General features: G+C 45.1%; 3 protein-coding genes across 3 annotated transcripts; all 3 read left to right on the forward strand.

Moving 5' to 3' along the window:
• Positions 1 to 12,477: 12,477 nt before the first annotated feature.
• LOC138008087 (uncharacterized protein F54H12.2-like) lies at positions 12,478 to 13,857 on the forward strand. Its single transcript, XM_068855282.1, has one exon. It carries the CDS (start codon positions 12,478 to 12,480, stop codon positions 13,855 to 13,857), a length of 1,380 nt encoding a protein of 459 aa, XP_068711383.1.
• A 641-nt stretch (positions 13,858 to 14,498) lies between these two features.
• LOC138008091 (uncharacterized) lies at positions 14,499 to 15,131 on the forward strand. Its single transcript, XM_068855295.1, has one exon. It carries the CDS (start codon positions 14,499 to 14,501, stop codon positions 15,129 to 15,131), a length of 633 nt encoding a protein of 210 aa, XP_068711396.1.
• A 38,136-nt stretch (positions 15,132 to 53,267) lies between these two features.
• Positions 53,268 to 54,005, forward strand: LOC138008123 (uncharacterized). Its single transcript, XM_068855339.1, has one exon. The coding sequence runs from the start codon at positions 53,268 to 53,270 to the stop codon at positions 54,003 to 54,005; it is 738 nt and encodes a 245-aa protein (XP_068711440.1).
• The last annotated feature ends 2,892 nt before the right edge of the window (positions 54,006 to 56,897 follow it).

The following is a 56,897-nucleotide window of genomic DNA, read 5'->3' on the forward strand; positions in this document are numbered from 1 at the left end:
CCTGGTCATATCCGAAGCAAGGACGACATCGGCTATGATTTTTTATATAGAAATAGGACGTTTTCAACTAACCTCTAGAGACACCAATAACAATAGAGAAATGTGCGACTTCTCGTGGACGAACAAAAGAAGCTAATGAGAGATCTTTTCTTTTCGTCCACCAACATGGCCGAGACGACGTCACTTGAAAACCTCTCGAAATCCTTTCGTGATTAGTCCAAGTCATTCGACATGGACAGTGTGTATGACCTTTCCAAAAATAAAATTGGAATGAATAGTATATGTGTTTGGAGAGAAAACTGACAATTTAGTATTATTTAGTTTGACACATAACCAGTATTATTTAGTTTTCCACATAACCTCAAATTTGATTATTTGGCATTGTCATCAGGAAGAGAACTGCGCGAGGTAATGTACCAAAATGTAAAACGTACGTGCAGAGCGTGGGAGCAGTTCTCGTAGACATACTCGTGAGGTAGGTAGGTGGCGCACGACTTGCTTTGGCTCCCACAGCCAGTGGTTGCCTTGGTTACCTTGATGCGACTAAGAGCATTGCAACTACCCATGGACTCCCGATCAGGTATTTTAGGGTTGTCGCTAGAAATGTGATTTCGATGATAGCACCTTTGCAATCAATCTTCAAAGTTTTGTATCTTGATTGTTTCAATAACAGTTTCATTTACCTGTTACCAGATAGATTCTCTCGTTTTGTTTCTTCTTAACGCATAGACTTTTTCACCGCTGTTTTCAAAGATCCATTCTGCAGGCATGGCAATGCGCCATTTCCGAGTTGCTGTTTGTCTCGGTTTCGAAGTGAGTCTTGGTGCTCAACTATTGTAAGGGAAATGACTTTGAGTTACACAAGAATTGAATACGCAACTGATTTCCATTTGAATGGTTGTGCACCAGGACTCGCTTTGAAACAGGCATGCAGCAACTCGGAAATGGGCTATTTTAACGTCAACCCGGTATTCAAACCATTCTCCTCCCTTGCTTAGTCGTAAGCCAAACTATGGTCAGTTTTCCCACTTTTCAAGGCCGCGAAAAAGCGAGCTTTTTGGGAAAACGATTTCAAAACCTGAAATTACACCCATGATTTTGTGCGAAACGGACAAAATCATGGTCATGAAATAGCCTACGTTTGATATATTAAAATTCAGTCCTAAATAAACGGCACCATCTCGAGGCTCTGGGAAATAGGACTGAATTTTAATATATCAAAAGTGGGCTATTTGGAAACACGTTTTTTTTCTTTACTGACAGGAATGGAAGGCGTAATCAGTGGAGATGACCAGACATGGGTTTACGCAAATGGCCGTTACCTTGGAAAAGACAATGGAAAATGGAAATCTCCTACCCGGTTAGAATGATGTTCCTTCCGTAAGCCAATGTTGCCAATTTGCTTTTAGTCCCGCGCCGGCGCGGGCTAACGGTCTCCTTGACTTTTAGCTATTTTATGTTTTAGTGGCCTTATTGAACGCATTCTATTCTTGACGCTCCTGAAAAAAATAGTCTGCCTCTGAAACTGTATTTGTATTTCCAGCGCTTGGAAAAAACTGTCCGTGACTTCAGGCTATGTTTCTCTACATGACCACCTGCACCATAAGCCTATCTGAGGTATAAAGCCGATCCTGGAATAATTGCCGGATTGGACCGTGTCTTACTATCTGCGGAAAGCGTGTAGGTTCTTTGATTTCCGACCGAATTCAATGAACAAGGGTGTGTTGTGATTAGGGCCATTCGATTTATTGAGCTTGTCAAAGAAAACTTGAAAGTCGAACCATTGTCAGATGAAGAGACAGTGCGGCCTAACGGTTAGGAAGTTTTCTTTGAGATTCGGACATCCCGTGTTCAAGACCCGTTCTAACCACTCTTTGAATTTCACCCTGGTTGCCTCTGTTTCAAACGTCTCAGCCGTACGTGTCAATACTCAACTGGTTTTCCTCCATCTCTTTGGGATTCTTGAAAAAAAAAGCATTTCATTGGCCCCGAAAAGCCGATGGGGAGTGGTCGATTGATGTGTGTAAGTATCTTAGTAAAAAGGCAGCAGGTTCTCAGATTGGGTGTTGGCCTTGTCGGAGTTTGCTGAACACACCATCTCTCGCATGGTAGTCGATGCTCTCCTACAAGGCTTACCGGTTAGGTAACGGATAATCTGCCGTGATAATACAAATTAATAAGGTTGACATGATCTGAAGCATTAACTGATTCGACCTTGACCTTCAGCCTTGTTGTTTTTACAGATTCTACTTTCCAGCCAATCTTCAAACCGTTGCAGTCTGCGTTAAAAATAAAGGTGGCTCCGGAGGTTTCCTTGCATCGTTCGGCAACGGTATTGTTACAGACGCTTCGTGGAAATGCACAAATCAAAACGTACGAAGCTGGCAAACAGCAGGGTTCTAAGATAGAAAGTGGCCAGCGGCTTTTGCGTACCGTGCAAACAGTGGTAATATAAAAATTAACGGAATTGCATCTGAAGCGAAGTGGATTGGGACCAGGCAAAAGAACGCTAAGGGCTTATATTGCAGACGGCAATTGACGGTTTTCGGAGACTTACCAATGATCGGTGGAAGTAAGCAGCCCATTTCCTTTTTTCTTAAGGAGTATTCATGAATAGGCAGTCATGGAAGGTTTTTTGTCATTTAGCAGCCAAACTTCCTGGAGATCATTTTCTGATCTTCACTCATACCTAAGCTATTCTTGGAAAGAAATCAATGTGTATAGTTGAAGTGCGGTTTATAGACAAACGAGAAAAGTGATCCTCGCACTTTAGTGGGACAATTGCTTGAATTGTCCAGCTAAAGTGCAAGCGTCACTGCCACACTGCCTAGCCGCTTGTGAATGTTAAATGAATAAAGAATCGCTTTATTTTTTCTTTTATACATCCAAGGTTGTGATAAGCCACTTGGACTGCAAAGCGGTTGGGTGAAAAACAGTCAAATGAAGGCATCGTCAGAATGGAGTGACACCCACGCGGCTTGGAGAGGACGGCTTTACACGCCAAAACAGTTTTGATACCCTGGTGCCTGGTGTGCAAGGAACACCGACACCAATCAATGGCTTCAGGTCAGGGGTGTAAATTAACATATTAGGAACTATATAATGATACGGGAATTGAGAAACGAAAGAGTGTTACAGAGTCGACGCGTGTTCCATTAAGATGTCTCTCCAAACCATATCAGTAATAGTAACGTAGATGATCGTGACGTTAACTGAAAGGGAAATTGCACTTAGACTCGCTTTGAAGAGGAGGTAGACATGAAATGGAAACAATGGCCTATTGTATGTTATATTACCAATGAATATTGCACAACGTAGAGAAGGATCGTGAACGGGCATTGAATTGGTTTTATCGCTCAAAAGGCTTTTTTTTTTGAAAATGACATTTCGGTGGTGTTAACGTAGCTCCCTATTACTTTTAACAGGCTTGCAGTTCGGATATTCAGCTGAAGTATGCTCTCTATATATTTTAAAGCTCTCACAGTCCTTATTTTTTCATCCTCGTTTTATTGTTTCCAAGAAAAATGTTGCAAATTTGGCATACCCACAGGCAGTAAAGACAATAGCCTTTTTGGGTCATGCTCATTGAAACTGTAAACCATTAGTAGTATTATGGGGGAATATGAGCCACTTTTGAGGGAGCCTTCTGATTGGTCGAGAGCAAATTTTAATGAGATGCATCGGCTTCTGATTGGTGGAAATTTTTAGGTCCGCCATTATCACGTGCACACGTGAACAGGATTGGTTAAGACGGTGGGGTCAAAGTCCAATTGACGTCATAACCGGGGGAGTCCAACAGAAAGTATGTTTGGAATGTGGACCGAGATCCGGGGGGAACATCAAAGTCCAACACATAGGGTTCACAAGATGGCGACCATGCGGGACGGGTCGGGACGGGTCGGGACGGATCGGGTCGGTTCGGGACGGGACGGGTCAGATCGGGTCGGTTCGGGACGGGACGGAACAGAGAGGTCACAGAATGAATTGATTTTCTCGAATCATAACGGTTTAATCAAACAAAACTTAATTTACAAACGGGAACGTATGAGGAGACCTGGTGTCTAACCTCGTCCCTTGAATAAACCATGGTGTAGGAATCCAGAACCTACTACCCAAACAAGTAAAAAGCACATAACAATATCGATCCTACAATTAAAGGCGAGCCCTCTTTTGGATGGCACAGCATCAGAGTGACGGGGTCCATGAACGGTTCAGGTTGTAGTGGAGCGGGTTCGGGCAAGGTTCTTAACTTCCGAACAAGTTTCTTCTTACGTGGTCCCGAGCATTTGGCGAAGGTGGGTTCTCGGGAAAGTATCTGTTCCCCACCACGATCAGACTGGTCCGACAGTGAGGACATCGCCAATCCTTCCGTTGGTGTTGATTCATATAACCATACTGCGTGGCCAGGAACGCGTAGAGACACCGGTCGTGCATCCTCTGCTTGCAGCAAAACATCCTCATGGGGGTGGAGCGGTGTCTCAGTTTGCGCAGGGAGCCCAGGTGGCGACAAATGGCGGCAAACGTCAGATGCTCCAGTTTGTGCGGCTCTGTGAGATAGTACTCGAAGCAGATGACGCATTGGTTCTCTGCTTCGAACTGTTTCTGGAGTTTCTGGAGTTTCTGGAGTTGTCGTTCCTTTTCCTCGGCTTTCTTCCGCAAGAGTTCCTGTTTCTTTCTCAGGATCTCGTCTTTGTTCTCTTGGTAGAACGCATAGATGCGTGTCAGTCTCTCTCTGGCTCTTCTGGCTTGCGAGCGTGTGACGGGTGGCATATTTACGGAGCATCACAAACAGAATGAAGGTGTTTAGAATCGCACGCTCTTATAAGAGACCCTCATGGGTCATGTGATAGGTCAGGTGACTTAGGAGAGGGGGGATGGGGGGGTACCCCTCCAGGAAAGGTCTCTTCTTGAAAACGAGGTCCAGAGAGGTCTATAAGAATCGAAGCGTTGGAAGGATCGTCATTCTTGTTCTTCATGGGCGATTGTTTGTCTGTTCCTGGCGATATGCGACGAGCTGAAAGAGAAGAAAGAGATTCACGATTGATGATGTCCGTGATGCATGTGGTCATTGGTCACGGACGACGAAACAACAACACCAACGCTGTTCCGACAATGGGTTTTACGGGTCCCATATTTAACATCTCGACTCGGCAGAAAGACAAAGACAAAGAGGCGGATGACGTAGAAATGAAGGCAGCTGTCCGTTGGGCGGAGAAGGCCAAACCTACAGGGCAGTTCCTCGATGTAGAGGATACTAAAGAATGGCCATGTGTGATCTGTGGGGAAGATGATACTGAACTGAAGGTCGACAACAAAGTGTCAGAGTTTGTCCAAAAGTTAAAGAAGGAATTACCCCAAGGCATCCAAGGCTGTACTATCAAAGCAGATCTCTCGGTGGAGATGGGATGTTGCCACCAAACATTACACGTGGGTTGCTTACTCACATGGTGGTTGACCCGAAGTCATTGGACCTGCCCTCATTGTCGGGAGGTCTACCTGGAGGGCAACGAGAAACAGAACTACCCACGGTATGACGAGCGTCAGGACATCATTGTCCAACAAGTCTACGATGCCGTGACCCGGACCATCTGGAATCTGAACACAGATCCCACGGACGACGAGGATGACGAGTTTGACGACGACAGGTTTGAGTTTACGGATCTGTCGGATGATGATTTGACCACCTTGGAGGGTCTGTTGGGACGTTGACATTTTTGTTTATTTTGTTTTTAGTGAGGTGGAACATTTGATGGAAAGGGAACTTGTTTATCGCAGTGAACGTTTTATTATTTGGTGGGAGTCTCGTTTTCCTCACCGTGAAATCACGGAATGGTTGCATGCTAGAAGAGAGACACAAATGTATTATTATCGCCAATACCTTAGTGAATGTTAAGTTAAGAGGACACCATTGTGAATTAAAAACATGTTTTATTTTCATTGGCGGTTACATTTGTGTTCTTTAAGAAAATAGTTCAACTTGGGTAGAGGGAACGTCTTCCAATGGGCAGGACGTAACGGGGTCCTGGGTGTCTGACTGGCTAACATTCTTTGCGTGCGTTCGTGATTGATGTAACGCGTGTCGTAAGACAAGAGTCGCTGAGACCGCATCCATTGGACGAAATGGTAGCATTCGACTTGAGGGCAATGCAATTGTAAGGGATGCTGATGTCGTCCGCACGACCCGACGGAGAGACGGGGTAGATCGTCGAATTTGGGACATCCCCATCGTTCCAAGTCTAGATGAGGAATCTGCCAGGTATCCAGCCATTGACCTTCCATACCTCCTTTGTGAGCCACGAGGGTCCGTTGTGGGGTCTTGAATTGTTGGTAGAGACGTCGGACATCGACCAGGAGTTCACTGGCTACATGATAGCCTTGTCCTGGATAGTAAGGAAGACCATGGACGTACTTGGAAACGTAATGAGCGGTACGTTGATCTTTGGCAGAGAGATGGGGCCATTCCACACAAGGTTTGTAGTGGATGGATCCATAATGAGTCCCAGTATGGTCGCAGTACCCCAGTTCTCTAGGTAAGATTTGTCGCCCACTGCAAAAATATTCCAGATCAAGAACGAGACATACCTCATCCAAGGGGTGTGTCGTCGTCGTCTTCGGAGGAGGAGGAGGAGGAGGATTCGGCGGAGGACCAGTAGTCTTTGGTGCGCCACCCTCGTTTGGACCACCAATGGTTACGCACGTCTGGGTCGGGGTGGTCAGCATCGTCGAAGATGTATTTGCACTCTGAGCACCAATTAGCATCCGGTTTCCAGGTCTTTAAGGCTGATAGAGGGAGTCGATTCTTTTCGTACTGACAAGACTTGCACAAGTAACGATCCAGGAGAGCGTCTATACGTTTGAGGAGTCGTAAGGTGATGGGATCGTCGTTGTCTTGTTCTGTTTGCGTGGCTGATGCCTGAGACATGCTGTGACAAATGGAGAGAGCGGAAAGGAGCTCCGATTTTTTATGAGAGTGTCCACGTGGGAGACACGTGAAGATCAAGCACGAGAGGAACACGTGCTACGGGTTATAAAGGACGGTGTCGTGCAAGCCAGGTTCTCATTGAACACTATGAGTACGTCGTGGCAATACGGAGGTGTGTCTCCCGCTAGGTATCCTGGCTTGGGTAAAAAACCGTCCAAACGAGGTAAGAAGAAAGACGATGTCGTTCGTGAAGCAGCTCAACCGCCTGCCAAAATTTACAAGGAAGCGCGTGAGAAAGCGGCCACCAAACGAAAAGAGGAGATCAAGAAGAAGGACGAGGAACTGAACCAAGCGGCTCGTGAGTTGGATGCTCTGCTGGCCTCTGTGCCACCCGAGTTGCCTTCGTACGAACAGGTGATGGCCACGATGCCCCTCGAACAGAAAGATCCACCGTTCGTGGTATCCTTGGCTGAAGGCAGGGTGCACCATGACGTGCCTTTTGATCCTGTCCTACACGCTCCTGAACCACCACCACCACCACCACCACCACCACCCGTGGCGTCGCCCTCTTTTGACCGATCCTCACCGCCTCCATTGACCGGTCCAAAGGACGTGCTGTGCCCGTTTCATGCCACCCCATTGACAGGCGGCTTGACCAAGAATGGCGCTCCGTACCTGTACTGCCGAGATTACGATGGGGTATGTCCTTTGTTCGTGATGGGTGCCGATCGAATCCAGACTTGGATCGATGCTATCGAGGCGCAGCTGCATGAGGATGTCCGACGAGGACCCTGGCATTGCTACCATCAGGAGAAGGCGCGTTTGTCGCGGACGGTGAAACCAGACTCCCCTAACAAGGATCGTTTCTTCTTGGCTTGTCGACAAGAGGAATCGTGCAAATTTTTCCAGTGGGTGGATCTGGCCTGGGGCAAGACGATTCTCAAGAGGCGTGCCGAGGGCTACGATCACGATACGGTCCAACGGATCTCTCGGGAAGAACAGGAGAAGTGGCAGAAGTGGCAGATGGGTCTAGAGAGGAAGAAGATTTTCGGACCGTTGCCGGATGATGATCATGCGTACCTCAAGAAGAGGATGGAGAAACGGGAAGAAGAATGGTGCCGACGATTGGAACAGACCCGTCCCATCACACCAGGATTGCTGAAATCTTGTTTTTTTGATTTGAATTTTGATCAGATTCCTATCGATTCTGGAGTGTATAAAAGTCAGCAAATGTGAAATGTTTGAATAAAAGTACATGTGATGATGATGATGTCGTGTGCTGAATTGGGTCGTCGGGTGGTGAGGGTGGGTCTGGAACAAATCGTACGTCTGCCTTATCGCGAGTACGGACGACGTCTCCGTTGGTCGATCTTGACCTGGATATGTCGAGAATTGATGACCTGTCTCGAAGGAGACGATCAATGGGACGGATTACCCACCCAAGAACCCGTGGATGCCATAGCCACGTTCGCCGCTCTGAAACGCAAGGACGACTATAAATGGCCTCATTTTGTCGTGTACCTGACCTGGTTGACGCGAACTCTGGGACCCGAGAGAGCGTACGCTACGTGGCAGACGTTGGAACAACGGTACTTGAAAGAGCTACCTAGTCTCTTGGAGTTGACCGTCCGACTCCTTCTCATCAAGACATGCCGAAGCGGAAGAACCGCCGCCGTGCTTCCGGCGTCACCGCCTACACGGACCCCGGCACGCCCGGCGCTTTAGGTGGCGTGGCTCGCTATGCCAAGGCCCAAGGGTTGTCCTTGAAAGAAGCCCGAGACGAATTGCAAGGGGAATTGGCCTATACGTTACATCGTCCGGTCCGGCGACGTTTCCAGACATCCCCCGTGTTGGTGTTCCACAAAGACGATCAATGGCAAGCCGATCTGGTGGAGATGCAACCTCTCAAGAAATGGAATGGAGGAAATCGATACCTCTTGACGGTCATTGACGTGTTGTCCAAATATGCCTGGGCCGTTCCCGTCAAGAACAAGACCGGGTTGGCCGTGACAGAAGCCTTTGAGAAGATTCTGCGACAGAGTGGACGGAAACCATTGCGTTTACAGACGGATGCCGGAAAAGAATTTTACAATGCCCCGTTCAGAACCATGTTGGAAAAAGAAGGCATTCACCATTTTTCGACGCATGGGGATGCCAAAGCTTCCATCGTCGAACGTTTTAATCGTACGTTAAAACAACGCATGTATCGTTATTTCACGGCGCGTAATACGCGAGTGTATGTGAAGGTGTTGCCCCAACTTCTCGACGGGTACAATGGAAGTCGGCATCGGAGTATCGGTATGGCACCGCGCGACGTGACGGAAAAGAACGAAGGCGCGGTGTGGGCCGCCTTGTACGGCAAACGCCTGAAACGGCGTCCTCGTCCCAAACTCAAAGTGGGCGATAGCGTGCGACTCAGCAAGAAACATCGTCCGTTCAAGAAAGGGTATCTACCGGGCTGGACCGAAGAAGTGTTTGTCGTACAACGCGTGGTGCCCGGACCCGTGGTCACGTATAAACTGAAAGAATGGGATGGCACGCCTCTCGAAGGTAGTTTCTACGAAGAAGACGTTCAGAAAGTGACCGTGCCCGACGAAGCTTTGTTCCGCGTGGAAAAGATCTTGCAACGACGCAAGCGACTCGTGAAAGTGCGTTGGTTAGGTTGGCCTAAGAAATACGATAGTTGGGTGCCTCGTTCTGCGTTACGACATGTATAAAAGATACAAAGATACAATAAAGATGTCATTTTTTTTCGTCATGTCTCATTATGTGACGTTGTCGAGTCATGTTCAAAAATCCGAGTTTCCCGATAATGGTCCTTCCGAATTTAAAGTCCGTCTGCCTAGCGATCGTGCTTGGCAACAGGACACGGACCGTTGGGAAGTGGGATTGAGTGGCGTCTCTCTGCCTGACATTCCACCGCCACCACCGCCACCCCCTGTACACCCCGAAAAGATCCTGGTTCACGAAGCGTACCATGGCGTGGGTCATCCGGAGACATGGCATGAGGAAGGATACTTGTGTACGTATTACTATTCCACCACGACAAGGAATTCCGATGGAGAGCTCGTGATCGCGCGGAATGCACGAGGGGTGGTCCTCTTATCGGAGATCACCCCTTCCGAGACGGGTGTGGAATTTATCAAGAAGGTCCTCCATCGAATGCAACAGAAGATCACGACCAGTCTACAAAAAGGGGAGCACCTTCACTTTGAGATCACGGACACGAGTCAGAGCCCCCCAAAGACGAAGAGATACTATACCATGGCCACCTTGGTATGGAAAGGAGACGATTTGCTTCTGGACAATACGAATGTGTTCATAAGTGGCATCATGTGGAAGTATTTTGCATGGGTTCTTGAACTGGCTTTACATATGGGATGGATCACCACCGACGCTGAATATGTAAACACAGCACGGTACTACAAGAAAGGACCCAATCTTCTCATGGAAGCGATCGATAAACACGCCCCGACACCGGATTACACTGAAGAACGTTTTCGTGATGGCTCCGTCTTTCCGTCCTTCCCTAACAAATTCATCTCCGAAACCGGTCCGACGGCTGTGGTCTTAGAGAGTCGGGTCGGGTCAGGTCAAGTCGATGGCCTGTATAACAATGCCCACTTCATGGTGATGGCCAAAACCTTCAATTGGCGTTTTGTCCGTCTGAACGAAGCCTTTGCCAAGTTCAAGAACACTCCCTTGGCTCCCTTGGCAAAGCAACCGATCGAACGTCCTCTTTTCGTCTACGTCAATTTAGTGGAAAGTCAATGGTTGGAGGAGTCGTACGACCAACTGTTGCGCACCGTCCCCTATAAAAGCGGGGGTGCCTGGTGGGAACCACCACAGGTGCATTACCATCGCCTACGCGGATCTCAGATCGAAACGGTCCACGTTCGTGTCAAGGAAATCGACGGGCGTCCCGTGGCCTTTCCTAAAGACAAAACAAGTACTCTCTGTCTCCATTTTCGTCGTCGTCGTCATGAATCGGATCGTCGTACTCAGCGATCCTTCGAAAGAGTTTCCGAATAATACACCGAATGCCTTCAAAGTACGTTTGCCCAGGGTCGTTCACTTTGATGGAGAATGGGAGGCCGCGTTGGCCTCCATCTCTATGCCTAATGAGGGGATGGATCTCCGGAGCTACTTGTCATCGGACGAGGTGATAAGCACTAAGTATCATATGAAGGATTCGGGAACCAATCCCGATACCATAACCTTGAAGTCAAGTCAAGTGACGAAGGCGGCGCTTATCCAACGCAATGCTGTCATTGTCAATGGTGTCGGGTTCATGAAGGAAGTCGTTCAGGAACTCAACCGACAGATGGTACTGGAGTTAATCAAGGCGAAGATGGAGTATGTGGAAGATAGTCAACGCCCTACCTTCCGATGGGAGGGTGAGACTATGATCATGGAGAGGAAGAAGGTGGCCGACGTGGGGTCCCTGAGCCATGGTAAAATGACCTTCTGCATTGATATCGACTTGGCCCAGAAGATGGGATGGATCGAGCAAAAGACTGTGACTTCTCTACTGAAAGTCTGGGTCTTGGGTGTTAATCTCGAGATGAACTTTCACGAAAAAGACCAGAAGAGACTCTATCGACAATTGGTTACCGAATTACCCAAAAACAGTGATTGGACCCCTAATTACTGGCAGGTGAAGGAAAACAAGTTGTGTTTGAGTCAGACCGTAGAGTGGCGATTCCTACACTTGAATCACTCATTTAATCGAATGTCCACTCAACCATTGCGTACCATGCTCGTCTACTCGGATGTAGTGAGTAGTAATATTGTCGGTGACTCAGAGCATCAGTTGGTCCGGGAAGTGCATTACACCCAGGATGGTTCGGGTGTCATCTACTTCGAGCCCACCCACATTCAATGGATGTCTATGCGCCGTGCAGAATTGGATGTGATCGAGGTCAGTGTGGGTGAGAGTACTGGAGAACTGGCCCGTTTCGCTCCTGGAGGGAGAACCATCGTCACCTTTCAGTTCCGTAAGAGACAGAAAACATCGTAGAACTAGCGTGACCTTTCAGTTCCGGAGGAGACCACGGTACGTATAAAAACGACGTGACACTGTCGGGAGGTCATCATCCTCATCATGCGTGGGGGTAGTCTGACACGGTATCATCCTCCGTACCAGCGTGGAGATGGTGCCACCGAAGAGTTGATCAAGATTGCCTCGCCTGTCTTGATGAACGCCATGCAAACGGGACTTCAAGCGGCGGCTAGTGGTCGTCCGTTGAGTGACGTCGGAGGTGTGGTGGGACACTCATTGAAACGTGGTTTCAAACGAAAAGCGGGCGCTTTGGCGAAAGTGGGTGGACGGTATGCCTATAAAAAAGCCAAACGAAGTGTGGCGTCCATCTTTAGACGATGAATCGCCGACCGATGGTCGTCCATTCACGGTTGCGTCGACAACGCGCCTACCGTCGACGTCAGTCTGCTCCTACTACTATAAAAGGCAGGACACCCGTTCAGTACGGTGGTTGGTTGATCCCGCACCTACCGAGAACACGACGACCTCGACGTAGAAGAAGAAGACGACGATCATGAGTCTGGAACTGTTTACCATGCCGTCGACGGACATCACGGTCGATTCGTACCGGATGATCCCGTACAGTGCCGCCATGACGGGTATCGTACCCGTCACCTTTACCGTTCCCGGTTTGGACGAATTTGTGGATTTGGGACGTAGTTTTTTTGAAATCGAACTGAAACTGAATTCGGCGTCCACCAACGGTATCGTGGCCGATACCAATGCGGCTTCGGATGCCACCGACACCAAGTTTGTGTACGTCACCAACAATCTGGCCCACGGTCTCTTCAAGCAGATCAATCTACGACTGGGTGGTGTCTTGATGAGTGAACAGACGGATACGTACATGTACAAGGCTTACATCGAGACCCTCTTGAATTATAGTCGAGATGAAGGCGATACGTTGTTGGCCCCTCAAGGTTGGGTGAACCAGATGAACGTGGTCGACAGTCTCAGTGCAGCCGGCAATGCCGATAGTGATGTGGCCAGCACCGCAGGATGGCTGCACAACAGTACACACCCCATCAAGACGGCTACCAAACTCTTTTACGGCAACAACAAAGCCACCATGATCATGTATCCTCATCTGGCTGCCATGCGAACGGGACGTTTGTTGGTCCCTCGCGTAGAAATGGTGATGGAACTGTTTTGCAACACCCCGGACTTTTTCCTGTTTGGGACCAAGACCAAAGGCACAGGGGTCAAAAAGTACGTCACCTTGGGTGCAGGGGATATCAAAGTCACCTTTCATTTGTGCCGTGTCAACCTGAATGTCAGTGTGGGTAACGAACTGATGACCAAGATCGACGTGAAAGGTCAAATGGCCAATTATCCCATGGTCAAAAGTCAAATCCGAACCTTCTCGTTCGATGGCAAGACCACGTTGTGGACCGAAGACCAGTTGTTCACAGGCCGTCTTCCCGATCGTTTGGTCGTCGGACTGCTGGATAGCAAAGCGTTTAATGGGGATTTGGAATATTACCCGTATGCCTTCCAAGATTTTGGAGTGAAGAGTATCCGTCAACTGGTGGGCGGAGAAGAATATCCCTATCCGACCTTGGAATTGAATGGCACCAATACGCGGAAAGACTGGTTGGGCTATCAACGTGTCTTGGAAGCCAGTGGTTCCCTAGTGAATCATCGTCCTCACCTGATTCAGCCAGGAGATTGGGGCTACGGCAAGAATTGTACCTTGTTCATGTTTAACAATGTACCCAGCGGGAATGCCGATTCACCGTATCATCGAAATCCCAAACAAAAAGGCAAGCTGCGTCTGGAAATCCGATTTAATGCTGCTCCCGACAAGAACATCACCATTTTGGTGTTTGGCGAATTCGAAGACAGCTTTCAAGCCGGTACCAACGGAAACATCCTGTATCAAAAGTACGAGTGAGCAGACATGGAATTTGTACCCTTGAGTGACGTGACCTTACGCGCCTTGGCCTTGGACGATCCGATCCTGAAACGCGTCTTTCACGGCGTCCACCCCTCTGATGGGCTTCCGTCACGCCCGCCCCGTACGACACGGGCCGCTTACATTGTCAATACGGATCCACGAGGGGAACCGGGTCAACATTGGTTGGGACTTTGGACGGAACAGAATCGGTGCGAAGTCATGGACAGTTACGGGCTCCCGATGACGACTTACCGTGCACCTGATTTGGAACGTTGGCTCGAAGACGAATGGAATGTCGTGCAATGGAACGATCGGACCCTTCAAGCTTTGAACAGTACCGCTTGCGGTCATTATGCTTTGATGTTTTTGAAAGAGAGGGTTCGGGGACGTACCATGGACGAATTTGTGCAAACCTTTTCTCCCCATGATTTTGTAGCCAACGACCGAAGGGTGGGTCGACAAGTACGTCGTCAAATAGTCCAAGAGGTCAATGCGCTACCCTGCCTTCAAGGTTGTACACCGCATGAACCGATTCTTCTACATTGATTAATAAAAAAAAAATTTCATTACCTGTCGTGTCTTTGTTTTATGTAAGGGTATAAAAAAGATAATGTTCAGTGTTACCGTATCGATGAAGGATGATACGACAACCCAGTAGTACGATGATCGTCGGTCCCTCGGGGAGCGGTAAGACGCAATTGACCGAAGCGCTCTTGACGCAAGGCGATGTCTTTGAAGGAGGTCGGACCAAACCGTGTCATTACTGTTATGCCGTATGGCAACCGCGTTTCGAACGGATGAAAGGTCGTGGGATCCGATTTCACGAAGGGATCCCCGACATTTCGGATCTTCGACAATGGTTTGGAAAAAGTGGTGGCGGGATCCTGGTCTTGGACGATCTCATGGACGAAGGTGGCAACGATAAACGCGTGTTGGATCTATTCACCCGAGAATCGCATCATCGGAACATTACGGTGTTGTATTTGTGTCAAGACTTGTTTCCACCCGGCAAGTATGCCAAGACCATCTCCAGGAATGCCCATTATCTCTTCGTGTTCAAGAATCCTAGAGATCAATCGGGATTTCGAGCCTTGACGTTACAAGCCTTTCCCGATCGATGGCGTGACGTGCTTCGTCTCTTCGAGAGGTGCACGCAACGCCCGTACGGGTATATAATGATGGACCTTCATCCCGCTTCAGACGATCGGTACCGACTGTTCAGTTGTGTGACACCCTCGGATGGTCCGACCCAAGTGTGGAAACGTGAATGAGTAGTCCAGGATCCCCGTTTGCCCATTGGGATCCCTCTGACTATCAACGTGCCTTGACAGAGTACCGACGACAAACTCCTTCCACACCTTCCAGTCCCGGATCACCGTTTGACCAATTTCAATTTGAACGCAATCCCTCCGAGTATGAAAGGGAATTGCAAGAGTACCGTCAACAGCAACAACGACGGAGAGCCAAAGAACGCGCGGCTCGTCGACGTCGAAGACAAGGAGGACGTGCTTTGGCTTTGAGTGAACGACTCGAGACCGCCCAACGCATTCCTCTAGGAACCCGTTCGTTTTCTGAACCCAGGATGACGTCTGCCCCAGCCGGTGTGGGGAGCAGGACACCGCGGACGTCCCCGGCTGGTGTGGGGAACACCATTCCCAACATGACTCCCAGAAACAGTCCAGCCGGCGTCGGAACACGAACTCCCAATAGTACGATTCAAGAGTTTTTGGAAACGTTGGATCAGGGTCGTGTGCCGACACCCGAACCCAACGCCTTGTTGACCGAACTGGGACTTGACAATGCGGGAGGATTAGAGTCCGATGGGCTTTTAGCCCAACGACAACTCATGATGCGTTCTCTTTTGGACGGGAGTATCCCCGTGGCTCAGAGAACCCAGATCCAAAGAGATTACCTGATCTCCGACCAAGATTTACAAGATTTTGCCGCCAGTGGTCCTTCCAATCGTCCTACCACTGGAGGCAAACGCCCGCGCCCTACCACCGGAGGAAAACGCCCGCGTCGACGTCCTCTCCCAGCAGGTTCTCCTGCAGGTTCCCGTCGTCGAGGTAGCGGTGGCGGTGGCGGTGGCAGAGGCGGTGGCAGTGGCGGAGGCGGTGGCGGTGGCGGAGGCGGTGGCAGTGGCGGAGGCGGTGGCGGTGGCGGTGGCGGCGGAGGAGGTTCTCCTGGTGGCGGAGGTTCTCCTGGAGGGAGTCGCCGTGGAGGTCGACGACGTTTGAATCAGGACGGACTTCGTCGTCAAATGGATTTGTTATCTCAAGACGCCCGTCAACGAACGGATGGACGTCGTATCCGGAACATTACCCATACCAACACCGTGACCACAGTCTACGAAGATGGCGGTACACCCACCGTCCGACGCACCTCTTCCCGACTCAGTAACCCATAAAAGGACATGCGCAACGCCACGATGTCAATCATGCCCAAGACCAAACGGCGACGACGGAGACGACCCCCACAACGTGGACGCGGTCTCCTGGCGGTCCTAGGCAAGGCCGCGGCTGCCGGGTACACATTAGGAAAAGACAAGAGGTATAAAAGGATGGGTGCCAAAGGAGTCACTGGTCACTATGAAGCACCCAAGTATAATTATGGCATGATGAAACGGATTCTCCAACGAAAACCTTGGGCGCGAAAAATGGTGATGGATCGAATGATGCGTGGGGATCCACATCCTCTGAGGGGACTATAAAAGGATAGTCCACATCATTCCATATGTCTACAATGGCACGTCAACGTGGTGGTAGTCTTTGGTGGGGCCCGAGACGGGTACGCCAAAGTCGACGTATGATGGCACCCATATGGATGCAACGAGGCGGTAACCTGGTGATGATCCCAGTGTCACAGCCCCAACGAAAAGGACGTCGTCGCCGCCGTCGACGAAAACGACGCTCACTTCGCGTATAAAAAGAAATTCGTCTCTTCCTCTGGATCGAATATCATGTCGTGGCGTATCCAGCGACAACGTCCGTTCCTACGGAGTGTTTTGAAAGAAGCCGATCATCAAACACGTCGAGCACGACTTCAAGCTGCCAATTCCGATCAAATCAATGCCGTGAGTGAACTGGTGATGAATGCTCTGCGAGGGAACATTCCCATCTCGTCCAAGACGGTAGGACGCCTTCGACCCTACGAAAAGGTCATGGAAGACATGGCCCGCCGTAAACATTCTATTAAAAAGCGACGTCAGATCATGATGAATCAAACGGGTCGAGGTCTGTGGCAAGGATTGAACACCGTCTGTGAACGGTGTCTATGTCCGCGATGAAAGCGTGTCGTCATCAGATTCCTGGTTGCGTTCGTGCCCAAATACCCTATCTGGGTTGGTTTCTACGAGATCTGACCCGATTGTCGGGAGAGGACCGTTTACGAAAACTCTACTATGCCGTGGATCAGATGATTGAGGCCATCAGTCAATTGGCTCGAGAGATTGTCAAGGGGCGTCTGCTTTTGTCCAAGTACACCCTACTCAAGATTACCGAGACCCCACGAGATCGAAGAGTGTTACGGGCCATCAGTCGTTCCACCCATAGCATAAAAGCCCGACGAAGGATGTTGCGCCGACATTTCCATTCCATTCGATTCTGGCACGGATTGCATACGGCGTATCATCATTGTGTCAAGGATCATCTACAACATGGACGATGGTTGGTGTGATAACACGTGGACGCAAGGGCCTCGTTCGTTCTGTGCCCTACAGGATCAGATACGGGGGCTTCGGCATCGTGTCCGCGAACAATGCGACATTGTCCGTCAATTGACCGATCAGTTGCAAGAACGCAATCAGAACTTGGAGCTTGCCGAACAAAAGATGGGGGTCTTGCAAGAACAAGTCTGCGAATTGAATCGACATTTGGAACGCGAACGCTACGAGAAACAGAACCTCTACTATAAAACCAGGGAGAGACGCGACGATCTTAGTACCTCACGATGAGCGAAGTGGAGACCATTCCAGGGTTCGAAAACAAAGTCTTGATCGATCCTCAACGATTACGTCAACTCGAAGACGTGTACAAGGAACGTCTGACCGAAAACCTTCCTTTGGCCAAAGCCGCTCGTATCGCCGCCAAACAAGAAGCCGTTCTCATGTCGGATCAGATTCCTCCAGGTATCAAAAATACCTTGGCCACCTCTCTGGCCGACCAAAAGAAACGGTGGACCAAAGCCGTACGACAACCTATTGGGTTCGGACCGGATGCCGACGACGAACGCGATGCAGAAGCCGATGCCTATGCGCAAGGACCCTTACACTCCATGTTGACGCAGTTGGTGAAGAAGAAGAAAAAGACAACACCCGAGACCACACCCTCGGCACCCCCCAAAGCTAAAAAACGACTTCGATTCATCACTCCACCCAAAGCAGCCCCACCCAAAAAGAAGAAAAAAAAGTCACCCCCCAAGACACCGGTTCCCTCCGTCGACTGGGGACAGCTTCCGTTTCAAGGAGATCCCAGGATGATGGGGAGTAGTGTGGCCGACTACATGGAGAGGACCGCTCAATCGGTCAAGAAAAAAATTCGTAAGAAGACAGGTCGCCGACGTCCGACCGAAACAGATAAATTGCAACGCCCACCCGGTTGGTTGGATTTCGATAAGAAACTCAAACGACGACTGGATGGCGAGGACTACTAAGAGACGGCGACGCCAGCGACGACGACGTCAGCGAGGTGGCAAATTTGACGTGCAGAAGGCTTTGTCCAAGACCGGGATCGAGTTTCATTGGCCTGGTTATCAGTACATGGGTCCTGGCACCAAACTGGCCAAACGACTCAAACGAGGGGATCCTGGCATCAATCGTTTGGACAAGATTGCCAAGACCCACGACATGGATTATGCCAAGGCCAGAAACTTACAGGACAAGTGGAAAGCCGACGACAAGATGATTCGGGCTATCAGTAACCTCCCAGGCAAAAAGAAGAAGACGGAGAAAGTGGTCAAGAAAATCATGCAAATGAAACGTAAACTCAAACTTTAATTTGACAAACATTTTTCAACGAAATTTACGATTGAATATTCTTGTCCGACGACACCAAGGACCGTAAATGTCAATAAAAGGTACAAAATAAAACTGTCCCGTCTTCTGATTCTTCTTGATCTGTTTTTCCGGGTGCCATAGGGGCTGTCTCCGATAACGCCAGGCTTCACGAAGGGCCTGTCCTGTTGCACAACAAATCAGACTACCAAACAGCATGACCGCTCTCAGGTGACGCCGTGCAGGGGGTAATTGGATCTGTAATGGAAATGAAAATGTCCATCAGATCCTCGTCTCATACGATAGTGACGAAGACGCCATATCTCCGCAGATCTCCATGGCATTGTCAACCAGGCTTGAGTAGGACAACAGAACTTTTCATGAAATCCAATTTGGATCGGGCTCCGGACCTGGAACGAAACAAGAACAATAAGGAGGTCCCATACTGTGATAACATCTCGCCCGTACCACCAAATGTCCTTCGGTATTCTGATAAACAAAATGTCCCTCCTCGTTACGGACCATGATCTGACGACGCCATACAGGTGGATCCAAATAATAAAGGGCCACGCCTCGATCCTCCTCCAATATCTCCTCCACCAAATCCTCATCGTAAGGGTAGATGACACGTAACTGAAAGGATCCGATGCCTGTGATGGGGTCTGATCCCCTATAATTGTAAAATCCGTATCGTGACACAATGGCATCGATAATGGTCAGTTCCTGGACCATGGTATACCGTTCTCCAAAACACTCCGCACAGTAACGACGACCCTCGATCGCTACGTACTCCTCGACATCCGGGGGAATGCTCAGCAACTAAAACATAAACAAAGACACGCCTGTCAAACGTTCTTCCAGTAACATGAATCGAACCTCGGGCGTATAGGGTCGTCTCTCGTGCACATGAAAGCGACCACTCCACGTACAAAAACATCGGTCGGCACGGACCATAATCTACGAAAAATCCACAGTACATCGAGGTGTTAGTTCCCATAAAACGCGCATCTGATAACGATCATCATTCCACACGAGGGTATAAGATCTCTCAACCGCAGACGATTTTTCCCTACGACGTTTGTAGGTCCCCTGACAATGTCGTGCATGTTCCTGTGGTGCTATGTTCGTTCGTTGGTCATTGAGCCGGTCAAGACAATACATGCATGTGATGGGTCCATACGAACAACAAGGCGAATCCCAAAACGTAAACCCTTCCCCATTGGCGAACACCGTCATGAACTAAAAAAAGAATCAATGAACGGCGCCATTAATTTGTTGTCGATTGATTTCGTCTTTGATATCTGTCCAGACTCGGAAATAAACAAGCTCTTGTTTGGAGGTACGAGGTCCTCTGTACGATCCAAAAGTAGGCAGACTGCACCAAGTCTAAACAGAAAAATCACGTTAATAGGAGAATCAACTATCGGCGACGACGACGGCGACGGCGAATACGACCATGAGAACCGACCGCCCTCCATAACTCTGCTATAATGTCCAATTCTTTTGCCTCCCAACCCCTCTGGGATGAAAAGCGAGTATGTCGACGAAATATACACCAACTCTAAAATGAACAACAAAGACAGGTTATCGACGGTTGTATACGGTAACGAGTCCATAAAACGGATCCCAAAAATCCACATCAATCCTCTTCCACAACTCCGCCGTAATGTCCATCTCTTTTTTCGTCCAACCCCGTTGGTACGAATAACGAGTAAACTGATTCAGACGACACCACATCTAACGATAATAAAGAGAACGAAACGTCATATTCAATATCTCGTCCCAAAAGAGACCCGTACCCCTAAGACGAAAGCAATAAGAAGTACACGATCCGTATCCATAAGAGGTACAACGTCCGGGTAGAACCAAGTCTGGAAAGATGGACGAAAACCAAAGCCACTGTCAATTAAAAAAAATTAACGGTCACGGTTACTGTAACCATTCAAACTCAATATAAGTAGATCGGCGACCCCCCGAATAACAACGACGACGTCCGTAGGAGGTTTTCAACCCGTCACATCGACAACGAATGAGACACCCGTAACACAGACAACCAAAGTGGTTGAGGTCCAGTCGTTTCAAACAGTGAATGCACGTGGCGGCAGTCTCCGTACAACGTTGAGGACACACCCACTTGATCCAAGTCCAAGTCGCCCTCGGTGGATAACCATTCAGTGGATAACCTCTGGTTCTATGTTCCTCCACCACCATCTATTAACAAAAAGAACCTATCTTAGAATCTCAATCAAATAACGTCGCCTCCATCGAAGCTGCTTCATCGTTCTCGGAGGACATGCCCGTCGCCACATCCAACAACCATTCCTCCATACCCATCTCGATAGACTTTCATCCCCGAACGTATCCTCAAATTGACAAATCACCTACGAAAGAAAAAACGACCTATCTTAGAATCTCAGTCAAATAACACCGCCTCCATCGACGCTGCTCCTCCGTTCTCAGGGGTCGTCTCCGTCGCCACACCCAACGATCCTCTCTCCATACCCATCTCGAAATCCTCTCATCTAATGTTTGTTCCAATTGACAAATCACCTACAATAAAGCAAAAGACTGGGTCCAACTATACCCCTGACACAAATAACACCAGTCCCCCAAATCATGACGACACGGTGGAAACCCATAACCCACGTCACAGGTACAAATCAAACATCCCGGACGACGGTAAGACGCATAAGACACCCCACAATTACAGTCACAGTCCCACGTTCTACACGTCAATTCCACATAACTGCAACGACATTCCCATTCGACCCAATGATTGTCCACCTCCGACCTAGTGACCACCATGACCTACAAGAAAACAACGACAATGAGGAGATCGAAACGGCATACACAAAAGACCTCTCCGGTAGACGGGCCATCGACACCAACGACACACGACCATCCCTTCTGGACGACGAGACCGAAACCTGCCCGTACAATACCGATACCCCGGACAACTCATCATGCCCAAAAGACAAGTCCGACATTTCATGAGTCGACTTCCCGCAGGATTACCCCCAGGGGCAAACCGTCGGCACGGTCCGCATTCAAAGACGATAGTCGATTCTCCTACGTACGTCGCCGTCATCTAAAAGACATCAAATAAAATAAACGAATCTATCAGATCCGCTTCGATTCCCACCCAATACAAATAACCAGAACGTACCGTGCCATGTTGAGCACAACGTGGTAGACGGAGTAACTCTTCGTGAATGGGGTTCCAACGTTCCCTCCGGTCCTTCTCTCGTTCCTTCTCCTCCTCTCGATCTCGAACCTTCAATACATGCTGACGTACTTCAGGAGGCAACAGGTCCCAATACGAAGCCTCGTTTCGGGTCGCCGGAGTCTTCTTGGTAGTCTGACCTTCTTTTCGCCAACGACCATTCTCTTGCTTGACCCACACCTCTTCCTCATACTCTGGGTCTTCCTCAATCTCCATAGTACGTCTGGCGACTGCCATCTCCAGCGCACGTCTCTTGGGTTCGGATGCCATGACTTTTTCTGAGCCTCCTCACTCGATCGAACTACTTAACAGGAATCGTTCCACCAATCCCCGTGCTCCTAAGGGGTCACATGACTCTCTGGGGGGATACCCCCCCATCCCCCCAGGAGACCTATCTCGCTCCGGATTGGTCCATCTAGGGTACACGTCAAGGTCGTTCAAGGTGACTCTTTCTCTATAAAAGACACACCGTCTTCTTCAAACAAAAAACATCTCATCATGGAAAGTGATAGTGATAGTGATTTGGTTGAAGCACTCGACGAGTTTGAACAAATTGGAGGTGCTGCTCCAGGACGTTTCGTCTTTGAAAGACTTCCTGTGGTCGAACGGCGTAGTGTCCGTCTCGGTGTTCGTGAACGCGTCTTTCAACTTCGCCCTCGACAGATCGGAGCGTTCATCCCCCGACAACGTCTCACCGATGCCCTCGTGCAAGGTCTTCGTACCGCTCTAGATGACTTAATCAACGATCAAGACATTCCCGATGGCGATCGCATTTACATCGCTCTAGCCTCCAATCGTATTGCCAATGCCTACAACGGTTGGGGACTACGGGCCGGAGAATGGCGCGCTCAAGGTCCCCGCGTGGATGCCTTACTTGGGAATCTTTCCCACATGCTCAACTCGAACGAACAATTTGAAATGGACGATTCCTTCACCCTCTCCTTCGTTCACGTACACGGGGCTCCCACCGGTTCCGGTTACAAAAGAAAACATTTACCAGGGCATCAAGCGTCGACGCGACTCAAAGAATTCAAGCGCTGTGTCTTACGCGTTCCACAGGATGATCAACATCTATGCTGTCCACGTGCCATCGTTCTGGCTCGAGGGGTCCATCAACATCGAGACGATCCCCCACGCCGTCGACAATGGACTCGCTGTCGCGGTAACCATCGTCGCATCACACGAGCGGCTCAAACACTTCTAGAGGAAGTCGGTCTTCCTCCTCAACCCTGCGGTCCTGAACAACTTCAACAACTCGTCACCACTCCCAGTCTTCAAGACTACACCCTCGTGGTCGTGGATGCCAACCGCGCTTATGCTTGCTTCGCTTACGGTCGTGGGGACACGTTGTTAGGACTCTTACACGAAGACGGTCATTACGATGCCTTGTCTTCCTTACCCGGGTTCTTCGGCCAAGATTATTTTTGCAGCCAATGTTTTCGAGCCTACCATCATTTGGGTCAGCATGCCTGTCGCAACAATCAAGCCAATCATTGCGGCGCCTGCCTGCAAAACGGATGCCCTGATCATACCGAGGCCTATCGACAGTACCGCTCGGCTCAGACGCCCTGTATTCTCTGTGGACGTTCTTTCTACGGAGACACATGTCTCCAAACCCATCGGACCAAGACCCACGCCGGTCAACCCGCGGACGCTGAACATCCCTCCGTCTGTGCCACCCGTCGTCAGTGTAAAGAATGTCATCACACGTTACGCAGTCTCAAAGAGATCCGAGCTCATCGTTGCGGGTATCGGAAATGTTCGTGCTGCCATCAAGACGTCGACGTTCATGCCCATCGATGTTTCTTACAAGTCGAAAAGACCCCCGCCGAAGAACGACGTTTGACACGACAGCGACTTTCCTTCCAAAGGATCTTGAGTCAGGGACTAGCACCTCTCTTAGAAAACGACGCCGCTGGCTTGCACGCTTTTCTGGCGGGCGATAACGAGGACGAGGATGATGACGAAGAGGAACCGCCCTTGCACGTTTTCTTTGACATTGAGAGTATGCAAGTCGAGGGGCGTCACGTGCCCAATCTCGTAGTGGCCGAAACAGAAGACGACGACGATCCTCCCGTTTCGTTCCAAGGAGATGACTGTCTCTTTCACTTTCTGGAATGGTTAGAAACACTCACCGAAAACGGAATGCGACCCCTGACGGTCATCGCTCATAATTTCAAAGGGTATGACAGTTATCCCGTCATCGACGAACTCCACCGGCAAAAGAGAGACCTGGACCAAATCCGAAACGGTGGGAAAGTGCTCCAACTCACCTACCCTCACGAAGACACGACCATACGATTCATCGATTCGCTGTCCTTCTTCCAGATGCCACTGAGCGATTTCCCCAAGACGTTCGGGCTCACCGAACTCAAGAAAGGATACTTTCCACATTTGTTCAACACCCCCGAACATCAGACGTATGTAGGCCGACTTCCCGACAAAGCCTTCTACATGCCCGACGGCATGTCCGTCAAGAAACGTCGCGAGTTCGATACCTGGTACGACGACCAAGCGGCACGAGAAGTCGTCTTTGATTTCCAAGCCGAACTCTTAGCCTACTGCCAATCGGACGTGAAACTCTTGAAACAAGGATGTCTCACTTTCATGCGGGATTTTCAAGGACGTGCCGAATTTAATCCCTTTGACCAAATGACGGTGGCTTCTGCCTGTAATCGCTACTTGCGCATGCACTGTATGGAAGAAGACTCCATCGCTTCCGAACCTCTGCTAGGATGGCGAGGTCGTATCAATCATTCCCAAGCCTCCATGGAATGGTTGACGTGGTGCGAACACCATCTACGACAACGAGCCTACCTGGCCCTCTCACCGGAAGAACACGAAGACTACGAAGCCATGGCTCGTGCCTACGGCCACTACGACGCTCATCATCCCTTGCATCGCCAACGTATCCAGCATGCTCGGAACGAAGGCGAGTACCGTATTCCTGGTACCCGATACACGGTCGACGGATACGATGCCGATACCAAGACCATCTACGAATTCTACGGGTGCTTCTGGCACGGATGTCGGACTTGCCATCCTCAACGCACCGATGTGCATCCGACCTTACTCGATCGATCCATGGACGAGGTCCGTGCTCTCGTCGACAAGAAACGCACGTTTCTCATCAACCGTGGGTATCAAGTCGTGACCATGTGGGAATGCACCTGGAACACACTCAAACAAACCAACCAGGACATCATGACCTTTCTAGCCCGTCGACACCTCCAAGCCCCCCTTGAACCACGCGATGCTTTTTACGGAGGTCGGACCAATGCCGTACGTCTCTACGCTCACGTCGACGAGGAGAAAGAGGAAGAGATCCGATACGACGATTACACGTCCTTGTATCCTTGGGTCAACAAGTACGGCACCTATCCACTCGGTCATCCCACCTTCCTCTACGAACCCGACACCACCGATCTCTCGCCTTATTTTGGGTTGGCCAAATGTACCGTCCTTCCACCCCAACGTCTCTACCATCCCGTGTTGCCTTACCGCAGTCACGACAAACTCACGTTTCCCTTATGTCGTACTTGCGTCGAAGAGAACATTTCCAAACCTCTTTTGGAAAAGACACATGCCTGTCATCACACGGACGAAGAACGTGTTCTCGTCGGTACCTGGTGCACCCCCGAACTCGACATGGCCGTGCAGAAAGGTTACGTCATTCAACACGTCCACGAAGTATGGCATTTCGATCAGCAACGCACGGGACTCTTCCAATCGTACGTGGACACGTGGCTCCAAATCAAAGAAGAAGCCAGCGGTTGGCCCGAAGGCTGCACCACGCCTGCTCAGAAACAAGCCCACGTCGATGCCTACTATGCTCGGGAAGGCATTCGTCTTGATCCCACCAAGATCAAAAAGAACCCCGGACTCCGAGCCCTGGCTAAGATGATGCTCAACTCCATGTGGGGCAAGTTCGGGCAACGGATCAACAAGACTCAGGTCCGAGAATTCACCGAACCTCAATCGTTCATCGAGTTCCTCGATAGCGATCAACACGATGTCCGTTACGTGAGTTCCCTCACCGAAGACCGGGTCGAAGTCCATTACAAACTCCAAACGCACGATGTCCTGCCTTCACCCAACCTCAACATCTTCATAGCCGCCTTCACGACCTGTCATGCCCGACTCCGTCTCTATCGAGCCCTCGATCATCTCGGTGAACGCGTCCTCTACTTCGACACCGACTCGGTCGTCTATCTCCATCGTCCTAGTGACCCGCCTTTGGATCCCCCACGAGGCGCCTACCTTGGCGACTTCAAAGATGAATTGGACGCGGGCGATCACATTGTGGAATTCTGCTCGGGCGGACCCAAGAACTACGGTTACAAGACCAAGAACGGACACGTTGAATGCAAGGTCCGCGGTTTCTCCCTCAACGTCCAAGGGATGACTCAATTGAATTACGAGGTCTTGCGTCAAAACACTCTGGATGAATTGCATCGTCCTCTAGACCGACCGCGTACCACCCGTGTCACGCAATCTCACACCATCCAAAGAAATGCCAAGACCTACACCTTGGAAACCCAACCTTCTCACAAAGACTACCGGCTCGTCTACTCCAAACGGGTCCTGGATCCCACCACGGCCCAGACCTACCCTTACGGTTACGAACGGTTCACCGACGAGGATCTGGATCTGGCTCAAGTGTTAGCGGACCTATTTGCTTAAGGGACGAGGTTAGACACCAGGTCTCCTCACACGTTCCCGCTTGTAAATTAAGTTTTGTTTGATTAAACCGTGGATGATTCGAGAAAAACAAAACACTAGTTTGTCTTGATGTTCCCCCCGGATCTCGGTCTACATTCCAAACATACTTTCTATTGGACTCCCCCGGTTATGACGTCACATGGACTTTGACCCCACCGTCTTAACCAATCCTGTTCACGTGTGCACGTGATAATGGCGGACCTAAAAATTTCCACCAATCAGAAGCCGATGCATCTCATTAAAATTTGCTCTCGACCAATCAGAAGGCTCCCTCAAAAGTGGCTCATATTCCCCCATAATACTACTACCATTATTTCTCTTTAGGCTGCATTTCAGCGTCCTGTAGACATTACTGCCATCGCTACCCAAGGACGAGCTAATTACAACCAATGGGTCTCTAGTTTTACCTTAAGCTACAGCGAAGATGGCGCCAAATTCACCGTGTATACTGTTGGTGGGCAACAGAAGGTTTGTTATGATTTGCTAATTTGAATTTGATTTTGTGTTTTTGGCTTAGCTTGTAGAGGCTTAATATTCCTGCAATTCTTGCATGCGATCCCGTAACATTCGCCCTTGTCACACTGTGGCCATATTGACCCGGAAGACGAAAAAAGCTCTGTTTTACCATGCCAAGCCTCACCCCCATGGTTTGCACTGCGAGGCTTGGCGTGGTAAAACAAAGCTTTTCTGGTCTCCCGGGACAATATGGCCGCCGTGTGACAAGGGCGAATTCGAGAGGATTTTTCGTGACGGTTGAATTGCTGTTTTCGGGCCCGCAAAGCCATTTGTGAAACTGCCAACCACTTGTTTTGGAAAGGCGATCTTTCAACATGTTTTCAAGCTAACTAAATAAAAAATGTCTGTGAAGTTTGACGACTTAAATCCCCTGCGTTCTTGAGATACAAAGGGAATTTTGGCACCCGAAAATGGCCCGTAAAGTTTCGGGACTTGCGAGAAACGGGCCCCTGGTTACCGTTGTGCCTCCTCTTCAAGGCAAAAACCTGTTAAACTGATGGTTTTGGTAATGTTTGAGTAATTAACAAGACGCCTATATAGCAGTAACTCCGGCTGACCACTGTGGGGATGAGTGGGTGTACATATATGATCCATTGAGAGGGTTTGTTTCCTGTCTCCATTACCATATGTTTTAGCCAGCATAGACAGACCGGAAGACTAGCAAGATAAGTGAGGAAAGGGCACTTGGGCTTAACCACTGCCATGGCTTCTCCTTAGGAGCACATATTAAAAAAAAAAACATAGATTTATTGCATGCGCTCTCTACAACTCTCCGTACAGAACAAACGTTTACTTTGCCACAGTTTGACCTACGAGGAGTCCTGGCCAATCTCGATCCAGTCATTGTCTAGCGATGGGAAATTAATTTAATTTTATACCTGTCTGTCATGTTATTTAATCTTTAATTTATCGCTTAAGTTGCTCTGTCTGTTAGATCTTCTTCCAGAATAAAGTAGGAAAAAATTTGATTGGTTAAACTACGGGAAAGGAATGTTAGTTTCAGGTAAGCAGGCATTTGAGTGGGGAGGTGAAATACGACTCCCCTAAAAACGACTACGCGGGAGGCTAACAAGACCACTTCTTTCTCTTTTTTTAATCTATTCCATCCATCCATCCATCCATCCTTACATCTGTTCATTCATTCCTTCCTTCATTCCTTCATTTCTTCTTTACTTCCTTGCTTGCTTGTCTCCTTCTTTCCTTCCTTCCTTTCTTCCTTCCTCTTTATTCCTACCTTCCTTTCTTCCTTCCTTCCATCCTTGCTTCCTTCTTTCGTTCCTACCTTTCTTCCTTCCTTCCTTCCTTCCTTCCTTCGTTTTTACCTTCTTTCCTTCCTTTCTTCCTTCCTTGCATCCTTGCTTCCTTCTTTTCTTCCTTCCTTTCTTCCTTCCTTCCCTTCTTCCTTCCATCCTTCCTTCCTTCCTTCCTCCCTCCTTCCATCCTCCGTTCTTACCTTCTTTCCTTCCTTTCTTCCTTCCTTGCATCCTTGCTTCCTTCCTTCCTTCCTTGCTTCCTTCCTTCCTTTCTTTCTTCCTTCCATCCTTCCTTCCTCCTTCCTTCGTTCTTACCTTCTTTCCTTCCTTTCTTCCTTCCTTGCATCCTTGCCTGCCTGCTTCCTTTCTTCCTTCCTTTCTTCCTTCCTTCCTTTCTTCCTTCCATCCTTCCTTCCTCCCTCCTTCCTTCCTTCGTTTTTACCTTCTTTCCTTCTTTCTTCCTTTCTTGCATCCTTGCTTTCTTCTTTCCTTCCTTCCTTCCTTCCTTCCTTCATTCGTTCGTTCATTCATTCGTTCATTAAGAAAGTAATAATCCCTCCATTTACCTTCTAGGTGTTCAAGGGAAACAGTGACAAAAACACAGTTGTTAAACACAATATTGTACCCAGTATAACAGCCCGTTTTGTCAGGGTTCATCCGAAAACCTGGCAGGGACATATCTCTACGAGAATGGAACTTTATGGCTGCTTGACAGGCACGTTGGTGAAACTTTTTTGGTGTTTCTAATGTCTCGATTAAGACAATGAATTATAGCACTGCTTTAAATAAACTTTGAAACTTAAAGGCCCAGTGCTTAGGGTGCATGCCTTGAGATCCTGGAATCTCGGGTTCAAGACCCGTTCTGACCACTTGTTTAATTTGCTCCTTGGTAGGCCCTAGCTCAATTTCTCGGCTATACTTGTAAAGCAGCCAACTAGTTTGCCTTCGACTAGTTGGGATTCTTAAAACTGCTGTAGTCGTTTTGTTTTGTCGTTTCGTTGATCGTGTTTCATTGGGACTGAAAAGCCCCTATGAGGAGTGACCAATAAAAATATGTATTGTCGATATTACTGTGTTGTATTGAGGTGCCATAGAAAATCGTGCCCCGGCCTTGTGATAACTCAAAAACCCCCAAAAGACTGCCTATAGGGTATTTGACAGAATTGAAGCGAAGTCTATAAAATCACGTGTTTTGAATTTCAAAATAATAATTGCGGCGTTTATCTTGCAGACATAACCCTTCTGGATACATAATGCGCCTTTGGGGTTATTCATCTTGTGTAAAAGGGGCCAAATTAATGAACACTTATATTGCTACTATGGTAAAAAAAAGCGGTTCTTTTTTTTTCTTCAGATTTTGAAAGTGTGTTTTCTTAACATGTGACTGGCAAAATGTTGAGTTTTGGATTTCACAGTCCGCCATTACTCACGTTCAAAACTGACCGATTGGACCCAGAGGGTTGGATCTAGGGATCTAGGGAACGTGACGTCATTTCCTCACCAGCTTAAAATTACAGCGAGTAACTGCAGCTTGTTATATATGCAAAACACGAGTTTAAAAGCCTGGAACCCCCAAACTCCCGTGCTCCATATTAATTCATATTAATTCAGTCGCGTGCACACACACTCATTGCATTCTTAAAGGCTGGTTTCCATATGATCGCAGACGATCGCGAATCGCAGATCGTAGATCGCAGAAAGTTCTGCGATCGTTTGCCATCATATGGAAACCCACTTCTGCGATCGTTTGCGATCGTCTGCGATCCTGCGATCGTGATCGCAGACGAGCGCAGAAGATAGAACCATGTTCTATCTTCTGCGATCTTCTGCGATCGTCTCCGATCGTTTGCGATCCTGCGATCATATGGAAACCAAAGTTCTGCAATCTGCGATCGAAACGTATCCCATAATAATTTTAATTCTGACTCAAATGATTCAACGCTTCTTAGCAACAAAGCCTGAATGTTCGTTTATGTTCGTTACTGTTCTGTGAGAAAAACGAAGTTCTCTCAGCAGTATGTGGAGAGCCCCAAGTTTTTGTCTCTTCATGAATATTTCTCGAACTCAAAACCGATGTTTCCTTCGCTTTTGAAGCTGACGATGCCGTCGCTTCAGGACTAAAAGAAGAAGTAAATTTGCTTGCGCAAAATTTCCTCCTCGATGTCCGCTATGTTGTTTGCTAAGATTTTGCCGTGAGCACAACGCGCGTGTACATTTGAAATTACTGCTGACCGAAATGTATGGCTGCAGCCGGCTCTGCGATCGTTTGCGATCGTCTGCGATTATATGGAAACAGCTCTCTTTGCGCTCGTCTGCAATCCGCGATCGTCTGCGATCATATGGAAACCAGCCTTAAACTAGTGAGTCTTTGACGTCATTTTCTCCTCGTCCCAGCTCTTTCAAACTAGTAATAGCGGATCGTTAAATAGCAAAATTCCACTTAACATAATCCCTTTAATTTTGTCCATACGATTATTGGTGTTTGGTAAATAGGATTACCGGGTGAATTGTAACTTTTAAAGCTTTTTCTTACAGTTTGCAAGGTGGATATTGGTATTCTTATGGACGAGTCTGGCAGCGTAAGCAAGGCAGACTTTGAGCGACAAAAAAACTTTGTCAAAGATTTAGCTGACCATTTTGAGTTTGGTCCCAATGCCGCTCAGTTTGGTGTGATTACATATAGCACGGGTGCTCAGCTGGACATTACACTCAGTCAATACAAAACGTCCGCGTCGTTTGCCCAAAGGGTAAACAGCATCAAACATGCAGGTATCGTGTTTTTTCGTTTTTTTATTTGCTTGTCTGAAGCGAACAAAAAACACTATACTTTCTCTTGTTTCTGCTTTCCCCGTGCTTCTACAAAGTTTCTTTGGCCAAGAGGTACATCGTCTGCAATCAAAATCATTTCAAAGGCTTACAATTCAATGAGAAACTCTTTTTTTCCTTACGCAAAATTGATGAAGTGGCAGAAGAGACATTTTTCTTGGCTTTGTAGAATGAGAGGTGCAAATACTCTGTAAACAGTAGCTTGTAGTCGTGCATCAAGTTGAAAAATGAAAATATTGTCATTGTTCACCTTGTAAATTTTTGAAAAGAAATAGTCAAAAGCAGAGCCAAAAAAGTAAGAATTTTTGAAGGAAAAAGGAATACTAACGTGAAGTTTGTTGACATCTAGACTTAACGAGACACGTACACCTCGTGAAGCTCAACACAATAACATAATTTGTGTCCAGTAAACTGTCCTACTCCTTCTCTCGCCCAAGGTAGACTGCAAAACGAATTTAAATGATTGCAAGTCCTCTAAACTCTTCTCTGTAACTTTGGAATCCCTTGTGTCTCTAGGTGCACAAGAAAAATGACCCCGTAACCCTTTTCCTCAATGAAACTTAAGGCGATTCCCTTGTTTTGCACCGCGCACCTCATAGTGCGCATAACATTGCGACCTCGGAGTTTGCGCCGTTTCACGCCGACCATCTGAAGAAAGGCAACAAAGGCCGCTTTTGCTGTTCAAGATTTTTTAAGTGCAATCATGATAACTCTTCTCGGTTAAGAAGGTGTTGTTTTGGAACTCGCCCAAGTCCTTTCGCGGAAAATGATCATTTTGAAGATGAAATTGCCCCTTTGGCACCATTTATCATCGTGTTGCAAAAAAACGAGCACGGTGACCCCCCATTTTAAATGGTTTTATCTACTCGTAATAGGTACACGGGAAACATAGTTTAAGGAGAAAAAAGTTGGATAGTAGAAGTTGTAGTATTTACATATAAATATTTGGAGACCGACACTGAGTGCAGGGTGATGACTGTAGCGGTCAAATTTGCTTGCAGTTCTTTTCAAAATCGAGCAATTTGAAATCACTTTACATAAAGATTATAGCCCGGACAAACAAGTAGGTTCAAGTTTTCAGTAATATTCAGTAGCTTTTGCTACATAACAACAATTTTTCCGGTTGATCTAGTTTCGAACGCTTCTCGCGTAATATGGTAAAAAAAACACTTAGAATAAGGGGCATACAGCGCGAAAACAAGCACGGTGAGCCCATCTTTTTATTGCATTTTTTGAATGTCCTGGGAATGAATATCAATTGTGCCAAGTTTGAAAAAGATATGGACAGGACGTTATTTTCAAGGCAATTAACTTAAGCAGTGACGAGAATTCCAGTTAGGCCTGGTTTTCACTAGCGACGCAAGCATAAGCAGAAGCAACACACGCAGGCGCATTTACTTGTTAATTACTGTCTATTGTTCGAACAAAAGGCTCTAATAAAGTACAAGCTACAGAATTTGCGTATGCTTCTTGTTCTTATGCTTGCGTCGATAGTGAAAATCTAAGAGACTGCTAATGTCAACTTAAGGGAGTTTAAGCAAAGACGACGGCTACGGCAACTACAACGCCACAGAGCAAGAATATTATTGGTTAAAAAAAGGAAACATATAATTGTGCTGCACGTGCAACACGAATTTCCGTGCATTTTTGGCCGTAGCCCACGAAACAACAACGTGAAATCAGCAAATTTTAGGTTTTGACGGCAACGTGAGAATACTGAACGATGAACCACTCATTTTCAATTTTTTACTTGAAACTCTTGCGTACCCATCCGATTACAAGACAGTTCGTCCGTGATGTACAAGGTGAACAAGATGGAATAATCACGAAATACTTCCGGTAGTGCTAAGTTATATCTTGGGGTGACGTTTTCATTGACGTCGCCTTTGTCCCTGCTTAAACTCCCTTTTATCGATGTAAATACTGTTAGGGGTAGTTGTTAGCGCCCCCCTACCCCCCCTTGGTGCCGAATGGTCACCTGATCATAACACCATGTGTGAGACATTCTTGCTGATCGGTTCTGAGTTTATATTCTGTATTGAATTGTCTTTCATTGTTAGACGGTTCTTTGAAGACGGAGTTTGTGCATCCGTGAATTGCCGTCAAGCCGCGTTACCGAATAAAGTCATCATTTTGTTATGTCCCACAAATACGATGTTGAAGCTTAAACGCAACAATCCCCTTTACAATGTTTATCGCAATTATTTAAGCATGCCTTGCAAACTTGGACATGATGAAAATGGACGGTTAGGCCAGAGATAGAATCTTTTCATACGAATTACCTCCATGTATTCGTCGAATATGTTTCTTTTAGGATATAGTCCACTCTCGTATTGAATTTAAGTCACTTTTGATAACTTTTATAGTTCTTAAGGGGCTAGCACCTCTGCACCTTAGTGAGCTTATCTCTGTTTTGCCCCCATCTAGTTACACATTTAAATCTAAGAGAACCTTAGGGGATCGAGCATTTTCTTCAGCGGTACCCGCCCTATGGAATTCGTTACCATTAGTAATTAAGAATGTTAATCAGTCCATCGAGTCATTTAAGAAGAAACTTAAGACCCATTCATTCACTAGAGTTTTGACCGGGTGATAGTCGTATCAATTTTTGTACATTTATGTATTTATATTTAGAATTTTTATTTTATTTGTTTTTCTAGCACTATTATTGTTGGTGTTGTTTCATTATAACGAGTTTGTAAATAGCGCACTTAAATATGTATATAGATACTTGCGCTTTACTAGTCACTACTACTACTACTACTACTACTACTACTACTACTACTACTACTACTACTACTACTAATAATAATAATAATAATAATAGTAATAACTGACTACTGTTCAACTTTGATACAATTACCGGTAAAACGCCAACGCAAGCAAAACTGGGGCGGAAAATACCAGCGAGGCAATGCAATAAAAAACTAAATCGCAACAGTAAGCAGCAATTGTTAAAACATCGAAAAGAAGAGAATTGAGAAAAAAACAAATTACAGACAGCTTGCATTTGAACTTAGTGAGCGAAGACCTGATTTCAAAGTCAGAGTTGTGCCTCTTGTGATAAGTGCACTCGGTGGAGGTATAAAAAGACGATAAAGGAACTGGAAAATATTTTTGAAACAAACGATTTGTGCAAACAGGTTTTGCGGAGATGCAGAAGACAATTTTAATGGACAGTGAGACAATAATCCGCAAAGTGTTATCAGGACTTGTCGAGATTGACATCGAGCAAAATTCATGATAAAAACGAAGTTGTGAAAGGGGCCATTAAAATTCTTGGTGGTCCCTCAATTAGGCTGTATTGTTTGAATTTGAAATATAGCTAAATCTTTACATAATAATAAATAATGTACTTTGTTTCTTTGTTCTTCTTTCTATTGACTTGGCAATCTGATCTGTTTTCCCTCTCTTGTCTTTACATTCACTATGATATAATTGACTGAAAATGTTTGGCTTGTAGGTGGATGGACATTCACTGGGAAAGCTCTCCAGTTGGCGTATAATCAGCTTTTCGTCGCTGCCAAAGGTGCCCGAGGGAACGTAGCCAAGGTAAAAGAGAAAAAAAAGTCAATGGAATGGTCGATATTAACACTACACTGAATTGAAGGTTTTTACTCCTGCGATAAATGGTCATGTTTTTAATCCGAAACAGTCAAGAAAAGGTTAATAGAACGTTTAAGATTTTTGACGCCACGTCAACGAGAAAGTGATTAAAAAATGGTTACTTCACGTTTGTTAAAAGCGACAGCAGGTGCTGTTAAACCTTTCACTCCTAAACTGGACCCCATTATCTGGCATTAAACATGATAATAATAATAATAATAATAATAATAATAATAATAATAATAATAATAATAATAATAATAATAATGATGATGACATCTTTAAAACATGCTTAAGGTTTGGTGTGAACGGGGCATAAGACAATTAACTTCAGAAAAAAAAAAAGTAGCCACATTCACCCTACAGGCGGACCTGTAACACTTAGCTTAAGTTTTGCAAATGGAGCGCTTTTATTCACGTGACCAAAAGCCATATTGCATTACTGAAACAAAAGGAAGTCTTTGCATAAAAATAGAGTTCAATTCCCTGAGGATTAGTTTGGTACACCATCATGGCCGCCATTCCTTTGTTTAACGATGAAATGATATATGAAATGAATCATATATAAACTGCGGATATGAAATCAAGTGAAGCTATGATCCTCGTAGTTATGGACGCAATTTTTGCAATTGCGTAAAGAGGCCTGAAAAATTCAGGGGTTTGAACCCGTGACCCCGCGACACCCGTGCGACGCTCCAACCAACTGAGCTATGAAGCCACTGACGTTGGGAGCTGGTCATTTGTGGCCTCTTAACGCAATTGCAAAAGTTGCGTCCATAACTGCGAGGATCATAGCTTCTCTTGATTCCTTTGTTTAGGTACACCAACATGCCCGCCGTGACGTCACGTGAAAACACTCTATATTTTGCAAATGCAAAGATTTAAAGGGAGACTTCGTTTTGGATGTCAAAATTGGGCGTGCATCTTATTTCTTGCATGCCTGGACATAGTGATTGTTTACGACCTCAAGCAGATACAGTCACTCAGTTTCTTCTGAAAAAAGAACTTTGTTTTTTCTCCTCTTCTTCAGATTTACTTGGACGAATCAATCACATTTAATGTCACTAAACGCACCTTTATTTCGCTCTGTTAGGTATTGCTAGTCATCACTGATGGAATGGCAACTGGAGGAATGGGAACATTAAAAGCACCTATTAAGCGGCTAAAGGATTCATCAGTCAATATCATATCAGTTGGTGTGGGGAAAAGGACAAAGCTCAATGAGTTGAAATTTATGGCCTCTTCGCCTACCAACACTCATCTTTTCTCAGTCCAAAATACGCATCAGCTAAGGACTCTAATTGGTTCGATCTCAGAGTCTTCATGTACAAGTAAGTAAGAAGGAACGGGCCCATAAATATGGGGGTAGGTAAAGGTCCCCTTACCTGACGCTAGGAACTAAACTATAGGCTCGTAAATCCCAAGAAAGGATAAATTTATGGTTTGTGGTAATAGTGGTTTCACTCACGTGATCACTAACCTTGTTTTTCTACCGAAACAAAAGAAAACATTTGCATGATAATAGAACTCAATTCCCGGAGGATTAGTTGGGTACACCAACATGGCCGCCGATCCATTGTTTGGGAACACCAACATGACCGCTGTGACGTCACGTGAAAACACTCTTGGCTGCTTTTTCTCATTTTTTTTCTGAGAATAGATGCTAAGAACGTTCAGAAGGTTAAAAAAAGCTATTGTATAATTTTTAAAACAAAAGTTCATTCCTCTCCTTTAGAATTTTTCTTCTACAATGGTTCAACGAAAGTTCTCACCAAAAAAAAAAAAAAAGAACAAATCAAAATGGACGAAAAGAAATTAAATAATACATAAGACCATTTTTGTGATTTAAGTATACTGAGGGAGTAATAATTTTACGAGCACCTCAGTGCATGATAGCCGATGATAGCTTTACAATATCTTATGTATTGAACTATCCGGCATGAGCTATTCGTCGCATGACCAAATGGTTTGATAATAGTCGACAATATTTCCAATGGAACGACCAATGGAATTTCAGGTGTCTATAAAGCGACAATTCGCCATTTTCGCATTCCCGTAATACAGTTCATTTTGGGGGGTTATTTGCGTTAACACAATGGATATCCAGTAGTTCACTGAAGCATTATACAGTCCGAAGAGTAAATAACATGTACTTATGATTTTAGTGTAAAGAACCCCCTAAACGTATTGCATTTTGGGAATGAGAAAATAGTCTATAGACCTTTTTGCAGATACGGCGGCCATTTTGATTTCTGTTGTTTTAAATAGTTATTATGGGATTCCCAGGGGACAAATACATATCAATTTGCCCCCTAAGAATCCCATAATGTCTTTCGAAACAATAAAAATCAAAATGGCCGCCTTATCTGCAAAAAAAGTATATTGCTTAAATTAATATTGTTAACATAGTTAAATGGGTCCTACAAAAGTCTTTCCGCGAGCGTCTAATGCCACACTCCACCATGCATGTCAAGAACAAACCTTCATTGACCATCAAGTAGGTGGTCAAGCAAGGACAACCATGGAAATTCGATTTTTTTTATTGTCAATGGTCAGTTAGGTTGGTCCTTGATAGAGTATGATTGTTGGGGGCTAAGGCGGGATGGAGAATTGCAACTATCGTTGTCTGCCATGCATGCACTGTTCGTAAGGGCTTGCCGTAATTCGGCAACTTTCATCTCTATAGTGTTCGTGATTGTAATCACGGAATGAAGGCGAACAAACCACGAAATAGCTTTGATCTTTGTACCATCCCGTTAGGAGAATAGGATCACAATCACAATTCACAATCCATCGGGGGTCCGCACTTGTATTGTATATCATGGTAATGACGAAACAGATGATAAAGAAACCTTTCCGGCCTTGTATGAATTGCACTCCGCTGACGTACCAAACACAGAAAGAAGACATGCTCTATTGGTCCATGGAGTTACAAAATGTTGCCGCAGTTAATCCAAAAACCTGGAGAACATGTTTGTTTTTATCTTGCAGCATACAATTGCCGTTACGTGACTTGTGACTATAGCCAGTGGAGTAAATGGTCTCGTAGCTGTGGTATTGGCATGAAAAGAACACAAACCCTGGCCAAGGTCAATGTAAAGTACATCAAGCAGCAAGGAGGATGTTCTGTACTCAAAGTCACGTGTGACAAGATAAAAGCAGAAACCAAATATATGAATTGTAAGCTCCAGGCATTATTCCAGACGCCTCTTATACTTTTCTGTCCGTGGGAACTTTCAATTAATGCATCACAATATTTAGCCTGTAAACACAAACATATGCCGGGCTTGCCGTCTCTCTCCACTGTGAAATTATTACCTAAAGTAAAGCGAGTGCCAAAAATATGTTTGCTTAGTTCTGCAGGCTGACAAAAAATGGGTTAACTGAAGACGTGTGTTTATCGATGATAACTCGGGGATACTCGGAAAAAGCCCGAGTCTTTCGAAGAAGTCTCGAAATTATCACTTTCCAATGGTTAGTTCATATGCTTTTCCAATGAGACATGGGAAACGCGTGGAAGCTTTGCCGTTTAACTATAAGTTCTTGTGTTAGGATTGGTAAAACATAGTACAATTTAGTATCTTTTTCCTGCTCCGGTGGACTCTAGGGACTTTCCGTGACCAACAAAAACAAATGAAATTAGAAAAAAAAAAAAGCCGAACAATTTTTACAATGGCAAGAGTTTTGAGACAGACCAGTTGGTTATTTACATGGCAGCTGAAAGTCGAATACTGGCATGGGTCATGAACAACTCCAGGAAGTGAGCTGAGTGGGACTTAAAGGGGCTAGGTCACTCTATTTTAGGTAATTTTGTTTAATTTCCTTAATTATGAGCTCTAAACGTCAAATTGGCAGAGTAAGAGTCTTTCATTTGCAAAATCACGGCCACATAACAACTGACAATGATTTTCCAACTGTGTAAATGACATTTTGATATAGACTAATATAAATTTGAAAAAAGGTGGGCCCACGTTTTTCAAATTTACCCAAATTTAATCCACTTCAATCCTCTCCAGTTTTGTCCATCCATGTCCCTTCTTGGCTTCCCTGTGTTTTGTTAGAGTTCTTCTATAGTTTTGAACAGTTATTTTGATATTTTAGTTAATTCTATGACCATTCAATCAGTGCTGAAATTGCCTAAAATTGCGTGACCTAGCCCCTTTAAAAACGTTAACCAGTTTATACCTTCTTATTCAAGTCCGGTTTAGTGCAGTATTTTTACAATATGTTCTTTTGTTTTTTTTTTTTCAAAAGGTCCTTGTATTCGTGTGACCTGTTCCGCCTGGAGTACATGGAGTGGTTGGTCTGCAACCTGTGGCCGAATGACTCGCCGACGTACCAGTAATGCCAAGCAAACCATTCTCCACCGACTCAACTGCAATGGTTTACAGACCTCTTGTCCCAAACCGGAAGTACAATCTCTCTACATATCCTGTATGATTTACAGACTGAGTTGTTAACCTTAAGTTGTTGTGTTCCTGATAAACGCCCCAATATCGTTGGTCAACATGTCAGCATCTCGTGTTGGGTGACTTGGCAACAAATTTTGGTCTGCACTTTCCAAACCATGGCTCAACGAATCTTCGCCAACGATTACTGGCGACTGCAATATTTAACCGTGGCTTTAGTTGATGCTAATCACTCCATTAAATAAATTGACTGGTGAAAGCAATAGACCTTATTCACGATGGCCACCATGTTGGCTTTGATATTATCACGCAAATTAGCTACACACTTCTGAGGGGGCAAACAACACAAGTTCGAGAGGTTAAAACGAACATTTTAGCCACACAGATGATTTGTTTCACGTTCATTGAATGTTTATCACCTAAGTAGTAAAATAGAATGATTACACAAGTTGCTTCGATGTTTTTTTTAGTGAAAAATGAGCAGATATCGAGATGGAAAGTCGAAATGTCAAAGGCAAAAGATATAAGATTATTATAAAAGGTACTTAATTCTAAATTCTAAAATGTACTTTTGTCAATGTTATTTCAATATTTCGACGAGCCGATTTTCCGCTATTTGCCTTATTTCCAATGTTTGCCCCCTAGCATAACAAATGGCTAATTTGCACGTCGATTGCACCAACATGGCGTCTATCGTGAATAAGGTCTATTGTTAAGAACACAACCTAACAGCCCGACATTCTACAATCTCAGACAAAAATAAAGGGGACACTTCACGCTGCGTAGCAGATTACCCCTTCCCCCTATTCAATGTTGCAAAAAAAACGGCGTTTTTCCAGGAGCGCGACAGTTTTTACGCCATCAACATTGTCACGGGGGAGGGGGGTTCAAACATGCTTTGGTGTCACGATCTTTTTGACCGGGATTGTGTTGATTACAGAACTGTAGAAAGTTCTACAGAGATCTCGTTGCGGTTTGGGTGTAAAGATATGGATGTGTCACGTTTGTCCTCGCGTCATTTGGGTGAGTGCTCCTATGCTTTGGATGAGGAAAATGTGTCAAATTGTTGCCGAATATGTTCTGGAACATATTTTCTGTGTAGTTGCCGATGTATTTAGGGAGAGATTGCAACTGCACGATACAGGACTTAGCTGAAAGGCGATGAAAATGGTTTCTCGGCGGTGGATTGATAATAACACACGTGCTCGTGTGTATTATTTGAGTCAAGTTAAGGGAATGTCAATTCGAAAAACGGCAGTACATTGTAATGTTTCACGTGGAGTTGTTTGGAGAATAATCCAGCGACAGCGCGAGAAAGAATCTAACCGCAGTAAAAGCAAGACTTCAACTTTACAACGCGGACGTCCGAGAAAACTAACAGGTAGACAGGGGCGTTTACTTCTGAGATGCTTGGTCAAATTGCGCGATGAAGATGGCAATTTTACTGCACAAAGTCTTATGGAGAGTGCTGGAATGTCAACCAATGCTGTGTCAGTGCGTACAGTTACGCGATTTTTAAATGCACATGGTTACTTTTATCTACAAGCAAGGAAAAAGGGTCTTCTGAAAAGGCAAGACTGTGAAAAGAGAGTCGCTTTTGCGAAACACTACAAAAGACATTATGATAAGAAGTTTTGGACAGAAAAGGTGTCTTTTTATTTAGATGGTACGGCATTTGCGCACAAAACCAACCCATGCGAGCAAGCCTGTGCTCCAAAGGGCAGGATATGGAGAAAAAAATCGGAGGGATTTCACCTTGGATGCACTTCAAAGGGGTGTAAAGAGGGAACTGGTGGCCGAGTACTAAGATTAATGGTTGCTATTAGCTACGGAAAGGGAGTAATAGCGTGTGAGCCCTACGAGAGGATGTGTGGGGCGTATTTTGCGAATTTCATCGATACGAACTTTCCACGTATGTTTGAAGAGGCTGCCAAAGGAGGTGAACGCATTTTTATCCAAGATGGAGACCCATCGCAGAATTCGGCTGTAGCGAAGAGAGCCATGTCTCGAGTGCAGTGTAGAGTTATTAACGTGCCCGTGCGTTCTCCTGATATGCACTGCATTGAGAATGTATTTCACATCACGAGTAAAAAATTAAAAGAAGAGGCTAAAGTGAAGAGAATAACCAAAGAGGCATTCGGCGAGTTTAAGAAGAGAGTTATTACGACAATCAAAGCTATTCCTGTTGGCACAATAGATGAATTGATTGCTTCTACAGACAAGCGATTAGATGCTGTCATTACGAGTCGTGGACGTCGTATACGATATTAACAAACGATTTCTGTAGAACCAACAACTATCTTTTAATTGTTACAAAGTTTCTAGAGAGACAAGCCGTATCACTGCAATATCAGGGCATATAACAGAGTACATTGGGATAACCTATGGTGACTGAACAGTGGACGACGCCATTCATGAGTTCTCTGTACTGTAATTTGTACTAGTCACTTCAATGGAAATTCACCCGCTAAGCTACAATATATGTTTTGTTACAAGGCCATAGTCTGTTTACAACAACGGTTATAATCATAAGCAACTCAAAGATCCATATTCTTTGTCCTGTGTTCTTTAGCGTACGCGCCGTAACATTGGAACCAAACAGGCGACTTATCATAAATCCGAATACGCTTAACCACCTACGATTAACCATTTGCATTCCTAATTTCCCGACAAGCCGAATTGTTGTACTGTCGTTTATGCCATTGAACAAAAATTGTCAACACAAAGTTTCAGTTCACTGCACTTTTGTGCGTATTTCTCCCCTTTCGGTGAAATGGTGAGTCTTGCAATTGGTTAACCGTGCTTTAGCATAATTAATCAGCTATGAAGTGCGGATTATTTATAATGACGGTTAACCACTTTGGCTGTTTGCAACACGAAGAGTTTTCAGGGTTGTACAGTTTTCAACTGAATAAACGATTTTACCTATCATGTAAAATAGTATCACAAGTAAACCGATCACTCTAAACCTCCTGCTCTTCAGTACTGACGCTATCAAATGGTTAATCGTGCGTCTATCAAATGGTTAATCGTTCCTTTGTTCCTTTATGTTGTTAATCGTTCGTCTACTTGGCACTTGTTTACCGTAGTTGCGAGTTTCGGAAGCAAACTTCATTTCATAGTGCCTTCACTGTTTACTAAAATCCACCCTTTTTTAAGAAGGCCCGAGTATAAATTCCGCGAAACAACGAGAGCACGATGATAATTCGACCTGCTCCGACGGTGGAATCTGCGCATGAAGACGAAAAATACGCCAACGAACACGCATCATATCGCATTCGCGAGAGTCCAGTGCACCTCCGCGGAAATACACTATTTCATCTTTTGAGGTGCAAAACACGGGAGAATCTCTGGTGAACTCTATATCTTGCATGTAATGAGATTTGGGTGCAGCAAGATGAATTGGCTGACCTTCCAGCAGTAGAAGAAAGTCATGCCATGGGATAATTTTTTCAGACCAACGAAAATCGTTTAAAAAAATTACTTCGCACTGGTCAGCTCCCACCCAAGCAAAACTACCTGTCGCCGGGTTACAGAATGTATGGAAAATCTTATTGAGAGGATTGAGTAAAAAAGTTTTCCCACAATCTGCGGGCCCAACTAAAAGGAGATTTCTGTATTTACCGCGACCTCTTGATATTAAAGTTTTCACAGCATTGCAAAATTCATCCTCCGCAATGACATTTCGTTTCAGTATATCCTGTGCAATAGAGACCCATCGTTTGTTACAACCAAGAGTACAATCCGCTTCTAACGCCGCCTGCAGTAGCTCCATTCGTGACTTTTTCTCCCTCTCAACTACGACAGGTGCTCTCTCAATATCCCACCCTATCTTAATAGCTTCATCAACTGCTTTATAACCCCGATTGGCAATGAATTCCGCCAAATCCGATTTACCTTCGCTCTTTTGCAACTTAGCCAGTGCTAGCAGTTCCATGCGCGAATGAATACCTCTGTCAACAGCAATCTGAGATACTTCGTAAGTAGAAAGACGAGGCTTTCTTTTCCGTTTGAAAGGTTTTTCCCCTTTTCCCTTCGTAGCTTTACGCTTCTCACTCGCCTCTTGGGTTTGCGGTGCATTTCGCAAATCTGGATGACTGGCCGATTGCAAATAATTTTTGTCCTCTTTTGTTGCATATTTCCAGCCAGAATAATAGTTGGCGTGTGTGCTTGAAAAATTCAGTTTTACTCCATGTTTGTTATCTGCGTAATCGCGCACTTGCAACCAACGACGACTTCGATCCAATTTCACTACCATATGATAATGTTTTCCTCCGTCTTTATGCAGTTCCTCACTACAAACCCATTGCTTCACTTGACTTCGACATTTAGGATCAGCATTTTCAAAAGAATCGAGTACTATGAGAACAAATGACTCCCGAGAATCCACTATCTCGGAATTCGCCTGACTATATGTCACGAGGTACACACTTCTCAATTGCCTTCTACCAAGAACACCCCTTCCCTCCATAGATTATATCTCAGTGCCTAAAATGTACCCATTTCGACAAAAGAAGTATCACAACACCGTTACATTTTCAACTGTCTGAACAGAAATGATCTTTTAGAGTTCATAAGACAACGAGTTAGGAAGTCTCCACTTCGCACACAATTAACAACAACGTGTACAAGAAGTGACAAATGTAAATAAACTCTCTTAACCTAATTAAAAGTGAGACCTCCTTGATGAGAAATTATTTCCCTCAAGTCCTTCATTTATTTGAACTACTGGCCCCTTCATATTCGTTAAATATATCTAGCAAAATTCAATCATTTCCATAATATGCATACACATCACTTGTACAGACACTTCACATAAATAGCTCCCATGACCTTTTCATTCAATTACTAACTACAGCTCGCGTGACACGCATCTACACAATCTCAGACAAAAATAAAGGGGACACTTCACGCTGCGTAGCAGATTACCCCTTCCCCCTATTCAATGTTGCAAAAAAAACGGCGTTTTTCCAGGAGCGCGACAGTTTTTACGCCATCAACATTGTCACGGGGGAGGGGGGTTCAAACATGCTTTGGTGTCACGATCTTTTTGACCGGGATTGTGTTGATTACAGAACTGTAGAAAGTTCTACAGAGATCTCGTTGCGGTTTGGGTGTAAAGATATGGATGTGTCACGTTTGTCCTCGCGTCATTTGGGTGAGTGCTCCTATGCTTTGGATGAGGAAAATGTGTCAAATTGTTGCCGAATATGTTCTGGAACATATTTTCTGTGTAGTTGCCGATGTATTTAGGGAGAGATTGCAACTGCACGATACAGGACTTAGCTGAAAGGCGATGAAAATGGTTTCTCGGCGGTGGATTGATAATAACACACGTGCTCGTGTGTATTATTTGAGTCAAGTTAAGGGAATGTCAATTCGAAAAACGGCAGTACATTGTAATGTTTCACGTGGAGTTGTTTGGAGAATAATCCAGCGACAGCGCGAGAAAGAATCTAACCGCAGTAAAAGCAAGACTTCAACTTTACAACGCGGACGTCCGAGAAAACTAACAGGTAGACAGGGGCGTTTACTTCTGAGATGCTTGGTCAAATTGCGCGATGAAGATGGCAATTTTACTGCACAAAGTCTTATGGAGAGTGCTGGAATGTCAACCAATGCTGTGTCAGTGCGTACAGTTACGCGATTTTTAAATGCACATGGTTACTTTTATCTACAAGCAAGGAAAAAGGGTCTTCTGAAAAGGCAAGACTGTGAAAAGAGAGTCGCTTTTGCGAAACACTACAAAAGACATTATGATAAGAAGTTTTGGACAGAAAAGGTGTCTTTTTATTTAGATGGTACGGCATTTGCGCACAAAACCAACCCATGCGAGCAAGCCTGTGCTCCAAAGGGCAGGATATGGAGAAAAAAATCGGAGGGATTTCACCTTGGATGCACTTCAAAGGGGTGTAAAGAGGGAACTGGTGGCCGAGTACTAAGATTAATGGTTGCTATTAGCTACGGAAAGGGAGTAATAGCGTGTGAGCCCTACGAGAGGATGTGTGGGGCGTATTTTGCGAATTTCATCGATACGAACTTTCCACGTATGTTTGAAGAGGCTGCCAAAGGAGGTGAACGCATTTTTATCCAAGATGGAGACCCATCGCAGAATTCGGCTGTAGCGAAGAGAGCCATGTCTCGAGTGCAGTGTAGAGTTATTAACGTGCCCGTGCGTTCTCCTGATATGCACTGCATTGAGAATGTATTTCACATCACGAGTAAAAAATTAAAAGAAGAGGCTAAAGTGAAGAGAATAACCAAAGAGGCATTCGGCGAGTTTAAGAAGAGAGTTATTACGACAATCAAAGCTATTCCTGTTGGCACAATAGATGAATTGATTGCTTCTACAGACAAGCGATTAGATGCTGTCATTACGAGTCGTGGACGTCGTATACGATATTAACAAACGATTTCTGTAGAACCAACAACTATCTTTTAATTGTTACAAAGTTTCTAGAGAGACAAGCCGTATCACTGCAATATCAGGGCATATAACAGAGTACATTGGGATAACCTATGGTGACTGAACAGTGGACGACGCCATTCATGAGTTCTCTGTACTGTAATTTGTACTAGTCACTTCAATGGAAATTCACCCGCTAAGCTACAATATATGTTTTGTTACAAGGCCATAGTCTGTTTACAACAACGGTTATAATCATAAGCAACTCAAAGATCCATATTCTTTGTCCTGTGTTCTTTAGCGTACGCGCCGTAACATTGGAACCAAACAGGCGACTTATCATAAATCCGAATACGCTTAACCACCTACGATTAACCATTTGCATTCCTAATTTCCCGACAAGCCGAATTGTTGTACTGTCGTTTATGCCATTGAACAAAAATTGTCAACACAAAGTTTCAGTTCACTGCACTTTTGTGCGTATTTCTCCCCTTTCGGTGAAATGGTGAGTCTTGCAATTGGTTAACCGTGCTTTAGCATAATTAATCAGCTATGAAGTGCGGATTATTTATAATGACGGTTAACCACTTTGGCTGTTTGCAACACGAAGAGTTTTCAGGGTTGTACAGTTTTCAACTGAATAAACGATTTTACCTATCATGTAAAATAGTATCACAAGTAAACCGATCACTCTAAACCTCCTGCTCTTCAGTACTGACGCTATCAAATGGTTAATCGTGCGTCTATCAAATGGTTAATCGTTCCTTTGTTCCTTTATGTTGTTAATCGTTCGTCTACTTGGCACTTGTTTACCGTAGTTGCGAGTTTCGGAAGCAAACTTCATTTCATAGTGCCTTCACTGTTTACTAAAATCCACCCTTTTTTAAGAAGGCCCGAGTATAAATTCCGCGAAACAACGAGAGCACGATGATAATTCGACCTGCTCCGACGGTGGAATCTGCGCATGAAGACGAAAAATACGCCAACGAACACGCATCATATCGCATTCGCGAGAGTCCAGTGCACCTCCGCGGAAATACACTATTTCATCTTTTGAGGTGCAAAACACGGGAGAATCTCTGGTGAACTCTATATCTTGCATGTAATGAGATTTGGGTGCAGCAAGATGAATTGGCTGACCTTCCAGCAGTAGAAGAAAGTCATGCCATGGGATAATTTTTTCAGACCAACGAAAATCGTTTAAAAAAATTACTTCGCACTGGTCAGCTCCCACCCAAGCAAAACTACCTGTCGCCGGGTTACAGAATGTATGGAAAATCTTATTGAGAGGATTGAGTAAAAAAGTTTTCCCACAATCTGCGGGCCCAACTAAAAGGAGATTTCTGTATTTACCGCGACCTCTTGATATTAAAGTTTTCACAGCATTGCAAAATTCATCCTCCGCAATGACATTTCGTTTCAGTATATCCTGTGCAATAGAGACCCATCGTTTGTTACAACCAAGAGTACAATCCGCTTCTAACGCCGCCTGCAGTAGCTCCATTCGTGACTTTTTCTCCCTCTCAACTACGACAGGTGCTCTCTCAATATCCCACCCTATCTTAATAGCTTCATCAACTGCTTTATAACCCCGATTGGCAATGAATTCCGCCAAATCCGATTTACCTTCGCTCTTTTGCAACTTAGCCAGTGCTAGCAGTTCCATGCGCGAATGAATACCTCTGTCAACAGCAATCTGAGATACTTCGTAAGTAGAAAGACGAGGCTTTCTTTTCCGTTTGAAAGGTTTTTCCCCTTTTCCCTTCGTAGCTTTACGCTTCTCACTCGCCTCTTGGGTTTGCGGTGCATTTCGCAAATCTGGATGACTGGCCGATTGCAAATAATTTTTGTCCTCTTTTGTTGCATATTTCCAGCCAGAATAATAGTTGGCGTGTGTGCTTGAAAAATTCAGTTTTACTCCATGTTTGTTATCTGCGTAATCGCGCACTTGCAACCAACGACGACTTCGATCCAATTTCACTACCATATGATAATGTTTTCCTCCGTCTTTATGCAGTTCCTCACTACAAACCCATTGCTTCACTTGACTTCGACATTTAGGATCAGCATTTTCAAAAGAATCGAGTACTATGAGAACAAATGACTCCCGAGAATCCACTATCTCGGAATTCGCCTGACTATATGTCACGAGGTACACACTTCTCAATTGCCTTCTACCAAGAACACCCCTTCCCTCCATAGATTATATCTCAGTGCCTAAAATGTACCCATTTCGACAAAAGAAGTATCACAACACCGTTACATTTTCAACTGTCTGAACAGAAATGATCTTTTAGAGTTCATAAGACAACGAGTTAGGAAGTCTCCACTTCGCACACAATTAACAACAACGTGTACAAGAAGTGACAAATGTAAATAAACTCTTAACCTAATTAAAAGTGAGACCTCCTTGATGAGAAATTATTTCCCTCAAGTCCTTCATTTATTTGAACTACTGGCCCCTTCATATTCGTTAAATATATCTAGCAAAATTCAATCATTTCCATAATATGCATACACATCACTTGTACAGACACTTCACATAAATAGCTCCCATGACCTTTTCATTCAATTACTAACTACAGCTCGCGTGACACGCATCTACACAATCTCAGACAAAATAAAGGGGACACTTCACGCTGCGTAGCAGATTACCCCTTCCCCCTATTCAATGTTGCAAAAAAAACGGCGTTTTTCCAGGAGCGCGACAGTTTTTACGCCATCAACATTGTCACGGGGGAGGGGGGTTCAAACATGCTTTGGTGTCACGATCTTTTTGACCGGGATTGTGTTGATTACAGAACTGTAGAAAGTTCTACAGAGATCTCGTTGCGGTTTGGGTGTAAAGATATGGATGTGTCACGTTTGTCCTCGCGTCATTTGGGTGAGTGCTCCTATGCTTTGGATGAGGATGAGGAAAATGTGTCAAATTGTTGCCGAATATGTTCTGGAACATATTTTCTGTGTAGTTGCCGATGTATTTAGGGAGAGATTGCAACTGCACGATACAGGACTTAGCTGAAAGGCGATGAAAATGGTTTCTCGGCGGTGGATTGATAATAACACACGTGCTCGTGTGTATTATTTGAGTCAAGTTAAGGGAATGTCAATTCGAAAAACGGCAGTACATTGTAATGTTTCACGTGGAGTTGTTTGGAGAATAATCCAGCGACAGCGCGAGAAAGAATCTAACCGCAGTAAAAGCAAGACTTCAACTTTACAACGCGGACGTCCGAGAAAACTAACAGGTAGACAGGGGCGTTTACTTCTGAGATGCTTGGTCAAATTGCGCGATGAAGATGGCAATTTTACTGCACAAAGTCTTATGGAGAGTGCTGGAATGTCAACCAATGCTGTGTCAGTGCGTACAGTTACGCGATTTTTAAATGCACATGGTTACTTTTATCTACAAGCAAGGAAAAAGGGTCTTCTGAAAAGGCAAGACTGTGAAAAGAGAGTCGCTTTTGCGAAACACTACAAAAGACATTATGATAAGAAGTTTTGGACAGAAAAGGTGTCTTTTTATTTAGATGGTACGGCATTTGCGCACAAAACCAACCCATGCGAGCAAGCCTGTGCTCCAAAGGGCAGGATATGGAGAAAAAAATCGGAGGGATTTCACCTTGGATGCACTTCAAAGGGGTGTAAAGAGGGAACTGGTGGCCAAGTACTAAGATTAATGGTTGCTATTAGCTACGGAAAGGGAGTAATAGCGTGTGAGCCCTACGAGAGGATGTGTGGGGCGTATTTTGCGAATTTCATCGATACGAACTTTCCACGTATGTTTGAAGAGGCTGCCAAAGGAGGTGAACGCATTTTTATCCAAGATGGAGACCCATCGCAGAATTCGGCTGTAGCGAAGAGAGCCATGTCTCGAGTGCAGTGTAGAGTTATTAACGTGCCCGTGCGTTCTCCTGATATGCACTGCATTGAGAATGTATTTCACATCACGAGTAAAAAATTAAAAGAAGAGGCTAAAGTGAAGAGAATAACCAAAGAGGCATTCGGCGAGTTTAAGAAGAGAGTTATTACGACAATCAAAGCTATTCCTGTTGGCACAATAGATGAATTGATTGCTTCTACAGACAAGCGATTAGATGCTGTCATTACGAGTCGTGGACGTCGTATACGATATTAACAAACGATTTCTGTAGAACCAACAACTATCTTTTAATTGTTACAAAGTTTCTAGAGAGACAAGCCGTATCACTGCAATATCAGGGCATATAACAGAGTACATTGGGATAACCTATGGTGACTGAACAGTGGACGACGCCATTCATGAGTTCTCTGTACTGTAATTTGTACTAGTCACTTCAATGGAAATTCACCCGCTAAGCTACAATATATGTTTTGTTACAAGGCCATAGTCTGTTTACAACAACGGTTATAATCATAAGCAACTCAAAGATCCATATTCTTTGTCCTGTGTTCTTTAGCGTACGCGCCGTAACATTGGACCAAACAGGCGACTTATCATAAATCCGAATACGCTTAACCACCTACGATTAACCATTTGCATTCCTAATTTCCCGACAAGCCGAATTGTTGTACTGTCGTTTACGCCATTGAACAAAAATTGTCAACACAAAGTTTCAGTTCACTGCACTTTTGTGCGTATTTCTCCCCTTTCGGTGAAATGGTGAGTCTTGCAATTGGTTAACCGTGCTTTAGCATAATTAATCAGCTATGAAGTGCGGATTATTTATAATGACGGTTAACCACTTTGGCTGTTTGCAACACGAAGAGTTTTCAGGGTTGTACAGTTTTCAACTGAATAAACGATTTTACCTATCATGTAAAATAGTATCACAAGTAAACCGATCACTCTAAACCTCCTGCTCTTCAGTACTGACGCTATCAAATGGTTAATCGTGCGTCTATCAAATGGTTAATCGTTCCTTTGTTCCTTTATGTTGTTAATCGTTCGTCTACTTGGCACTTGTTTACCGTAGTTGCGAGTTTCGGAAGCAAACTTCATTTCATAGTGCCTTCACTGTTTACTAAAATCCACCTTTTTTAAGAAGGCCCGAGTATAAATTCCGCGAAACAACGAGAGCACGATGATAATTCGACCTGCTCCGACGGTGGAATCTGCGCATGAAGACGAAAAATACGCCAACGAACACGCATCATATCGCATTCGCGAGAGTCCAGTGCACCTCCGCGGAAATACACTATTTCATCTTTTGAGGTGCAAAACACGGGAGAATCTCTGGTGAACTCTATATCTTGCATGTAATGAGATTTGGGTGCAGCAAGATGAATTGGCTGACCTTCCAGCAGTAGAAGAAAGTCATGCCATGGGATAATTTTTCAGACCAACGAAAATCGTTTAAAAAAATTACTTCGCACTGGTCAGCTCCCACCCAAGCAAAACTACCTGTCGCCGGGTTACAGAATGTATGGAAAATCTTATTGAGAGGATTGAGTAAAAAAGTTTTCCCACAATCTGCGGGCCCAACTAAAAGGAGATTTCTGTATTTACCGCGACCTCTTGATATTAAAGTTTTCACAGCATTGCAAAATTCATCCTCCGCAATGACATTTCGTTTCAGTATATCCTGTGCAATAGAGACCCATCGTTTGTTACAACCAAGAGTACAATCCGCTTCTAACGCCGCCTGCAGTAGCTCCATTCGTGACTTTTTCTCCCTCTCAACTACGACAGGTGCTCTCTCAATATCCCACCCTATCTTAATAGCTTCATCAACTGCTTTATAACCCCGATTGGCAATGAATTCCGCCAAATCCGATTTACCTTCGCTCTTTTGCAACTTAGCCAGTGCTAGCAGTTCCATGCGCGAATGAATACCTCTGTCAACAGCAATCTGAGATACTTCGTAAGTAGAAAGACGAGGCTTTCTTTTCCGTTTGAAAGGTTTTTCCCCTTTTCCCTTCGTAGCTTTACGCTTCTCACTCGCCTCTTGGGTTTGCGGTGCATTTCGCAAATCTGGATGACTGGCCGATTGCAAATAATTTTTGTCCTCTTTTGTTGCATATTTCCAGCCAGAATAATAGTTGGCGTGTGTGCTTGAAAAATTCAGTTTTACTCCATGTTTGTTATCTGCGTAATCGCGCACTTGCAACCAACGACGACTTCGATCCAATTTCACTACCATATGATAATGTTTTCCTCCGTCTTTATGCAGTTCCTCACTACAAACCCATTGCTTCACTTGACTTCGACATTTAGGATCAGCATTTTCAAAAGAATCGAGTACTATGAGAACAAATGACTCCCGAGAATCCACTATCTCGGAATTCGCCTGACTATATGTCACGAGGTACACACTTCTCAATTGCCTTCTACCAAGAACACCCCTTCCCTCCATAGATTATATCTCAGTGCCTAAAATGTACCCATTTCGACAAAAGAAGTATCACAACACCGTTACATTTTCAACTGTCTGAACAGAAATGATCTTTTAGAGTTCATAAGACAACGAGTTAGGAAGTCTCCACTTCGCACACAATTAACAACAACGTGTACAAGAAGTGACAAATGTAAATAAACTCTCTTAACCTAATTAAAAGTGAGACCTCCTTGATGAGAAATTATTTCCCTCAAGTCCTTCATTTATTTGAACTACTGGCCCCTTCATATTCGTTAAATATATCTAGCAAAATTCAATCATTTCCATAATATGCATACACATCACTTGTACAGACACTTCACATAAATAGCTCCCATGACCTTTTCATTCAATTACTAACTACAGCTCGCGTGACACGCATCTACACAATCTCAGACAAAAATAAAGGGGACACTTCACGCTGCGTAGCAGATTACCCCTTCCCCCTATTCAATGTTGCAAAAAAAACGGCGTTTTTCCAGGAGCGCGACAGTTTTTACGCCATCAACATTGTCACGGGGGAGGGGGGTTCAAACATGCTTTGGTGTCACGATCTTTTTGACCGGGATTGTGTTGATTACAGAACTGTAGAAAGTTCTACAGAGATCTCGTTGCGGTTTGGGTGTAAAGATATGGATGTGTCACGTTTGTCCTCGCGTCATTTGGGTGAGTGCTCCTATGCTTTGGATGAGGAAAATGTGTCAAATTGTTGCCGAATATGTTCTGGAACATATTTTCTGTGTAGTTGCCGATGTATTTAGGGAGAGATTGCAACTGCACGATACAGGACTTAGCTGAAAGGCGATGAAAATGGTTTCTCGGCGGTGGATTGATAATAACACACGTGCTCGTGTGTATTATTTGAGTCAAGTTAAGGGAATGTCAATTCGAAAAACGGCAGTACATTGTAATGTTTCACGTGGAGTGTTTGGAGAATAATCCAGCGACAGCGCGAGAAAGAATCTAACCGCAGTAAAAGCAAGACTTCAACTTTACAACGCGGACGTCCGAGAAAACTAACAGGTAGACAGGGGCGTTTACTTCTGAGATGCTTGGTCAAATTGCGCGATGAAGATGGCAATTTTACTGCACAAAGTCTTATGGAGAGTGCTGGAATGTCAACCAATGCTGTGTCAGTGCGTACAGTTACGCGATTTTTAAATGCACATGGTTACTTTTATCTACAAGCAAGGAAAAAGGGTCTTCTGAAAAGACAAGACTGTGAAAAGAGAGTCGCTTTTGCGAAACACTACAAAAGACATTATGATAAGAGGTTTTGGACAGAAAAGGTGTCTTTTTATTTAGATGGTACGGCATTTGCGCACAAAACCAACCCATGCGAGCAAGCCTGTGCTCCAAAGGGCAGGATATGGAGAAAAAAATCGGAGGGATTTCACCTTGGATGCACTTCAAAGGGGTGTAAAGAGGGAACTGGTGGCCGAGTACTAAGATTAATGGTTGCTATTAGCTACGGAAAGGGAGTAATAGCGTGTGAGCCCTACGAGAGGATGTGTGGGGCGTATTTTGCGAATTTCATCGATACGAACTTTCCACGTATGTTTGAAGAGGCTGCCAAAGGAGGTGAACGCATTTTTATCCAAGATGGAGACCCATCGCAGAATTCGGCTGTAGCGAAGAGAGCCATGTCTCGAGTGCAGTGTAGAGTTATTAACGTGCCCGTGCGTTCTCCTGATATGCACTGCATTGAGAATGTATTTCACATCACGAGTAAAAAATTAAAAGAAGAGGCTAAAGTGAAGAGAATAACCAAAGAGGCATTCGGCGAGTTTAAGAAGAGAGTTATTACGACAATCAAAGCTATTCTGTTGGCACAATAGATGAATTGATTGCTTCTACAGACAAGCGATTAGATGCTGTCATTACGAGTCGTGGACGTCGTATACGATATTAACAAACGATTTCTGTAGAACCAACAACTATCTTTTAATTGTTACAAAGTTTCTAGAGAGACAAGCCGTATCACTGCAATATCAGGGCATATAACAGAGTACATTGGGATAACCTATGGTGACTGAACAGTGGACGACGCCATTCATGAGTTCTCTGTACTGTAATTTGTACTAGTCACTTCAATGGAAATTCACCCGCTAAGCTACAATATATGTTTTGTTACAAGGCCATAGTCTGTTTACAACAACGGTTATAATCATAAGCAACTCAAAGATCCATATTCTTTGTCCTGTGTTCTTTAGCGTACGCGCCGTAACAGTGGGACAAACAGGCGACTTATCATAAATCCGAATACGCTTAACCACCTACGATTAACCATTTGCATTCCTAATTTCCCGACAAGCCGAATTGTTGTACTGTCGTTTATGCCATTGAACAAAAATTGTCAACACAAAGTTTCAGTTCACTGCACTTTTGTGCGTATTTCTCCCCTTTCGGTGAAATGGTGAGTCTTGCAATTGGTTAACCGTGCTTTAGCATAATTAATCAGCTATGAAGTGCGGATTATTTATAATGACGGTTAACCACTTGGCTGTTTGCAACACGAAGAGTTTTCAGGGTTGTACAGTTTTCAACTGAATAAACGATTTTACCTATCATGTAAAATAGTATCACAAGTAAACCGATCACTCTAAACCTCCTGCTCTTCAGTACTGACGCTATCAAATGGTTAATCGTGCGTCTATCAAATGGTTAATCGTTCCTTTGTTCCTTTATGTGTTAATCGTTCGTCTACTTGGCACTTGTTTACCGTAGTTGCGAGTTTCGGAAGCAAACTTCATTTCATAGTGCCTTCACTGTTTACTAAAATCCACCTTTTTTAGAAGGCCCGAGTATAAATTCCGCGAAACAACGAGAGCACGATGATAATTCGACCTGCTCCGACGGTGGAATCTGCGCATGAAGACGAAAAATACGCCAACGAACACGCATCATATCGCATTCGCGAGAGTCCAGTGCACCTCCGCGGAAATACACTATTTCATCTTTTGAGGTGCAAAACACGGGAGAATCTCTGGTGAACTCTATATCTTGCATGTAATGAGATTTGGGTGCAGCAAGATGAATTGGCTGACCTTCCAGCAGTAGAAGAAAAGTCTGCATGCCATGGGATAATTTTTTCAGACCAACGAAAATCGTTTAAAAAAATTACTTCGCACTGGTCAGCTCCCACCAAGCAAAACTACCTGTCGCCGGGTACAGAATGTATGGAAAATCTTATTGAGAGGATTGAGTAAAAAAGTTTTCCCACAATCTGCGGGCCCAACTAAAAGGAGATTTCTGTATTTACCGCGACCTCTTGATATTAAAGTTTTCACAGCATTGCAAAATTCATCCTCCGCAATGACATTTCGTTTCAGTATATCCTGTGCAATAGAGACCCATCGTTTGTTACAACCAAGAGTACAATCCGCTTCTAACGCCGCCTGCAGTAGCTCCATTCGTGACTTTTTCTCCCTCTCAACTACGACAGGTGCTCTCTCAATATCCCACCCTATCTTAATAGCTTCATCAACTGCTTTATAACCCCGATTGGCAATGAATTCCGCCAAATCCGATTTACCTTCGCTCTTTTGCAACTTAGCCAGTGCTAGCAGTTCCATGCGCGAATGAATACCTCTGTCAACAGCAATCTGAGATACTTCGTAAGTAGAAAGACGAGGCTTTCTTTTCCGTTTGAAAGGTTTTTCCCCTTTTCCCTTCGTAGCTTTACGCTTCTCACTCGCCTCTTGGGTTTGCGGTGCATTTCGCAAATCTGGATGACTGGCCGATTGCAAATAATTTTGTCCTCTTTTGTTGCATATTTCCAGCCAAAATAATAGTTGGCGTGTGTGCTTGAAAAATTCAGTTTTACTCATGTTTGTTATCTGCGTAATCGCGCACTTGCAACCAACGACGACTTCGATCCAATTTCACTACCATATGATAATGTTTTCCTCCGTCTTTATGCAGTTCCTCACTACAAACCCATGCTTCACTTGACTTCGGACCTTTAGGATCAGCAATTTTCAAAAGAATCGGTACCTATGAGAACAAATGGACTCCCGAGAATCCACTATCTCGGAATTTGCCTGACTATATGGTCACGAGGTACACCACTTCTCAATTGCCTTCTACCAAGAAAACACACCCTTCCCTTCCATAGATTATATCTCAGTTGCCTAAAATGTACCCATTTCGACAAAAGAACGTATCACACACACAAGTTACATTTTCAACGGTCTGAACAGAAAGTGATCTTTTAGAGTTCATAAGACAACGAGTTAGGAAGTCTCCACTTCGCACACAATTAACAACAACGTGTGTACAAGAAGTGACAAAATGTAAATAAACTCTCTTAACCTAATTAAAAGATGAGACCTCCTTGATGAGAAAAATTTATGTTCCCTCAAGTTCCTTATTACTTTGGAAACATACTTAAGGGCCCCTTCCATATTCGTTAAATATATCTAGCACAATGCAAATTTATTGCCATAATATGCGACACAGCACTTGTACAGACAATTCACATAAATGCTCCAATGAACTTTGCATTCAATTACTAACTACAGCTCGCGTGACACGCATCTACACAATCTCAGACACAAAATAAAGGGGACACTTCACGCGGCGTAGCAGATTACCCCTTCCCCTATTCCATGTTGCAATAAAAAAAAACGGGTTTTCCAGGAGCGCAGCATTTTTACGCCCTTCAACATTGTCAGGGGAGGGGGTTTCAAACAGCTTTTTTTGGGTGGGGGGTCACGATCTTTTGACCG

Source organism: Montipora foliosa, chromosome 1 (genome assembly GCF_036669935.1).
Source record: "Montipora foliosa isolate CH-2021 chromosome 1, ASM3666993v2, whole genome shotgun sequence".
NCBI classification, from domain to species: Eukaryota; Metazoa; Cnidaria; class Anthozoa; order Scleractinia; family Acroporidae; genus Montipora; species Montipora foliosa.

What these genes read in the sequence shown, in the direction of transcription:
- LOC138008123 (XM_068855339.1), top strand. Translation starts at nt 53,268, where the DNA reads ATGGAGAGTGCTGGAATGTCAACCAATGCTGTGTCAGTGCGTACAGTT.
- LOC138008091 (XM_068855295.1), top strand. Translation starts at nt 14,499, where the DNA reads ATGATACGACAACCCAGTAGTACGATGATCGTCGGTCCCTCGGGGAGC.
- LOC138008087 (XM_068855282.1), top strand. Translation starts at nt 12,478, where the DNA reads ATGAGTCTGGAACTGTTTACCATGCCGTCGACGGACATCACGGTCGAT.